The sequence below is a fragment of the Akebia trifoliata genome, chromosome 15 (assembly GCF_017979445.1).
Source record: "Akebia trifoliata isolate Shusen 1 chromosome 15, ASM1797944v1, whole genome shotgun sequence".
In the NCBI taxonomy this organism is placed as follows: Eukaryota; Viridiplantae; Streptophyta; class Magnoliopsida; order Ranunculales; family Lardizabalaceae; genus Akebia; species Akebia trifoliata.
In genome coordinates, this window is record NC_141389.1 from 5,538,446 (window position 1) to 5,598,050 (window position 59,605).

Genomic DNA, 59,605 nt, shown 5'->3' on the forward strand with positions numbered 1-59,605 from the left:
GCTGATTTTTGGTGATGATGATCTCTATGGCGAGGAGATCATCATTACCAAAAATCAGCGCATTCCAAAACTTCTAACCCATGTAAGAAAAAACATATAGGACAAAAGGTAGGGTGTTGAACATTTTCTCCTTAAATATTCATTTCGATGGTATAAAATGTTGAGAGGGAGGGAGTTATAATTAAAAAATATTATTTTTTAAGAGTTTATTAGAAAAATTATAGGTGAGGATATTTCTATCCGAAATCGAGTTAGTCTAACAAATAACCCTATTTTGAGAATTTAAAAAAAAGTGACCCTTTTTGTTGTCAATGTCATAAACCTATGAAATTTTTATGCTAAATGTCCTTAATTTTATTCAAATTTTAATTTAATAATTTAAACTTTTTGTAGATCTTAAATGCAATCAAATTTTTACAGCTAATTCATTAAAAAAAAAAAAAAAAAAAAGAAGATGTTGACTTTCGAGTAAGCCTAATATTTCATTTTAGGGTTCCGTAGTAGAAATTTTTCTTTAGTCTAATATAGTAGACTGAGGTCAAGGGACTTCTTATTAATTTGAAAAACATGGAGGGGTTTGTTTAAATCAGTTAGCCTAAAACAATACATATAGAGAGAGACACAGAGAGGAGAGAGGAGAGAAAGCGAGAGAGAGAGATGGAGGCGGCCAGCAGAGCGGCAATAATTGCAACCAAACCCAAGATTAAGGTTGCAGCTCTTTGTGGGTCCCTCCGCAAAGCTTCCTACCATAGAGGCCTCATCCGCTCTGGTACCATTTATTTCTTCTTCTTCTTCTTATTAGTCTACATTTGTGTGCTTTGGGGGTTTTAATTTGTTACCACTACTTGCAGCAATCCAGCTATGTAGCGAGTCCATCAACGGAATACAAATAGAATACGTGGAGATCGAACCTCTTCCTTTCATCAATACAGATCTCGAGGTAAACGGAACTTATCCTCCAGTTGTGGAGGCCTTTCGTCAGAAGATCCTTGAGTCCGACAGCATCCTCTTTGCTTCTCCAGAATACAATTACTCAGTCGCCCGTACGTTTTCTTTCCTAAGTTTCTGTTTTTCGTGGAAAAGGGTTTTCTGCAAATGATGTGTAGGCTTTTTCTCTGCATAGATGGTGTTCTATCATCCACGTGGTATGCTTACGTGGCCAATCTGGATTGTTCATCTGTAATATTTTATATTGGCCACGTACACATTTCCACGATTGTAGCACTTTCTAGTTACTCTTATCGTATTAGTGTTGTGTTATATACTCTTAAAAAGTTAAAAGACAATTTTACCCTTTCCACGTGGCAGATGATTATTGAGTGAAACATAGGAGGTACAAAACATGAGGAAATTTGGAAAAAAAAAAAATTCACCATAATTAAAAAAAAAAAATTAATGGACTAAGGGATTAACATAGTTAATGGGTGGATCGAGGAACTAATCGATGATTTATTTATTAATCGTCCAATAGGATAACATTTTTATAAGAGAATCTCAAAATTATTAATTTCTAATCTTAAATCACAAGGGCCACACACATAGGGTTTTCAAGGAGGGCCACACATAGGATTTTGACCAAATAAAAACATTATAAAACTCCTTCAAACAATTTCAGTAGTTATGTGCAATTATGAGATTTCAGTAGTTGTTTAATTTTTTTTTTTTTAAAAAAAAAAAAAATACAGTTATGATTATGTTATTAAAAAAGAAAAAAAATTAAATGTTGTAATGGGTAGACTAAGTGTGTGAGTATAAGTTCAAGAATAAAACTTTCTAAAGACAAATGGTTATAGTTTTAAAATTGCAGTGGTTATGGCTATGGTAGTTTTAAAAAAAAAATTTGTTTTAATGGGGCGTAGTTCCTATTAGTCATCGTATATTTGCAAAAACACTTTCACTACGTGACAAATGGAAAATTTGACATAAAAAATTGACAGGCCAAGGACTACGAATTTTAGATACTGAATTTTGATGGTCCAGGACCGTCGAAATTCTAGAATTCCCAGGTTTGATCTCTTAGAGCTGTCGAGTTTCTCCCATCCTTCATTAATTTGACAGTTTGGGCTCGTCGAAAAAAAAAATTTGACAATGAAAAATTTGATGCCAATTCGACCCCTTTGTCAATCGAATTTTATGAAATTTGACTGCCCAGGGCCATCAAACTTAGGCTTTTTTTCACATTGTGTTTGATGCCCTTCTTTCCATTTGAAACCTAAGAACCTTCCCACCAAGATGCTAAAGAAATTCTCACCACAAGATCTCCAAATGAATCTCTCGGTGCTTGGTTTTAACCACTACGCCATTGATGTAATCCTCCAATTCTTTTTTAACATGTCATGAAAGATAGTTGTCATAGCGCATTGATACATTGCTTCTGCATCTTTTTAGTATGAATGGCGTTATTGTATAGTGAAAGTTCCTTAAAAGAGGTTCTAAAGGCACTTGTTTTCGCATCCCCCTTAGCCATACTAATCTATTGTAGCAATTATATCCATACAAAAAGGAGAGTATTTCATTTCTGTCAGTGATGTCTACCAATAGATCAACATTTCGCAGGGCCAGATCTGATAGATATACTTTTGGATGGGGACAACTTTTGCAAGCTATGTTAGTTGTTCTATGGGCTTCAAAAATCTGGCATTTAAGAACTTAAGTATATCGCCTTTTATCTGTTGTTCCACTTCATGTCAAAAGTGGCGCATAGGTTGCTTTACGTGGCACAGCCCAGAAATTTCTTCATATGTCCATGCGAATATGTAGCTAAACTCTGTTAATAGTGCCAACATCCGAACTTGCTCTTCAACACTCAGATCCTAGGTAATTGACATAAGCCATGGGTTCGCTTTAGTCCAGAGATTAACATCTTTTTAGTTGTCCAATGCTACTTCGAGTCTGACTTGGGGCCTTGCTGACGCTTCCATTGAGTCATCAACATCATAACTATTGGGGGGAGATTGTTTTGTAGTGGTGATGGACTCCATAGGCATGGTTTTGCGGATCTCCCTCATTGACTCCAATGCTACTTCGAGTCTGACTTGGGGCCTTGCCGTCGCTTCCATTGTGTCATCGACACCATAACTATTGGGGGGAGATTGTTTTGTAGTGGTGATGGACTCCATAGGCCTGGTTTTGCGGATCTCCCTCATTGACTCCAATGCTACTTTGAGTCTGACTTGGGGCCTTGCCGACGCTTCCATTGAGTCATCAACACCATAACTATTGGGGGGAGATCGTTTTGTAGTGGTGATGGACTCCATAGGCATGGTTTTGCGGATCTCCCTCATTGACCATCATAACTTATAAATTGTCCTTCCCCATTTAAAGACACCTTCGTAACACACCTACCTCATTAAGAAGGTCCGTCCCCTTTTGAAACCTTTGCATTTACTTAAAGACACCCCTTCGAAACCTCTCCACTTTGGTAGAACAAGGCATTACTGTCCTATTTGCCTTCACTTGAGATGGCCTACTCTTCGAAGATGGCTTCGACCAGATGTGCCTTTTCTAGTGTAAATGGCATTTTTACCACCTTCCCTTTAATAAATGCCTCAATGGATTGATGATAAGTAACCTCACAACATGGTCCCAATGTAGCTATAGGTGTCCCAACAGGATGTTGAGTGTATATTTTCCTCCACTCTCAGGTGTCATACCCCAGTTAAGCCGCATGACCCTCTTATATTCATAGTTCTTCCCCTCTCCAACAGATAGATCTTTTGGAGTGTTGGTCGGTTAACACAGGACATGATATGTGGCCTTCTATTCAAAAATGTAGAACCTCGTGAGTGTTTTGTGGGCCCAACTTTGAGATTGATTCACATGCACCACTGCATCCATACCACACCCGTTAAATCCCTAGATAATCGTCCTGGCAAGCACAATTTGACACCATAGGATTTTCAATGGCATCTTGGTGGACAGTGGCATAACATTCATAAATGCACCTCTCTCCGCAAATCTCACCTTAATTCGAATTCATTAATGACAACTGTAATATAGATCAATTTCATATGATCAATCCTTCGGGGGCCATCTTTCTCAAAAAAAAAATGATATGATGTTCTTTGAGTATTGGTTCACATTCTTCATTGATTCACTCACCATAAGGCTTTGATATTCTTGCTGGGCTTCAGCGATAGTGGTGTCTCAATGTTTTTCATCTGAAAAACGGAATTGGTCAAACACTTATCTAAAAAGTGATGTCCCTTGTAGGTGAGATGTTATGGGCACCAATTCTGTGTTTGTTGATTAAGCCTCCCTCGACTCTGTGTAGTCCTCCTACTTGGTTGTCTTTCTAGTCCTCCTGTTGGTGCAAAGGTAATTGTAGTTCACTAGTATGTTTTTTTTGGCAAAGTTCCTTTTAAGAGCATTATAACTCCTTGTGGGATGTAATCCTGGATCTAGGATTCGAGTATCTCTTCCACATCTTTTATGCAACACAAGAACTCTAGAACCACGTGTTCTTACCCGATTCATTCTAATGGGGCTCGTCTCTTCGTCTCCACAATCTTTTCATCCTCTCCCTAGTATCATGTAAATGATTCCACTGCAAACACTTGTGGTGTTTGTCACTTGTTTTCTCTTGTGTGCTCAGTTATCCAATTTTATCCGTCACCATGAAAATACAAATGTCATGGTCAGGTTGTTATGTCACGTTTATGTGTGTCTACTAGTTAGAAAATTCAAGAATTTCCACAGGCACAACTCTACCCATTCCCCTCATGTTCCCTGAGGGCTTTGAGGAACATGAGATGTGTTTGCAAGCATTCCCATTACAGTTGTACATCATGAATGCCGGTGTTGTATATTTTTTGGATACGCCTGCTGCTATAGTTCGATTGGATAAGTTGGTTTGTGCTAATACATATATTTTTCTTTCCATTTGCATTTTCGTTCGAGCAACCATTACAAATTCTTGAGCTCCTATTAATACAATTTGCATTAGTTCGGAAAACTCTGTTATGGGAGATTGAGGTGGAAACCCTTCTCGCATCAGCATTGACGACAATCACAGGGCTTTTAGGTGTATTGTGCTAATTGTTGTTGGGGTAATGTTGGCTTCCACCTAAACCACAATGGTTTCCATCCGCAAGTTGTTTCCTTTGGATGAACTGGCACTAGGGTGTAAGAAGGATGAGATGGCTTTCACTGATGTGGTGGCACTACATGACCCAAGGTTCCACGTGTTTTGTGTCGTTTAAAAATAATGGTATTGTGAGGCAACATGAAGGGGGTATCATGTAATTGAAAAAGTTGGGTGTGGAGAGTCTTTATTTGAAACAAAACACAGATGAGGGAACGAAGTTGTTAATGGAGAGTCTCCACACCATTCTGAATACCTCACTAAATCTCACATCCGTATGATGATCTAACCTCGTCACTCTCCCATCCAAATTTTCTACTCATATTAGATGCATTTTACTTTCGTCAAAAAAAAACAAAAAAAAAAAAAGAAAAACATTTAATATAATTGATAAAAATATTACATTGGGTTACTTGGATTTGTTACTAACTCCATTTTTATTTTTGGTTCCGTGATTTAGCCCCACTGAAGAATGCCATTGATTGGGCATCTAGACCTCCAAATGTATGGGCTGACAAGGCAGCTGCTATCATTAGCACAGGAGGAGACTTCGGTGGAGGCCGGTCTCAGTACCATCTTCGCCAAATTGGGGTTTATCTTGATCTTCACTTCATAAATAAGCCAGAGCTTTTCGTGCGTGCATTCCAACCTCCAAAGAAATTTGATGATGACGGCAATTTGATTGATCCAGAGACCAAGGAAAGGTTAAAACAAGTTCTTTTATCGTTGCAAACATTTACTCTGAGACTCCAAAATGATAAGTGTTGAATGAATTCATCTGCAAACGTGGACATCGGTATTTGTTATTTCCATTCGCAAAACTACACTGCCATTATGTGTGATGCTAATGGATTTTATGTATTTAGACTCTAATGTCGATTTGATCTTATTATGCTTATGGTATAATATGTGGTACTTGTTTCCTTGCTTCTACTCCAAAATGAAGCATTCGACCATTGACTTCCACTTTGTGAGTCAATCTGTCGCTCAAAAAGATCTTTCTATTCAATTGTTCCCCCAACCTTCAAATCCAATGTCTCAATGGCGAATTCAGATCCAATAAGCAGTGAAGGTCCGTAGGTTGTGAGCTCAATACCCAATATGAGTAGTATTTCCTTGGGGACACCAACAAAGACTCACCCTCACTTACCCGGTGCGTGTAATGTGTGGGTGTTGCACGTGCCCAGGGGAGGGACCAATATGCCTTGGCTCTGGCCCTAGCTCTTCCGCCCCACCTTGTCAAATGTAAGTTCGGACACCCCCATCATAAAAAAGAAAAATAAGTTGCTGATATTTTCACGAAATAATTGCGGTCCAACAGGCACGAAGTTTAGAGAAGCTTTAAGAAAATGTTTTAATGCCTCATCGCCTTGGGGTTTTTTTTTTTTGGAAAGAAATTTTATAAATATTTAATTTATTAATGAAGAAGTGATTAGATGGAATTGTGTATTGGGGAAATAAATTTGACATGTTTATAAATATAATGAAAATATTATACATAGTCATGTAACTTAGGCCCTGCTTAGTACATTACAAATCATTTGCATTTACACTGAAAATTGTTTTGCAATGAATGTTTTACTATTGATTGGTAACCATTGGGAAATCTCATGCAAATCTTTTTTTTGTGATTGGTTAATCTTTCCAATAAAAACTTTCATTGTGATTTTGCAAATAATGATTTGCAATACTTTTTGTACCACAAATCATTTGCCAAAATTTCCATGCAAATTTTTTGCAATGCAAATCATTTGCTTTGTGTAACCAAGCACCAGTAAAATTGATTTCAGAAAATTATTTGCATTTGAAAATGATGTTGGCAATTAAACCATTTACTGAAATCAAAGTTCCATGATTCATGAGGTATTTTGGGGTTACTGATGTATAAATTAGAGTAAATTTTTTTACAGATTTGCGAAATCTTCTCGACCTTATGGATTCTAGAGAAAAATTCATATAAATTTTAATTGTTTTAGATGCCTATGTATAATATTTTCATTATATAATTTATGGTTTTTATAATTTTAATTCAAAAATACATCATTAACAACAAAAAATAATTCATTAAAAAAATAAAAATTGCCACTTAACCAGTATAATCCAAAAAAGGCTAGAACTTGTGGAGGCGACAACGACAACCAGATAATGGTCGTCGCTAAAGTGTTAATTATGCAAAAACATAGTAAATACATTTAGGGATGGACGTTAATCACTAAAGGCATAAGCACACAAATCTAATAAATACCAAATATAAAATATAACTTGAAAAATGCAATTATAAATACATTCATAAATTAATTTTCAAACACTCCCCTAATATTTAAAATTAAAGGTGAAATTACGAAAATGAATAAAACTTTGACCAAGTTAATGATCAGATATGATTTTGAAATATTTTCTTGAATATTAGAATCATAACCACTATATTTTACCGGCTCCGGTTTTAAAATAAGTGGAATCGGAATTGGAACTGCCAAAAATCAAGGGTACCCATCGGTTTCGGTTCTCAAGAGTCGAATGAGAAAAATTATTTCCAAATCATTATAAAGAAAAAAATTCCTTCTAAAAAATAAAATATTATTTGTAAAGTATCGACTTAATAATAATTTGTTCAACAAAAAAAAAAATGATTTAATGACTTTATCTTCAAAAATTAAAATTTATCTACTTTACAAGTAATAAATTTAAAAAGAAATAACCCATTTTAAGCTCAAATATTTAATTTATATGAAATTTGAAGAACTTTTTATCATATTTGTTAATTTTAAAATATAAGATAACCTTAAATCATGTATAACGTAAAAATAAATGATAAAATAAATCGATTCCGGGCACCCGTGGGTACCCATCAGATAGAATCTAATGGTTCCGGCTCCTATCCGTTCGATTCGATATTAGACTCGGCTCTAATCAGTTCCAATAAAAAAGGAATCAAAACCGGGTCTTTTTTATTTCAGTTCCAGGGAAATGGGTACCCATTGACACCCTATCCACAAGTTAAAAAATCATTACAACACTCATTTCCATGAGCAAGGACAAATATTTTCAAGGGTTTTTGGTTGATTCAAATTCATTCCTCAAACAGACATGAGATGAAAGTCCATTTTCATGTTTCAGGAAGATTCTTGGGTTTCCGAAGTTATTTTCATTCTTTCGCTGATCTCTCTTCAGAACCTAGAAGATGTTTGGGACTCTATATAGAATTAGAAATTTCAGAGTTAAAAAAATTGGAATTGTAGGCATCGATCAATTGGTATAACATAATTTGATCGATCAAATTTAAGCATCATTCGATCGATCGATCACAAAGTGAAAAAAGCCCATATTTGATGGTCCAAAGGCCATCAAATTTTTCATTGTCGAATTTGTTTTTGGAAGTGCTGAAACCCTCAAATTAATGGAGGGTGGGGAGAAATTCGATGGCTCTAGATATCGAATCTGGGGAACATCAAAAAAATCAACGGCCCTAGGCTGTTGAAATTCGGTTTCTAAAATTCATGGGCCTTGGCCCATTGAATTTTCCAGTTTTCATGTAGTGGATCGAAATTTCCTTTCAATTGATTGGATTACAAAAGCCCTATTTCTAATTTTTTTCCATCTTTCACTTTATTTATCTTCTTAAAATGAATGGATCTCTAGATTGTCCAATTCTCATGTCAGATTCTTGATCAATGCGCAAGATTCACCATATTTAATGCCTTTAACAAACAAGAACTTTTGTTACAAAACTAAGCTAATGAACACGCTCTTAACTAAGCTAATGTGGGGTCAAGACGTGCAATTGTAGTGATTAGTCTATATTAAGCGTCTAAAAGTGTTCATGTTCACCACCCTACATTTTGCCATGTGCGTTATGTCTTACATGAATTAGAAGTTTTGAAATTGGCTGATATTTTGCAAGGATGATCTCTACGGTTAGGAGATCATTTTCATAAAAAATCAGCCCATTATAAAATTTCTAATCCCATTAAAACTGGTTTACAAAAAGTAGACGATCCACGATTATTCAACTTGTAAAAAATGGGACTGGAAGTTCATAATAGGCTGATAGAGATCATTCTTACCAAAAATCAGCTCATTCTAATACTTTTAACCCCTGTAAGAAAAAACATGTAGGGTAAAATGTAGTGTGCCGAACATTTCCTCCATAAATATTCATTCCAATGGTATAAAATATTGAGAGTGAGGGAGTTACAATTTAAAAGATTTTGTTATTTTATTAGAAGGGTATCTGGGCAAGCTTGCGCACACCAGCTATTCCCTCCTTCCCGATCAAGACTTGCGAAACATGATTTTAATCCTACGGTCCGTGGCCACTGATATTAGTAGTCAATGGGAATCAAACTTGAGACCACAGGGGGAGCACACACCATGATCCCAAAGTGCTACCACTCGGCCACCCATCTGGTGGTTAATTTAAAAGATAATTTTTCAAGAGTTTATTAGAGAAATTATAGGTGAGACTATTTCTATCTATGTAACAAGTTACTCTAGCAAATAACCCTTTTTGTTACCATTGTCATAAATCTATGAAATTTTTATGCTACATGTCCTTGATTTTATTTCAAATTTTAATTTAATAATTTAAACTTTTTATAGATCTTAAATACCATCAAATTTTTACAGCTAATTCATCAACAAAAAGATGTTGACTTCCGAGTAAACCTTGTAGTGCAGAGTAGTAGAAAAGTTTTCTTTAGTCTAATATAGTAGACTGAGGTCAACACACATGTTATTAATTTGAAAAACACGTTTAGGAAACATGGAGGGGGATTTGTTTAAATCACTTTTCCATGATTTTAGCACTTTCTATTAACTCCTTATCGTATTTGTGTTAAACTACTAAAAAGTTATAAGAAAATCTTCTCCTTTCCATGTGGCAGCTGATTATTGAGTGAAATGTAGGAGGTACAAAACATGAGGAAATTTACAAAAAAAAAATTCAAACAAATTAAAAAAAATTCATTGTAAAATTCATTGACTAAGGGGTCAAGGAAATAATCAATGATTTATTTATTAATCGTCTAATAAGGTAACATTTTTATAAGAGAATCTAAAAATTATTAGTTGAAACTTTAAATCACAAGGGCCCACATAGGGTTTTCAAGGACTGGCCTACTCTTCGAAGATGGTGGCTTCGACCAGATGCGCCTTTTCTTAGTGTAAATGGCATTTATACCACCTCCCCTTTATTAATAGATGCGCATTTTGGAGTGATGGTTGGTTAACACAAGACATGATATGTGGCCTTCGATTCTAAAATGTGGAACCGCGTGAGTGTTTTGTGGGCCAACTTTGAGATTGATTCACATGACACCATAGGATTTTCAATGGCATAACATTCATGACAACTGTAATATAGATCAATTTCATATGATCAATCCTTTTGGGGCTATCTTTCTCAAAAAAATGATATGACATTCTTTGAGTATTGGTTCACATTCTTCGTTGATTCATTCACCATAGGATATATTTCATTGAGTCCATTAGGTGCATTTCCTGGAATATTGGGGCAACTTATTGTTGTGGTCTCCTAAGGGTAGTGGTGGTGTTGATCACTAAGGTTTGATCCATTTTGAGTTTGTCACTTCGAACGCTAGGTTCTACTATGCTTCTTTGGGATATCTCCGTGTGACTTCCCATGGTCCTCATTCTTTTTATAAAACTAACACTCTCATTTCCCATGGAATCACCAAATGTAATGGGTAAACAATGTTTTGCTTATAAGTTAAGAATAAAACTATCGTGAAGACAAATGGTGGATAAGGACTTTGACATGCATGCATTGTGCTAATTATTGTTGGGGTAATGTCGGCTTCCACCTAAGCCACAATGGTGTCCATCCGCAAGTTGTTTCCTTTGGATGAACTGCTTTAGCCAACAGTCCCTTCTATTCCCCACTCACCTCTGGCATTGGCACTAGGGTGTAAGAAGGATGAGATGGCTTTCACTGATGTGGTGACATGACACAACCCAAGGTTCCACATGTTTTGTGTCGTTTAAAAATAATGGTATTGTGAGGCAACATGAAGGGGGTATCACGAAATTGAAATAGTTGGGTGTGGAGAGAGTCTCTTTATTTGAAACAAAACACAAATGAGGGGACGAAGTCGTTAATGGAGAGTCATCATTCTCCCATCCAAAATTTCCACTCTCATATTAGACACATTTTACTTTCTTAAAAAAAAAAAAAAAAAAAAAAATCTCATCACTTCCCTTTTTCATTATATTATTGTGTTGGGTTGGCATGTTAGAATATTGAATATAATTGATAAAAATATCACATTGGGTTGCTTGGATTTGTTACTAACTCCATTTTTATTTTTGGTTCCGTGTGATTTAGCCCCACTGAAGAATGCCATTGATTGGGCATCTAGACCTCCAAATGTGTGGGCTGATGAGGCAGCTGCTATCATAAGCACAGGAGGAGACTTCGGTGGAGACCGATCTCAGTACCATCTTCGCCAAATTGGGGTTTATCTTGATGTTCACTTCATAAATAATCCAGAGCTCTTCGTGCGTGCATTCAAACCTCCAAAGAAATTTGATAATGACAGCAATTTGATTGATCCAGAGACCAAGGAAAGGTTAAAATCAGTTCTTTTATTGTTGCAAGCATTTACTCTGAGACTCCAAAATGATAAGTGTTGAATGAATTCATCTGCAAACATGGACATCGTTATTTGTTATTTCCATTTGCAAAGCTACATTGCCATTATGTGTGATGCTATTGGATTTTATAGTTATTAAAAGATCTTTGGTGATGACCCAGAGGAATAACTCATGTATTTAGACTCTAATGCCAACGTCATCTTATTATGCTTATAGTACATTATGTGGTACTTGTTTCCTTGCTTCTACTCTAAAATGAAGCATTCAACCATTGATTTCCACTTTGAGTGAATCTGTCGCTCAAAAAGATCTTTCTATTCAATTGTTCCCCACCTTCGAATCCAATGGCTCAATGGCAATTCAGATCCAACAAGTGGTGAAGGTCCGTAGGTTGTGAGTTTGATACCCAGTATGACTAGTATTTCCTCGGGGACACCTATGAGGGTGCACCCTCACTTACCTGATGCATGTGATGTGTTGGTGTTGCACGTTCCTTCCTAGTCAGACATAAGTTCGGACACCCCCGTCAGCAAAAAAAAAAAGTTGCTGATATTTTCACGAAACAATTGCGGTCCAACAAGCACGAAGTTTAGAGCAGCTTCAAGAAATAATCCCTCATCGCCTTTGGTTTTTTTTTTTTTTTTTTTCCGTAAGAAATTTTATAAATATTTATTAAAAAAATAAAAACCATTCCAAGTTCTCTAAACCCAGAACTCTATTATATAAACAACAAAATTGTCAATCAAATAAAAGATCTTTCTAACACTAAGTGAAAACTGGAAAATTCAACAGAAAAAATTGACGGGCCAAGGCCCACAAATTTTAGAAATTGAATTTTGACAGTCTAGGACTGTTGAAATTCTTGATGTTCCCAGATTTGACGGGTTAGAACTGTCGGATTTCTCCCATCCTTCATTAATTTGACAGCTTCGACACATTGAAAAAAAAAAATTTGACAATAAAAAATCAGACGTCAATTCGACCCCTTGGTCCATCGAATTTTACGAAATTTGATGGCCTAGGACTGTCAAATTTGGGATTTTTTCACATTGTGTAGGTCGAACGATTTCACTAGTTCAGGGACAGGTCTGAAGCATAGGGAAGGTGTCGAAGACCACCCACATTAAACATCTGTTGGTGCCATATTGATTTTTCTTTCTTGCATGACCAACCATGAAGGCCATGCATAAATGATACAGATCCTAGCTATTAAAGATTAAAACACACAATTTCAACTAAAAATTAACATTTTCACGCTGGAAGTCTCTTGTAACATGACTCAATAAATGCTGCAAAAGATTTTTTAAAAAAGCAACCAAAAAAATAAAAAGGGTAAATTCTCATATAATTACTGAAGTTTTCAAAAATACTGAGAGTGTGACATATGTTGACACAACATTACGTTATGACTTTGTCAACATTAGCAACATTTCAAAAATATCAAAAACGTTTTCAATATTGATATCCTGGTTTCAACGATCATTTCCTTCATACAATAAATTAAATAATTTCAATACCTGATAAATATATTAACCAAATTCAATATAAATAGAGATATAATGAAGCTTAAATAACTCTCCCTATCAACTCAATAAAGAGAATATTATTAAGTAGAACATACTCTATTTTATTAAAAAAAACATAGTAAATACATATAGGGATGACCGCTAGTCACTAAAGGCATAGGCACACAAACCTAATAAACAACCAATATACAATATAACTTGAAAAATGCAATTATAAATATATTCTCCATCTATAACATATATTCATAAATTAATTTTCTAACACTCCCCTAATATTTAAAATTAAAGGTGAAACTACAAAAACGAATAAAACTTTTGACAAAGCTAATGATTAGATATGCTTTTGAAATATTTCCATGCCATGCCATAATCAATCTTACTATCTGTATAAAAACCTTTGTAGTGGATTTGCCTTATTTCCCTTTGATTTTAGAATATATGTTATGTAATTTTTAAAAAATCAAAAGGGCATAAAGAAAAATTCCCTACACAAGTTTTTTCACTTTTCACTAAAATCATATTTGATTATGTAATGTGATGGAGACTTTTATTTGACTGCATAAAACACCCAAATTTAAAACATACCTGAAAATATCTATTCTACATTTCTCTGCTAATCGTGACTGATCTAAATAGATATGATTTAACGTTGTATTTGATCTTCACAATCTTAGGGATCCGTAGTATATTCTCGGAATACATGTTTATCCCAACTGTTGGATCTCACATATGAGTTCACTTTTCATGACTATACGAATCCCGATCCACTAATTAATGTGATGGTCCAGTTCATCATCTACCAATAACCTCAGTCATCCGGACAATTCCCATAATGTAGTGAAGAAATTGTTAACAGGTACTATTACATGTAAGGTGGAACTTAACTTTGTCAAATTAGAACTCATTAGTGAAGCCTAAATGCACACATAATCATATTTAAAATCTTAATTAGTAATCATACTCAATAATTACTGTGTCAGTGTCCACATTTCGTCCACACCTAAATTATCATCCAATAGATCTCCGAGGTCGTGATCTCCCACCTAATTATCATCCAATAGAGCTTCGAGGTTGTGATCTCCCACTCCATCTTCGTGTTCCTTAATTAGTGCCTACAGTTCAACTTGCCATTCCACTAAACCTGATTATTTGAACTAGCAGTTCTTCTATAAGTCATTGTTTTGAAATGCAATTTTAATCTACCTTATCATTCATATTCGAAATGGTTTGTTATGGTATAAAAAAAGTGTTTACTACTAAATTTCTAGACTAAAATTACCAATTTCAATTCATTAATGATGCTCACTCTTTTTGTTTTAATCGCAGTTCAATGATGAAGACCTTACTCATACTTTTAGTTACCATTGGATCGATTGTGGTAACTATACCAGCTGATGCCACAAAGTCAAAATTCTCTTTGCTAGAGGAGCTCAAAGAAAAGGATGACAATCGGGTTGCACATAACAATATACATGTACGATGTAAGTTATCTGGAGGGAGCAACGGTGTCAATAATGTGAAGGATTCAAATCCCACAGTTGGTAATGTGCTAGTAGCAGAAAGCAACAATAAAGATACAGAGAACAGTGTCAATGGAAGAATGATGACTATAGTCCTGATTCTGGTTCACATTCAGATCTTCGGAATGACGACTATGGAAGGCATAAGAGCAATTGCCGGTCGTTGTATTTTTGCAGACAACCACCATAATCCAAGGAGCAATTGAGCTCTTTAGAAGAATGAAGCTGATTTAAACATACGTAGTGTGCTTAGAATAATTTGGAACTGATGTATTGGTAGTCCAACATGTGAGGTGCGTTGGGTTCCTCAACCGCAAGTATCAGGTTGCATGTAGTGTCCTTCATGTTATGGCCTTATGTTGTATGTGAATATAAACATCCATGGGTATTAACATGGAATTATGGGGTGCAACTATAGTTAGCTAGGTATTGGCAAAACTCTAATTTATATAATAAAACACAACAATCTCTTTTGATTCCAATGTTTTTCCTCTCAATATGATGGTCAATCTCTCATGCATCTCGATGATAATTTTAAACTTTATTCCTTCTCATATTCTGTCTCTTTCCAAGAGTACCCCTCTCTAACCCCAACCCCCCGCCCTCTTATAGGTGCTTGACCTACAATTCAAGAATCGGATTTGTCTCCAACTCTAACTGATCTATCGTACCTTCTCTTTCTTGCACCTGCTAACATCATATTGGCTTACCCTGGACCTCCCTCCCAAGCCAAGACTACTAAAACCAATCTAGTGCACTGCACCATAGAGGATGAGTCTACCGCCAAACCTACTAAAGCTTTATCATCTTTTCTCTTCTACTCCCCTTTTTAAGAATATTCCTTCAATTTTGTATATAATATTTCCTCCTCTCCATCTTTCGATAATACCCCTTCAATTTTATTATCTTTTTTCAATAATACCCCTTCACTTTTAGTGTATTTGCTCTTCTACCCTCTTAACCCCAAAGAGGAATGGCAAACTCTAGTACAATAATGAGAACAGTTTGAAGTAATAACCTTTTACCTTTTCTGATCAACAACAATCATTGTTCTAAATTGTGTTTTGGTGAGCTCATCAATGCCTATTCAATTCATTCTTCTTTGAATTTCTAACTGTTGGGAAGAACCTATTCAGTCATGTTTTTGTTTGATACATCCTTTTGCAATACAAAAGAAGAAGTATAAGAAAAATATAACAATAAATCGTGGATCATAGGGGTTGGAAGATATAACAGACAACAATGACACCTACAAGAATGAATGAGAGCTATGGAAATTATGGTCATCATTATGGATTGTCTCCCCTCCTTCAGACTATCGTAATCCAAGGACCAATTGCCTATCGTAACTTATGACCGTTGGGTTTTACAGGTAAATTTTTTCCAAAATTTAGATTATTTTTACCAAACAGGATATATGCTACATCTTCATTAGTGAAGTTTAAATTTCTATGGGATGTAGGTTTTTAACTTCTTAATTTCTATATCTACATTTTTTAAACTTCATGTGAATTTAGATGATTTTAGGATTAGTAGTATATTTGATGGATATTCAGAGTCTTCTAGAAGAGAGCATCCAAAGCATAACTAGAACTAATTGAGGAAGTCACGTACAAGAAAAATGAAAGAATACAGTACTCTCAAAATCTTTTGTAATCAATTGTTTTGCATATATTTTTATTTAATTTTTTTCTTGTAATTAATTATCTTATTTTTTAACCGAGTGTTTTTGTTTAAAATTATTATTTGTATTTAATAATGTAGTATAATATAATTGTTAGAATGTTACTATACATATGTTGTCGGTGGCAGGACAGCAAGCATAGTTGGAAAGGTGCATAGTTTCTTGGGGGCATAATCATGGTTTTAAATTCTCGTTTGATAGGTATCATCCATGAACGAGATGGATAGACACGTAATCTCAACTACGCAGAATCTCACAAGATAAATCAGATCATTCAGATGAGATTTTTAAAATCTCATCCGAATCAATAAAATTCGGCTGAGTCAATCGAGATTTAATATATTTTAATTAAAATAATTATTTTTTTTAATTTAAATAATATTATCCAGATAAAATATGATCTTTTAATTAAATATTATCGGATTTATCCATGAACAAGAGAGACGTCAAACCGAGTTTTGAAACAATGGGCATAATAGCATATTGTTGGAGAGCACAAGGGAAAAAAAAAAAAAAAAAAAGTTAAGAGGTTTTCTAAAATATTGTCATCTTATCTTTAAGAAAATATGACAATGATAAAGCCTTCGGTATTTTTTACTCTCTAAAAGACGATATCTAGGGTCTTAGACCCATAGCTCGCTTGGTTTGACACATTGCAAAGTAACTTTTACGTTAGGTGTTGAAGTCAAGCTTACCCATAAATAATATATAAAAAAAGTCATTTAAAAATGGAAGGTTACGGTTTTTAACCGTTCTCTTATCCCTTAAGCATAGTAGTGAGAACAATACAATCAGGAAGAACAAACAAACACTTTTTTTTTTTTTTTTTTAAGGTAATCAGGGTTTAAGACAGACTCCCAGATCACATTTATTAGGAGGCACAAAACTTATATTCTTACACAGGGGTCCCTTGGGAATCGTCCCTTACAATAGAGATCAAGTCCCTAAGCAGAGACCACCCTCTTGGGATGTAGTCAACATTGCAGCTAGCCAGTCAGTTACTCTATTCGCTTCCTTACCTACAAAATGAATACTGATTGATCTTGGCCTAGAGCAAAATTTCAAATTTTGTTACCTAATAGAAGAATTAGAGAAAGAGGAAAACTTTGGAGTCGCAAGAAAGAGAAAGTAGGGTTATACTCTTCGTTTTTCATTCAACATATATAGGGGTGTCAATGGATAGTTGAAAATTCGAATCTGATTCAAATTCAAATTCGAATTCGAAAAATCAGATATTATCCAAAATTTTTGGATATCAGATTCGAATTTGGATAGTTTTATGTATTCAAATCCTTATCGGCTATAGATTTGGATATTAACATTTTGAATCTGATAATATCCGATTCGAAATAATATATAATATCGGATATTATCCGATATTTAATAAGATAATCGGATTTGAATTCGAATAGAGTTTTCGATCATCCGTCAGATTCGAATTCGAATTTGGATGTTAGATAAAAATTTCGGATTCAAATTTGGATATTGCAGTATTCGAACCGATAAGCTTCCATTGACAACGCTAAACATATATAAATGTAAATAATATTTTAAAATAAGGTTATTTAAGTAAATAGCACGTGTAATATGACTTACATGTTATGGTGGAGCTCCTCAAGAGTTCGTCAACCTCGAAACCATACAAATCTGAGTCTAGTCGCACTATGAGCACCTAACCTGAACTTTCAAATCTAATTGCTTACAAAAATAGTGATTAAAGTTCACATCTGACTTCCTTAAGCTTTATGATTGTATAAGTCTACGAATCATGTTTGATTCCTATGAATCTCATCTTGATGATATTCAAGGTGAAAATAATACAATTATCAAATTCGCAATCATTACGCATTGTAAATTGGTTAAACCTTTAGGGTTTAATTGTCTAAAAAAATGTATTCATACTCGCAATCTATGCGCCAAGGCAGTCATTGTGTAAATGAATAACCTTAGCCTGATAATGAAAATTAAATCCATGTTAAAAAATATAGTTAAAAATATGTGGACATAAGATAATCCAAAAATAATGCAATATAATGATGATTTAATCAAATAAAATGAATAAATAAATATATATAAAAAGAAATATTTAGTAGTGATAATAAATCAAGAAGTTTATCACAATCACAAATCAACATCTACGAAGTCCCTAACTACATCCTTTTGTATAATCATGTCTCAAATGTAATGATAGCAAATGTTGATGTGTTTCAATTTTTCACGGTATTTAGGATCATTTGCATATACGTACTGACATACTATCACAATACAATGATACAAGATGTCCGGCACTATGCACTATACTGAGTTGAATAAGGAACCTTCCCAACCACACAGCTTCTTGTAACATAGCACTACATTAATATATTTTGACTTCATCATGGATAAAATAACACAATATTGTTTTTTGTTAGACCAAGAAACAACACCACCTCCAAGCAAAAATACATAACCTGATGTGGATCTACACTCATCTATATCACTAGCCCAATCTTCATCACTATAGTCCTGTAATTGTAAATATACTCCTTGATAACATAAAGTATAATTTGCAGTCCCATGCAAATATCAAAATATCCTATTTACTACCTTTCAATGAGTAGTTACTAGATTACTTTGATAATGACTGACCAATCCTACTAAATATCTAGTCGAGTATATAGCATATTATATATCAAACTTCCAATTACAATTGTATAGGGTACTTATGCCATCTTTTCCTTTTCTACATCCGTCATAGGGCAGAGACCAACATGTAAGGAATATCCTTTCTAGACTGGAGTGTCTATGGGCATATAATTTTACATATGGAAACCCTTGAACACTCTTTTAATATAAGTCTCTTAAGATAAACAAAGAAGTCTTTTGGAGTAATCACGAGTAATCTTAATTTCAAGTATAAAATTTGCTTTACTTATATCCTTCATTTCAAATTTTGAGGATAACCACTTTTGAGTGGCAACAATCACTCCATATCTTTTCGACCAACAAATTTTCATCAACATACAAAAACAATATTAAGAAATTCTTTTCACTTTGTTTAACGTACACACAATGGTCCTTTTCTATCACCGTAAACCCATTTGAAGTAATGGCTTGATGAAATCAAAAGTACCATTGCCTGAATAATTACTTAAAGTCATAGATGGACTTTTTAAGCTTGTAAACTTTGCGCTCATGTCCTTTTATTTTGAAACCTATAAGTTGATCCATATAGATCTCCTCATCTAAATCTCCATTGAGAAATGTCGTTTTAACATCCATTTGGAAGAATTCTAAGTTTAAATGTATGACAATAACTAAAATGAGGTGAACAAGGGTGAGTCTCATTACTACTAAGAAAGTCTTATCATATTCAATACCTTCTATTTGGGTATACTCTTTCGCAACCAGAGGGCTTTATACTTATCAATAATTCTATCAATCTTTCGTTTGACTTTTAGAATTTATTTATTTTTAACAATTTTGCGTCTAGGCAGAAGATCAACAAGTTTCAAAACTGATTCTTCATCATATAACTAATTTTCTCTTGTATAGCAGTCATCCATTCTTTAGAAGTAGATGATGACAATGTCTCCCAATAATTTCTAGGTTCATCATCATCAATTAGGACAGGCATGAATAATTCACCTTTAATATCAAATTGACGATGGGGTATTATTCCACATTTACTCCTACGAAGCTCAAGATCTTTATAAAAAAACATTTAATGATACACTCTCATTGATTGGTACATCTCCATTATCTTCAACGATCATCAAATCATTAGAAGGTTTAGTTACCCTACCCTCGTCGAGAATAGGTGGAGGTTTCTCTTCTAATTTCGGATTTGGTTATATCATCTCATAAAAATGTGATGTTTGAGTTTTCTTTTTTGCTTGGGAAATCATTCTCAATGAAATCTACATCTTGCGACATAATCTCTATCATTCTACCATTGTCTCGTTCATAAATAAACAAAAAGTCCTTAAAATGCTTAGAATATCTTATAAAAGTGCATTTCTTAACTCTTATGTCTAACTTTTCAATCTGATAGGAAAGAATATGAATAAAATTAGATGATACCCATGGACGTAGATGACCCAAATCAGGTTTTCTACCTATCCATAACTCATAAGGTGTGGATGTAATAAATTTGGAGGGTACCCTATTGAGAATGTAGGTTGTAGTCAAAAGAACATTTCCTTAGAAAGAAATATGAAGGTTTGTTTGCACCATTTTATTGCGGAGTAGAAGAAATCGTTAATTGCCTACGGATACCTTTTTCTTCACAAAGCCTTGATCTGAGCTCTCATTTGAACTAAATCTATAAGTAATTATCAAAACAGATATGATTGAGACATTCTCTGACTCACCTACCCCAAATAGTAAAATCAAATAAACTCAACATTAATTATGTTAAGACATTATTAATCAAACTTAATAAGGTCCATTAATGAGACATGGGTACAATCTCCCAAAAAGGTCAATAATCACCATCAATATCAAATCGCACATGGCAAGACACAAGGACTAATTATGTGGTGACACTTGTCTCTGAAATTCTAACTATAAAATCCTTTCTCAAATATTAAGAGAACTTCAAAAATTGATTCTACATACCTAGTAGATAGAAAAACCTCTATAAAATTCTATTATTCATCATTTTCTCCATTTTTATCTTCATTTTACTTTCAATCTCCTTTGTTTACTAACTTAATCTTCAGAGAACCGTTGGCAAGCACTCCCCCTCCCCCTCCCCACCATCATTATTTCATTCCTCCTACCAACTAAAAGAGACAAAACCAGTTAAGACAACATCAAATCAAGGTGGATACCATTAGATCAAGATCAAACACATCATCAGAAGATTATTTTCATCTCGGAGAGTGGAAGCCAAAAAAAGTCTCTACAACCTCCAATCAAGCATGTATTTAATAAGGTTCTTATTTGATCCCATACCAATTGGGTACCATTCCTAATTAGACTATTCAAGCTCCAACCCTCCATCGACATAACCATTCAAATTTGAAGGTAAAAAAGATTCCATAAAGATCAGCTCCAATCTTTTAGGGATTAATGAACTTTTTTTTCAATTTTTTTTGGAAATACTAAGATCTCAACTGTCATGTTGATGGAGAGTCTCAACCCATGGGTTGAGGGGGAGCAGATCCTCCATAGGACTTACTTCCTATAGTACCTTTGTAGTACTTTTAAGACGGTTGTGAGAGTGCCACATCAACAAAAGAGTGAAATCTAATCGTTTAATTTCATAAGTTCAATGACCGACCATTTTCAAATTGTTTGATTAAGTCCAAGGTGGCACCCAAAACTACCATCAAGTTCCACGTTATGTAGAGTATGAAATTTTATGAACTTCCAAAAAAAGTTTGAAAAAAGATTTTTTTCACCATTAGATTTACATTTTTTAAATCTAGGAGTTCAATGGCCGTTCATTTTCAAACTCAAGATCTAGCCCAACAAAATTATTTTTTCAGGATATTTTTCTTAAACCCAATTTAGACCACAAATCAAGAGGGATGAGGTGTCATTGGGACCAACATGGCAGTCCACATGGCTCAAATGTGTATATATATGGAAAAGGTTGCATGGACTGAGGTCCACATTTGTGCCGCATTGGTCCAAGTGACAACTTAGCCTCTTGTTTGTGGTCTAGATTGATCTCAAAAAAAAAAAAAAAAAATGCGCCCCCCACCCTTAAAAAATATAAAAACTAAAATAAAATAAAAACATTTTTTGGCATCACATCTTGAGTTTGAAAATGGATGGTCATTGAACTCCTAGATTTAAAATTTAAATCCAACAGTGAAAAAATATGTTTTTTCAATTTCTTTTAGAATACATAAAATGTAATGCTTTACATACATACATATGGCACTCATTGATGTTTTTGGGCACCATGTTGAAATGTAGCACTATGTGAAAACTGAAAATTTTGACAAGAAAATTTGACGGGTCAAAACCCATAAATTTTAGAAAGCGAATTTTGATGGCTTATGGCATTGAAATTTTTTATGATCCCCGATTCGATAGGTATAGACATCAAATTTCTCGCATCCTCCATTAATTTAACGATTTCGGTCTGTCGAAAAAAAAATTTTGACACTTTAATCCGTCAAATTTTATGAAATTCAATGGCCTTGGACCATCAAATATAGGTTTTTTCACGTTGTGTAGTCCATAGGTATAGATGATCCTTCCATCCATATAACCCCATTTCATATATGATCTCCACTGTAAATCTTGGAGGCCTGAATTTTTTTTTCCCAATGTGGCACCCTATTGACCATCTAAAAAGTACTTAAGAGTACTTCATGAAATAAGTACCACAGAGGGTACTTTTCCGGGTAGAGGTTAGTGTTTTCATTTCGAATCAGATCAATTGGAAGCACTAATAGGTACGGATATATAGCATGATTGATCAACAAAACCAGCATCCAATTATGGGTCTTAGCCTAGAGATGTGCACCAAAGATTAAATCAATTATTTTGATTATCCAATCAATCACCACTCGACTGCTTGTTGATTCTAACAATCCCATTTATAAATTTGTTCTTACTCAAGTTAATTTTGTTCATATAATTAATTAAAGTTAATTTCATATAATTAATTAAATCAATGACACAAGAAAAAAAAAACTAAAACATGTATAAGATCCATTACTTGTAAAGCAAGTCTACTCAAGGTACAAGTGTGTTTCTCTTTTTCAGCTTCTCTAAGGGCTTGTGTCATTCGAGAAACACCTTTGATAAGTTATCTACAAATAAAGGTTTCATGGAAAATAGTCTTTCTTCTCACACAAATAGAAGATCTTCTCACTTAATATCTCACACTCAAGTCTTTGAGTTTCTTTCACCTGTTGAATGACAATCACATTGGAAAAGCAATAATTAGAACAGAAGTCTCAATCTCTAAACTCTCAAAGTTTTTGGTTTGGGTGTTTTAATAAATTGGCCACTTACTTGGCAAAAATTTCTAAATCAATCAAGTCATTTTTTTTTTTTTACAAAAATGGTCGTAATTTACCGAGAAAGCGAATTTTTTTTTCATGAAAAAAGATTGTGAGCTTTGATTTCATATGAAAAAATGGATGCTAAGAGAAAACTGTCACTGGGTGTTGGGGTCATCGTAACCAAGTTAAGATCCAACAATTATTCAGTGGAGGATAAGTACGATATAATTCGAATAATTCAGGAAATTTTTGGAAAAATTTTGGGACAATTCTGGGGATGATACAAATGATGATTTTGGATTTCTTCCCAAAGCCCAATCAACTTCAACATCCCTAAATACCCTATCATGCTCTTATGATTTGAAGGTTGAAGAAGATATAATCATGAGGTTGAACTCCCTAAAATCCTATCTTACTCTTGTGATTTGATAATTGAAGAAGTTGGAATCTTGCAGTTTAAGGAGGATTAGTTTCCGATTTAATCGGCTGGTCCCTTATTAGGAGATTTTTTCTTAAGTTTGCAAAAAATATATACATAATCGTCCAATTTTATGACAAGTTTTGCCTTGAATAAACACGATCTAAATCTTAAAATAACAACCAAAAGAGAGAAACCGTACCTGAAGATGGAGATTGTAGAAGATCCTATTTCCACTTAAGGAAAAAGCGGATGCATTCAGTATTTTAAGGCCCTCGCCCTCCAAATTCATTAAAATCTCAGAGAGAGAGCTCCTCTTGACCTTGAATGTACAAATCTGAACCACAACTTCTCTTTCATCAACTTTTTTCGCGGAAACAGTAGGCAAAGACTGTCCCATAGCACCATTTCTTTGCTTATAGAGAGAGGGACCATCTCCTTGTTTAGAAATACTTGATAGAATCTCTTCCTTCTTTTGTATCAGTCTCTCAACTTGCTTTTGCAGCTCAGGTATGTATTTCAATACTCGAGAAATGGTCGCTGGGATACTTAGTTTTTTCTGCGATAATCGATCTAAAATCAAAACAACTAGATATAATCATAGTTAAAGTGTAGTAACTTAATGGGGTCTATGAGTTGGTACCGTTTGATCTGTCGTGGGAAGTAGTGTTCGGAGAGATGTGTACAAACTATTCAACTTTTTACGACGGTCTCGCTCACTAGCATTGTGGTTTAGTTTCTTTGTTGTTGATGGGTCACCGCTAATTGCACCCGAAGGCCAGAGATTATCGACTTCGATTTCTGGTTCTCTGTAGTTGAAATCCATTAAAGGGTCATTGGGTATCCAGTTTTGTTCATGGCTCATTTGATCTTCTTCTAATGGCCAACCAAGAGCTGAAAATAATGGAGATAATGCTAACATGATGGAGTCTTGAAGGAATACGTTACATATGATCCGTATTATGATAAGAAGTTGATCATGACATGTTTATATATAAGCTTTCCATCACCTGTGTCATCAAATACCTAATCCTTGAATATATTAATCTAAGGATATGAAAATATAATAAATAAACCCTAGCAAAAATCTTAATGTACTTATTTTGGATGATTAGGAAATTGACATGTTATTCAATTAAATCTAAAATAATTTCTTTCATCTTTGTGAACATCACCATCAAAGTCCTATAACAAAATTCACACATTCTAATCTTATTCTTCCATTCAATTGAGTCTAAAGTCACACAATTTTTTGGGATGACTTATTACTCAATTTCATAACTTTATTCTCTAGCGACAATTTCGCCTTTGTATAATTTATATATTCATAGCAAACTCGTTTTAGATTTTCTATGAGAGATTTAATTTAATTTTTTTTTTTTCTTTTGAGAGGAACTGAATTTGAGAGATTGTAACCCCTAATTTTCTAAAAAATAGTGAAATTAAGAATCTCATCATTGCACATGGACCTAGGCAATCTTGTCAGATTACATATATATTATGTTCCAGTTCTCTTTGTTGTTTCTTTTTTTTTTTTTTACATCATATCTTTTATTTATTAGTTCTTGTATACTCATGCCAATTTTACTACATCAATTTACAATCTTTTATGTTTTCCTCTCATCACTTAAAATCATCAACTTGCATGGTCTTTGTAATTGGGATTGTTTAACATCTACATTGTATATGATCAAACCATTTTAATTGATTTTACTTTTAGTTTATCACCTATGAAGGGTACTTTTGCATGTTCTTGAAGAATTTTTAATTTTTAATTTTATTGAGTAAAAAAATCACTGCAAGAATTGGCAATATAACAATCAAAATAGAAATTCACAAATTAGACATAAAGAGAGGCGCAATGTAGAATGAATGTGATTCACTAAGATTGCTTACTTTTACAAGTGACTAGGGTTACAATCAATCTTCCTTACAGAAAAACTGAAGATCCTTCATAGAAATCCTAAAATGAGTTAGCTATGAATTTATAGACTAAAATGACAGAAGTTCCCTTATGGGCAACTTTAAGAAAAGTTGGTACAAGAATTGACCAAATTGCCATGGACCCACACACTATATCTTTCTTTGGTGCATATATCCCTTCTACCAATGTAATAAACAATACGAGACACAAACATAACAAATTGACTCAACTTAGCATCCTCATCTCTGCTTTTCACAATTTATGGCACAAGGTATTCGTAAACTTAGGAGACTAAATTTTGTTGCTTTGTACTTTGTATTATTTAAGGATAAGTCATTATTAATATTTTATTATTTTGGATTTTTTATTTAGTTATAATTGGACTCATTTAAAAGATTTTATATGCCCAAAAACCAGCTCAACTAGATGATCTTATCCATCCGACCAATTGTGGTTTTTGTCTTTTGATGACCAAAATTAAACCAACAAGATCAATAATGTAGAATAATTTACTCCTAACTTTAAACGTAAAAAATTATTAATAAATCCAGTTTTGCTAAATGGGACCACTAACACATCTTACACTAACAAAGGCAGTCTCATTCAAGAGCTAGTATTGCTCAACATTATTTGATCAATAGGACTTTGACCTATAGATGGTTGTACTTTAGTTGGGAAATCGCCCACATAAAAATTTAGTTGGTGGTGATCTGATGAATAACGAATAAATCACAATCACACACACACACACACACACACACACACGATCCAGATAGTATAAACACAAAATCCAACAGTTGAGATCTATTCTCAGCTAGGTATCATTGAGATGTGTGTTATGAGGACACATAAATTCCAATCATTGGACTTCATACGGTTGAGATCCTATGTTTTCTCATAATGCTCATTCTTCATGAGTCAATGAACCAAAATTTAACATGTTCAAACATTATTGTCCAATTGAAAAGTTTTTATTTTTTTATTTATTTCATTTCAGATTTTCATGTTGTTATTATTGGTGGAAAGTATTGTTTTTGGCAATATATTACAATGATAACTCATTGTGCAATTAGAATTCCTAAAACATTCACCATGTAGCCTCCATATGGATGAGAGTACCAGCTTAACCTAACTCATAAATAAATATAGTCATTTATTTTACTCCCATCTTCCATAAGGATTTGACAACCCATCAACATAAGAAGTTATCCATATTAAGAAGATAAGAAAAATAACTCCATCCCAGCATTCCTAAACACATGAAAATCACTTGAATTTGAAAATTACAAACTACCCAATTAAATTGTAACTTTACGTCAAAATTTCATATAATTAGCAATGTTGGAATAGATAGACTTTTGGCAAAGATGATCGATCAACATGGTGAGGAAAATTTCGTGTGTCAATGGTTTCACAGTAAGAAGTAAAAGATGAGTGTAGATTTAATGTGACTCTTGAAGGATAATTTCTGCAATCCAATTGTATGGTAAATTTCGCAACGCTATAGAAATCAATGTCACAGAAATCTAATTCTATACTCACATTTCTAATATCATGAAATTAAATTTTTGACCAGAAATTGCAAATTCAATATGTAAATTAATCGATTAATTTATATCAAATTTTTGAAAGATAATTGATATTGCATAATTGTGTAATTAATTTTTAGTGATGATGATAAACATGATGGGGATTACACTTGCACAATCCTCCCCCAAAGGAGAGTAAAAAATAAGTGCATGAAAAGGTACAGATTTAACTCAACTCTTTTTCACTCTTGAATTTTACCATTGTTTAAGATAATAGCCATAATGGTAAAGCAGATGCACTCGGATAATTCTAGGTAATCATTTTGATATTTATTTGCTATAAAGAAGTACCACATAATATATAAGGCCATAGCTTGGCAATGGTTGAACGTATAGGATGCACGTGCCATGCATGGTCTCCACATGCCAAAGCTAGGTTTATATATAAATTACATATTATATCTAAATGTGGGCAATCGGGGTGACCCATGTAAAAGCACAAATCTCAACCGCTGAAACATGATCAAATCCAATGATGGGAATACATCACGTATCCCCAATAAAATTTTCTACCATATTTTTGAATGCCACTACATGAAAAGGGGTAAATTAGAGTCCAAGGTCCATCGAATTAAGCCATGAACTTGCTATCCATACAAAGAGGGGTGCTCCTCCCGTTTGTACAGTCCAATTTTCAGTGGTTTAGGGTTCAAATGACTCAAGAAAATAAAAACAATTCAATCTTGTTTTTTTTTTTTTTTTCTTAATAACAGAGGTGTCTAGACCTACGTTTGACTAGGAGGATTGAATGAGCTAGGACCGGAACCAAGGCATACGGAACCCTCCGCTGGGCACATGCAACATCCGCACATCACACACACTAGGTAAGTGAGGGAACTCCCTCGTGGGTGGCCCCGAGGAAATATTTCTCATACTGGGTTTCAAACACATGATCGCCGGACTCTCACTGCTTATTGGATTTGAAATTTCCATTGAGGCACCCCCTCGAGGTTAACGATCCCAATCTTGTCAAGATAAAATCCAACAATAAATATATGTATTATCGAGATATGTTATATAAATCCCGATTGCTTGATTTCATATTTATACAGTCGGGATTGTGTGTTTCTTCACAGCTCGTGACTCATGCGAAAACACATATCTAATGGTCGGGATATATACATGGACATATAACTTATATCTCAAGGATGCTTATCTAGATGATATATATCTATCATTGGATTTTGTGTTTACATGATTGGGCTCAAGTGTTTTTTTCCATGAATCATTCTTCATGAGTCATTGAGTGACCATGTATGTATGTATGTATGTATATATACATGAGAGTTTCTTCGGGGTTAAGGGGGTAAAAGAGGAAAACTAATATGGTTGGAGGGATACTATTATTGAAAAGGTGGGGAGAAGAGGAAGTAAATTTGAAAACAGGATTATTGAAAAAGAGAGGAAAAGAGGAAATATAATAAAGTTGACGGTGTTTTATTGGAAAGGAATAGAGGAGAAAAAAGTAATAATGTTGGAAGAGTACTCTAAGAAGGAAAACACTTTTCTTAGTAAGATTTTAAGTCTTACTAAGGGTCATTTTACTTAAATGGATTACCACATTGGAAATCCAATACCACAACCCTCTATATTTCATGAAAAATCTCAAATAAAAAAATAACAATTTCCTTTTGGCTTGATCCAAAGCTTTTAAAATGGACAAGTACTAAACTTCTAACTCCTAAAATTAAAATCAATATCAAAATTTAATGATGAAAAATAGTTTTTTTTGAAAAAATATTTTAAAATTCATAGAATTTTGTCTTTATAACCCTAAAGCATTGAATCATGTTTTTGGATGCCACAAGTGGAGCCTAGGGCCCTTAGTAAAGGTGAAATCCTTAGTAACTTAGTAAGGCAAGTCAAACTCTTCTAAGAAAGTAAAAGAAGAGTAAGGAGAATAAAGTAAAATTTATCTTGAGAGTGATGGTATGACTAAATCTCAATCCCTCTTTTACTAAGGGATAAAGGAGTAGGGTCCACTTATTATCCAACGTGTTTTGTAAACTGGGGTTAGAAATTTTGGAATGGGTTCATTTTTTGTGAGGATCATCTCTATGGTGAGTAGATCACCCTCACCAAAAAAACATCCCATCAAAAGTAGTTTACAAAAAATGGACTGTCCTCAATTCTTCAAGTTATGAAGTGGAGTTAGAAGTTTAGGAATGAGCTGATTTTTCGTGAAGATGATCTCCTTCCCATAGGGATTATCCACACCAAAATTCAGCCCATTCTGAGACTTCTAACCCCAATTTACAAAACACGTTGGATGGTGATCATGTCCTATACATATACACACACTCACTAGAGTGAGTTTGTTGTGCCTATGACATAGTCATCATCTTTGGGTGTTGAGGGATAAAAAAGATAAGATAATAAAGGGTATTGTTAGAAAAGGGTAGACGAGTAAAAATAATAAAGTTGAAAGAGTACGAAAAGACAATAAAGTTGAAGGGGCTTTGAGGATGGGACATTTATTCCTCATAATTGTAACTAGAGTGGGACACACGTACAGTTGTGTTTTATTATAAAGATAGATAAATACATGCGACCAAGTGCAAAATATGATCCCAATCATTAAAACGTGAAAGTAATGGTTGAATGCATATCTCGATAATACATTTCATGTTATATTTATTCTTAGGGTGAATCCCAACCACTGGATTTTGTACTTCAATGATTGGGATCACATGATTTTTTCAATAATCACAGGAACTCGACCCATATATAATAGGAAACCACATTGGAGATTAAGTTAGTCACCAAGGTTCCATGACCACACTTCCAAGTGGTCATGGATTTAGTGAACAAAATTAGAACTCAAAATATTAAAAAATAAATTTTCACCTTTGGAATTGAATTTGAACTTTCGGAATTCAATAACCATCCATTTTCAACGTCTTTGGTCAGGGATTTTTCTTTAAAAACTTTTTTTTCTTTAAATCTAATTAGGTCATTAAGCTATCAATTCTAGAGGGCTGAGGTGTGTTCCTTGACATGTGTGCTCAAAAACTGCTAACATGGCTTGTGTGGTAGCGTGACTAACTCTTTATAATATAACATGGTGTGGGGTTTTGCTATGGTTGGACAGACAAGTGCACGTGCCCTGCATGATCTCCACAAGCCAAACCCATGTCTGCAATCGTTATCCTAAGCCAAATGTGTTCTCTCACGAGAGGAGCACACGCTCTTTGCCTACCCCATCACAGTTGATGACGAGCTGAAATTATATGTTTAAGTATGTAAAACATATATAATATTTGGCTGTTCTCATCAAATATGTAAGAATCTATAATACAATATTATTTAATAAGCAAGTTGTTTTAGCTGTTTTAATCTATAGTTGAAGGGTCTTAATAGATTCATATTACCAGCATTTTATTGGCTTTTAGTTTATGTCATCTTCATCAAGATAAAGTGAAACATCTTTAGCACGAAATTACAAAAGATATGTCAATTTCATCAGATGAGGACATCAAGTGCATCCATCAAGTCTATACAAAAAGAACGGCCCATCGACAGCAAAGTGGGTCATGACATTGCATGGTGGTTGTGACTTCTGCTCCTTGACACATTGTACTATAGGGTCCACTAGATTTTAAAATCATAAAGCATAAATTTAATTAAAAGTATGGCAGAGATCTTACTCATTAGAGCACGGAGTGGGTGCGAGTAGTAGAGCAGATCGAAGTGGGGCACGAGAGCACCTAATTTAAGAATGTCTTAAGGTGTGGAGCATCTCTTAAAGCGTTATACATATGGATTGCATGGCCGGAAGGACCACCTATCTATATGGACTAATTATCCTTGTGGCACCAAAAAAAAACATGATCTGGTAATCAGATGGATGTAGAGCACAAAATTCTAAGAATATTAAAGAAAATTAAGAAAAACTACATAAGTTTTCACCATTAATCAAAGAATTAGTTTTAAATTTGGGATTTCAATGGTTGATCGTTTTCATAGCTTTTGACCAAGCCAAAAAAAAAGGGTTTTCTTTTTTTTTTATTTTTAAATCATGAATCATCTGAAATGTCTTAAAAATTATTGACTTTATTTTAAGTTGTAAAAGAAAAGGTTCTTTTTATTAAGATATAATAAGTGATCATTAGCTCAATTATATTTTTGTTAGATTTTAAACATACAAAATCTCATTCACATAACTATTCATTTTATAATTCCTAATAGATCAAGATTCATGCATATATCTCAAGAATCTATTCATGTTGTTAAAAATCAAAGTTCAGGGTACTTACATTGTGTCATAAGGAAAAACGTTGATCCAAGATTTGTGCTAGATGTATGTCTTTCGCAATCCACGTGTCAAAGAATCGAAGTGTGCAAATCCCCAAGTGCAAGTTCTTCAATTTTCAAACTCACCTCTCTTTCCTCTCTATTTGGATCGACTAAAGTTCTAGTGATTGATGAAGATCACTACGTTTAGAACCCTATGAATATTGTTTGTACGTCTCTCACTATTATTGCTATTATGGGGTGCAGATCCACTTATATAGATGGAGATAAAGTGCCTAGAGGTCCTCTCTTAGTAAGATTCTTATTCATTGAGGTTTCCTATTAAACTTAAAGAGTGTATTTATAATTCTAATGATATTAGGAATCAACCTTTATTATTAACGTCTTTAACATATAGAATCTTTGGATAAGTAAAGTTACCAAAATCGTGTAGGTCAATGGGTTACACGAATTGGGTTCTAACATTCTCCCACTTGGCCCATTAAACCGATTGTATTAAAGTGATTTTTTTTTTACAAAATAATTTTGAAAAAAAAAAACTCAATTTAGGATTCTATAAATAAAATATTTTACACGTGATCATGAATTTTAAAATCTTATCAATAATCCCAATATTAAATTAGATTATATAATGTCATATTTCGATTAAATATTAGTGTGAGTCATGATTGTTGTATGTCATCTATGTCATATTTTCTTCCCTGTATCACACCACTAATACATTTTCTAATAAAGTATTTAATTGTGTCCCTGTCATTTGTTTTGTCAAGACATTTCCTGTATTACTTAAATCCAAAACAAAATATAATCATAATATAAATTGAACAGAAAATAAATATAAATAAAATTTTATTTACTACTAATATTAATGTCAATTAAATAACCACTTCAAAATAACCTATTTTAAATATATAAAAGATTTCTCTAAAAGGCTCATCTTGATAACATATTTTTTGTAAGCCTTTGGTGATAATTCATTTATTAATGGATCTACTATCATTTGAGGGGTATTATTATTCTCTATGAATACTAACTATTTCTAGACTTTCTCTCTAACCACCAAGTACTTGATTTCGATATGTTTCACACTATTCAAATAGTTTCCATTCTTACAATTAAGGTATTATTACAATATATCTTCAACGACCTAACTATAAAGTTGACAACCCCAAGTCGTGATATAAAATTCTGCAACTACAGAATATAACTCATGGCCTCAAAGCATATCATGAATTCAACCTTCATAGTGGATGAAATAGTAATGCTCTACTTCATACTCCTTCACGAGATAGTCTCACCCATTAATAGAAATACAAAATCCAATATAGACTTTCTACAAAACCCATTACATTTTCTACTATTAGAGCATTTGATAAAAATCTAAATTTGAGTACCCGATCACCTCTTGATGATCTGATCTCCTGTAAGTGAACATATAGTCAATCTTCCTTTTTAGATATCTCATAACCTTCTTTATAACTTTTCAATGGTCCATTTCTAGGTCATTCTAATATCTACTTAACATTCTAAATATACAATTGATATCTAGTCTGATACACGTCTAAGTGTATATCAAACTCCAAATAACTGAAACATATGGACTATCCTTCATCTGGTCCCTTTCTAAATCATTCTGAGGACATTGCATCAAATTGAACTTATCTTCTTTCCTAATAGGTACTTCACTAATAAAACACGACAGCATATTATATTTTTCTAAGACTTGATTGATATATCATTTCTAAAATAACCCTAATAATTCTTAAGATCGATTCGTAAAGATTTTTATGCCAACAATATATATTGCCTCACCCATATTAACCATCTTAAAAATTTTAGTGAGATAATTCTTAGTTTCATGTAGCAAACCAAAATCATTACTAGCTACTAGAATATCATCTACATATAAGACCCATATAATGAACTTATTCCCACTGACTTTCAAATATATACACTAGTTAACAGTATTTTACTTAAATCCAAATGATGTAATGGTATTATTGAAATTTATATATCATTTCATTGAAACTTGTTTAAGTCCATAAATAGATCTCTTGAGTCTATAGGCTAATTTTTTTCCTTTTTTGTGAATCCTTCAAATTGTTCCATGTAGATTTCTTCACCCAAACTATCATTTAAGAAAGTTATTTTCACATTTATTTGATGTAACTCCAAATCATAATGAGCCACCAATGTCATAATGATTCTTAGTGAGTTGTTCTTTGAAACTAGAGAAAAAGTCTCAATGTAATCAATATTTTTTTTCTGAGTAAAACCTTTGGCCATAGGTCTAACTCTAAATTATTTAACATTTCCTTTTGCATTAATCTTGATCTTAAAAAATCCATTTGCAATCGACTTTCTTACTTTAAAAAGTAATTGAACGAGATCCCAAATACGATTTTGATCTATAGATTTTAACTCTTCTTTCATAAAATCTATCCACTTAGAAAAATCATTACTTTCTATTGTTTGTAAAAACGTAACTGGATATTTATTTATCCTAATATCATAATCAAATTCTTATAGATATATCATGTAATCATCTGAAATGATAAATCTCTTTTCTTTAAGAAATCTTTTCAGAACTATCGATGGTGAATCTTCAATCACTATGGTCGAATCCTAATAGAATGGTGAATTAACTTGTTCTAATTGTTATTCATTCTCCTCAGATTGTTGAACATCCTGAGAATCAACAATTTCTTAAAGATTAAGAGGTGGTACGATATCGACTCTTACTTCTTTAAAAGTTATTTTACTTGGTTCTACACTCCAACTAATCTCACCATTTTCTATGATTTTAATATTTTTTTATTTCAACTATTCTCATACCGTAGTTAGGGTAATAGAATTTGTAATCTTTAAATTTTTATAGATAACTAATAAAATATCAAAAAATAGTATTGATATAAATAGTATTGATGTAAAACCCCAAATTTTCAATTCGTATCTCGAGAAAAAAAATAGTGAAATTTTGAGAAAATCTTGAAAGTAAGATTTAGGGATAAAATTTTATGATGTTTCTGATCATTTTTAATGGAATCTGACCTCACCATTAGATTTAAAATGATCAAAAAACATACTTTAGCATGTAAGCACGCTCAAATGCAAGTTCGAATATAAAAATTATAAAATCCTCGATTACCGGGTCGGATCAGGCTAAAATAGTGACTTGTTGGTAAAGAAAGAATTATTAATATTTGATCATACAATTGGGTTCGTAACGAAAAATTATTGAACATGGACTATTTATTTGTCATTTTTAGAGATCAGGAAGTCGAATTATCGTCAAAAATGAAAACGACATCAAGTTTAGGGTCACCTCAGGCAAAAAATATAAATTTTTGATGGAGACATAATTTGTAGAAATTGACTGTACCATTAGATCCGGAACGAAAAATTACACAAAATAGAATATTCATTTGTTAGTTTTGGTGTCCGGACGGTCAAGTTATCGTCGATCAAAACAATTAGCAAAATATCGAATTCGTCCCAAATTTTATATAAATAAAATTTTTAATTATTTTTTTTATTATTCGTCTTCTCCAACTCGTCCAGCCAACGAAATAACGAATTTCCTTCGATTTCTTTCGATCTTCTACCTCAGATCTCTCGTAAATGGCTCGTCGTTAACGACCGCTGTAGAAGAGAAAAAGATCCGCAGCTTCGACATCTATAAAAACTACCCAAGAACTCTTCATTTCATCTTCTCTTTCACTCGGTATCATAAAAAATCAGTCGTATTTATATACGGAAATTTCAAAATTTTGACATCAGATTTCGTCCGTTTCTAGGTCAAACTGTCTTCCGACGCAGAAGGGAGAAATGTTCACAGCTTTGACATCTACAAAACCCACCCAACCTTTTTTCATTCCACTTTTTATTTCACCCGATATCATCAAAAATCAGCCGTATTTATATACGGAAATTTTGAAATTTTGACATCGGATTTCGTCCGTTTCTAGGTCAAACTGTCTTCCGACGCAGAAGGGAGAAATGTTTACAGCCTCGACATCTACAAAATCCACCCAACTTTTTTTCATTTCACTTTTTATTTCACCCGATATAGTCAAAAATCAGCCGTATTTATATACGAGAATTTCTAAAACTTCGACCTCGAATTTCATCGATTTCGGGGTCAAACCGTCCTCCGTCGCAGAAGGGAGAAAGGACGACGGCGTCGAGATCTTCAAAACTACCAGGCCAGATTCAAAAATCAGCCATTTCAAAGTTCGATTCATCTTGATTTCCGTATCGATCTCCTCGATTTCCACGCACATGCTTCGATCCTTTCGTCTAGAGATTGTAAGGAATTCTTAATTTCTATTAATAATCGTAGATTGTTAAAATTGCACTTAGGATTTTATCGAAAAAATTTGGATGTATTTCTAAAATATAGAATTCTTTTGTTATTTCAAAAATTCACACCAGAAATTACATGTTTGATATGTTTAATTATATTTTTAATAAATTATACGTGGGTAGAGTATTTTAACGGGTTATTTCCATAAATTGGGTCTTGTGCACTGCTCGAACCCTGTTTTGATATAAAATTTGTATTCTTTTTCAATATTATTGATAGAAATAAATTCTATAGTTGAAAAATGTGATTTAATATTCAATGAACTCATATTGAGTTGATGAATATCAGAAAATAAATATTTTATGAAGAGATTGAAAACTATAAAAATCAGAAAAAGGGAAAAGGGTATGAAACGGTAAAATGTCAGAGTCACACCCGAGGGGTGATGTCTACATTTTACGTTGTTGTGTTGTATGCAGGTTGGTGAACAGATATCCAAGGATAATATTGTTGGTTGCATATTTATTTAAGTTTCTGTTAGCGCGATGCATTGTTTACGTTTCCATTTTGTTATTTATTTTAGGCCGAGTGGCCATACTTGCATGGTAGGAAACTGGATATCCATTCTCAATCTTGTATTGTTAATTTCTCTTTTATTTTCAAATGAAAATAATATATATATGTAACTATTTTGTGAGCTGTTAAAGATTTTGTAAATGCCTGAAGGGATAGTGCGTCATATCATCCGGAGTGGTGTACTATCCTGGGATGTATAGTAGGGACCACCAAACTCATACGTGGTATGGGACGCGTATGAGAGTGGAGTCACAACTGAAATCCGGGATATTTCTCTTTATCTTTACCAGTGAACTTATAATGTAAAGGTGGTCGTATACGAATGGTTTGTATATTTGGGAATCACATGCACGCTTGATAGGCATAAACGAAGATGATTAGTCAGTGATCACTAACAATCTATAGTAGTCGAACGTTCTGACACATCGAAAAGAGACCCATTGCTTACAATCACATCAAACGACCAGCCTGAGCCGGATAAATGGTCAACCAAGCATGGTAAACAGCGACCAGCCACAAAATTAGGAACTAAAAGCCAGAAAAGAATTGTAACATCATGTCCCGACTGGGAGCGATCCAGTCGTGAATCCCAACACTCTAATTCCAATACTCCACCATTGTGTATTATGTATCTGTTGCTTTACTTTGATATATAAAATGAAATGCATGTTTAATGTTTCCATTTGATCAATTAAATTTGTACATAAAGAAAATGGTATAATTAGTACTGTTGATTGATGTAATGTCAGTTTTAAAATGTTTAGTTGCTCATCCCTGGCTATATGTACTAGTTAATCATAGTTTATTCTATAAAATTTTATATTGTTAAAATGATTTAGTATGTTTATTCGTTCATGTTAGAAGGGGTTATTGGCAAAAATTGTTTGTTTCCTTACTGGGTAACCATTGTTACTCATACTTTTCTTCTCCATTTTTTTAGTTTCAAATCTGGAGCTTGGTGAAGCAGGTGTAGAACACGAGTGAGGATTATCTAGTAGGTCAGATAGACGACCAGAGTCTGTTACCTAGTGAGTATTGGGGCTATACATCCCTAGTTGGTTGATTGGTCAAGGAGTATAATAGATTTTGTTATGAGCGTTAGGATTTTTGTTAGAGTGAGAAATATTTGTATAATCTTGTATTCTGGTCATTCTTCCGCATTCTGATCATTCGTACGTTATTAGATGTATATAGGCTTCCGCTAATATTATATTTTTTTTATATGCAGGATTGTATGTCGATTATCAGGTGGAGGTTGAACACCTTAGAATGTTAGCATAAACAGAGGAGACCATGCCGAAATTTCGAGGTGCCATCTAGTAACTCGAGATCTGACATGGGAATTTGTTTTAGCATTTGACGGGGGCGCCACAATTGATATCCAATTTTTTTTCTTGTAGATTATAAATCTTTACTTCCATTGTTTTAAATTAGATTTCCTACTAGTCCATAACTCAAAAGGAGTTTTGGAAATTGATTTACTAAGAATCTTATTTAAGATATGCCTAACGGTCTTTAATGCTTCTCCCCACAAGAATTTTGAAATTTTTAAATGATTCAACATACTACTAATTATATCCATAAGTATATGAGTATGCCTTTCAACCACATTATTATGTTGAGGCATACTAGATATTGTGTATTGTGCATAAATACTTATCTTTTCTAAGAATTTGACAGAAGGGTCAGGATTTTAACTTGATTCATTAAATTTACCATTGTATTCACCTTCTCTATCTGACATAATTATTTTAACCTTCCTATCTAGCTATCTTTCTACATCAGTTATAAATATTTGAAGGATATCTACAGACTGAGATTTTTTATGTATCAGATTGACATAACCAAATCTAGAACGATCATCTATAAAAGTGATGAAATATATTTTTTTCACTTAGATATGGAGTAAGAAAGGATCCATAAATGTCATTATTTATGATTTCAAGAATTTCTTTACTTCTTATGATTCCTTTATTGGTATGTTTGGCTTGCTTTTCTTTAATACAATCCACCCACATTGAGAAATATGTGAAGTTTAAATTATTCAAAATTTTGTCCTTCACTAATCTCTTTATCTTAGCTCTAGAGATGTGTCTCATATAGATACATGAGCTTCGAAACCTTTGAGAACGTTTAGCTCATCTACACGAATTTAAGAGTCGCCACCATTAAAGTGTGAATGAATGCTATAAAAATATCTTTTTAAAATCTATTTTTTTGACTTATAATAACTCACATATCCAAAAGATAAGGGAAAATAATTTACCTAAAAATTTAAGATAAGGAGGTTCAGTTGATGGACAAAGAAATTGTTAAGCACCTTGTCCCTCTCATCTTAAGATGGTTACCACTAAATGACCATAGGTGAAAATTAGAAAACTTTTTTTGATTTTATAAAATAAAGGCAATTATAAAGACAATTAAGACGCAAAAAAATTAAAATCTAATTTTAGAAAATTAAGAAATTAAATTAATGAGTAAGCTAAAACAGAAATGTTGCTTGTTGGAATTTTTTATAAGCTTAGAATTTTGATTGAAATCCACATAAAAATCACCTTCTTGGATCCCAAGACTTTTTTTAGGGTTATGTGATTACTTGAGAGCATCTTTTTGTTGGTTTAACTTTTATGAGGTGTCCATAAATTGGACACCACCATGGAAAGACTAGGAACTTTATGCATGAAATGTGTTCTCTTTGGAATTTTTTTTTTTTTTTTTTTTTTGTTAACTTAGAGAGTTAGATATAGATCTAAGAAAATCCCCACCTTTGACTCATAGATATTTTAAAGAAAACTTAGTAATGTGTGTACACATAATGTATTCATGTAATAAACTTAGAAAAAGAAGATTACCTCCAAGATGGGATTATTCTTTAACTTTTAAGCTATTAGGAAAGAAAATAAGATAATATATATTCTAGAAATTAAAATTTACAAGAAAAGTAAAGAACAACTAATCTAAGAATTTAAAATTTGTAAGAAAAGTAAATAAATATTTAATCTGAGAATTTAAAACTTGCAAAAAAGTAAATAAATATATAATCTACTCTAATGCTCTCATAGAGGAGGAGATTACCTTTAGTAGGTTTTGCTCTCTACCTGTAAGCTTCATTAAAGTAAACTAAGATTTGCATTGTGAAAGACAAAGAAAGCTTAAATATAAAGAGGAAAGTAAATAGAAAGAAAGGTTTAAAAGGGGAAATTACATTAAAAAAATTGAAAATTACAATTAAAACCCCACATTGGTATTTTTTTTCTTCTTCTTGGTTAGGACTTCTTAGGTGTTTAGGAAGGGATTAGGATAGAGTTTGGATAGGCTATAGGATTTTGAATAGAGACTTAAGTAGAATTTTAGATCACTTAAGCTTCTCCTTCTTACCTTGGATGAGGATCCTATTTATAGGATTTTGGGAGACCCTTAGGGATAAACTTATCCTAAATCCTAGGGTTCCCAATATTTTTAATAAAATTTATATTGAAAAATCAAATTACCTTTCCTCTCCTTGGATTTGATGGTCTTTCACTCACTTATAGGTCTTACCAATCATGATGATTAAGAGGATAGGATAGTAAAAGGCCATAATTTCTAGAGAATTCTTTGAAGAGGGTAAGAAGGTCCTAGGTCATTAGTTAAATCCTAGAGAACAATGCTAGATGGAATGTAAATATGGATTGGAATTTTTGATATTAAGGTCATTTAGTCTAACTAATTCTCTAACAACCTAGGGTTAAGAATGTCTTTACTCACACGTTTTAAAAAATTATATGGGTTGGGCAAAGTTGTCACAAACCATGGAACTTAATCAAATTACATTTACCCTTCTAAGATTGAAGATAGACTTGAAGGGTATAAGAATAATCTACCTTAATTTTGATTTTAATAAAATGGGATTAGGGTAGTAATTATACTCATGAGGGGACTAATTTGACCAAGGGTCTTTGGTGGAAGAAAAAGAGAACTTACAAAAATTCAAAATAGTAGGATTATTAAAGAATTAAATGAAGATTAAAAGAATAAAATGGAAGGATTTTCTTGAGGAAAAATTCATTAAGAAGTAGATTAAAGGGTAATTATCCCTAACAAAATTCGAGCTCACATGGGCTTGTAACAAAATTAGCCTTGGGTGAACCAAGGCCTGAACGAAAATTATGCATGGCCGTGGGTCACCCTTAGACTAGATAAAATTACTCTTGGATATGGGTTACCCTTAACCAAGAAAAAAACATATGTCTAGCCAAGGTTGGGGTATGGTCAGGCTTAAAATTAAGTTTGTCCAAGGGTTAGGTATAGCTAGGCTTAATCCAGAATTTAAAAAATGTCTTTTATGCCTTGCGGATGTTTGAAAATTGGGTTTTTGAACCATCCTGAAAACTGTCTTAGGTCAAGTCCTTTCTCAGAAATTTTTTGGTACTCTCAGGCTCGGCCTAAGAAAAAATAGGGTGTCTATACCCTAGAAGTTTATGTCACAAAATAGAGAAATTTTCATTTGTTAGGCCACATTTCAAACCATTTGTCAAATTCAAGATAACTAAATACTATGCATAATCATAATTCAAATTAATTTTATATAAACCATCAAATAATATCCTAGATCTAACCAAAATTAAATATAAAAAGTTGTCCATATTAAAAAAATTTGAATATCTTAAACTATTTAATCTAGATAAAAATATTAAATTCGTAGATATAATGAGAACATAAAAAGTGCTCTCTGGATTCATTTGATGACCAGTCCCTAATACAAAGCAATAGGTTCATACAGCTTGCACTTGTGCTTTGAGATAATTTTCCATGAAGATGGTCCTTTTACTTTGTTTTGGCTTTCTACTTGAAAAGAATCCCTGTATTGAATTTATAATATGAGTTGTGTCTCCTGAATCAATCCACCATGTATTTGAAGGAATTTCAACTAAGTTTATTCATAACATACAAAAGAAATAAACATACATTTCTTTTCGAACCAATTTCTGTATTTTACGCAGTCATTCTTTATGTGTCCAACTTTACCATAAAAGTAACACTTTACATTATTATTATTATTATTATTATTCCCTTCAACTTAGATTACAATCCTAAGCCTTTTACCTTTCTCTTGTGAGTTCTTATATTTCTTTGATTTTGCTCATTTCTTTCTTACTCCTCGAGTCATCACAAAAACAAAATGTTTCGCTTCATATATCAATCTCGTCTCTTCTTGAATGAATATATTAGTCAATTCATTCACACTTCATTTATCTTTATTAGTGTTTTAATGAATCTTAAAGAGACCAAACTAAGCTGGGAGAAAGTTGAGGATAAACTGTACAAAGAATGAATTATTTATGCTCATTCCTAAAATTTTAAGTTTCACAATCTTGTTAGTCATATTAAGGATATGATCTAGAATTCCACATGCCCCATTATACTTCCTAGTCGTCAACTTAGCCATCAAAGTGCCTACAAACGATTTATCAACATATTTGAACTTTTCTTCCATATTTTTCAGATACTCCTGTGCACTGTTAATCGGAGATAAAGATGTCTTAATGTTACTAGCTATCTTCATCCTCATGAACATCAAATTAAACCTATTCAATTATTCTTCGGAGAAAAGTAAATTATCCTATTTTACCATACTATTTTCAGTGAGGTCCGTAGGTTTTATAGAAATGAGTGCTAAGTCAAGATCTTGAACAATTAAAGTGAATTGGATGTGTTCATATCATTCCAAACATTTTGATCAAATAAGAATCGGAACAATAGAAACATGAGAGTGCAATGAATCAGGAGTTGAAATAAGGACAATACTCTAATAAGTGTCTTGAGTTTTATTTGATAATGATGAACTCATTAATATCACCTAAATTTATCCTTTAAGTCAAACTATATACATTTATTGTTCACTTATTTTTACAGTAATAAACTAATTAGGTTATCCTATAAAGCTAACATAATTTACATAATTTACTCAGTTAGTTTTGTTACCTTTTACTATTCAATCCTAGTTATGTTAAATTCATGTAAATTATATTACCTTAGATTTTAATTAATTAAATGAAATTCTCCTTTGGACTAATCCTATTTACCTAATTGAGTTTTCAATCGTAAATATTATTTTTCTTTAATGTCACTCTGATGAGTAAAACTTAATGCAATTAGATATTCCATAAATTTTACTAATCCAGACTACTTTGGCAACTACAAAATTAATAAAAGTTATGTATATCTAAATTGTCCAATAACATTTACTGAACCTTTAGGTTATTTTCAAAAGTTTTCCAACAACAATAATTGCACAAAACTTTTATTATGGAAACTTATTAAGCGAGAAACATTCTATCAATAGAAATAATGAATTAACAATAATTAGCAGTCTTAGAATTAAGTAATTCAAAATAAGGTTATTGATAATTTCAAACAAATTCAAAATTTGTTATCTATTAGATATGATCTCAAAAACAAAAATCTAAAATCTATAGTAAACATCTCAAAATCAAAATCTGAAATCCATAGTAATTAACTATAAATTGAAAATCTGAAATCAATAGTAATGAACTATAAATCGGAAATCTGAAATCAAAAGTATGATCTCAAAGAATGAAGCATGATCTCAAAAAATGAAAAACTGAATTCAATAATGATGAACTCAAAATAGAAATATTGAATTTAATAGTGATAAACTCAAAATCGAAAATCAGAATTCAATAGTGATGAACTCAAATCAAAAAATTTGAAATCAATTGTAATGAAATATAAATCGAAAATCTGAAATCAAAAGTATGATCTCAAAAATCAAAATCTGAAATCTATAGTAATGAACTCAAAATCAAAAATATGCATTCAATATTAATGAACATAAATCAAAATTTGAAATCAATAGTAATGACCTCAAAACCAAAAAACTGAATTCAATAGTGATGAACTCAAAATCAAAAATCTGAATCAATAGTGATGAAGTCAAAAACCAAAAATCTGATCAATAAAGATGAACTCAAAAATCAATATTTTGAATTCAATATTAATCAACTCAAAATTGAAAATCTAATATCAATATATAGATTCAAGTCTAAAGATTCTACAAGATTTTAAAAAGAGTCCAAATAAATATGGAAACATTCATTCATGAATAGTCTTTAGTTCAAAATATAGAGATTCAAGAATCGATGGCTCTGATATCACATGTTAGATTTTAAGCATACAAAATCTCATTCACATAACAATTCATTCTATAATTCTCAATAGATCAAGAATCATGCATATATCTTAAAAACCTATTCATATTGCTAAGAATCAAAGTTCAGGGAACTTCCTTTATGCCATAAGTCAAAATGTTGATCCAAGATTTGTACTGGAGGTATACCATTCGCAATTCACATGCCAATAAATCGAAGTGTGCAAATCCTCAAATTCGAGTTCTTCAATTTTCATAATCACCTTCTCTTTTCTCTCTATCTAGATTGGCTAGAGTTCTAGTGATTGATGGAGATCACTACGTTCAAAACCCTATGAATATCGTTTTGTACGTCTCTCACTATTATTGCTATTATGTGGTGTAAATCCACTTATATAGATGGAGATAGAGGGCCTAGAATAGACGTAGATCACCTCTCGTCTTGAATAGACGTAGTCTATCCCCTAAATTCACGTAGAACTGCAGGGCAAGATTGCGCTAGGCACTGTTCACGATCAAGAAGTGCAATTAGTGCAACTTTTGATTAGCTTTGCTTAATGAGCTCGATGGAACCTAGAGTCCAGTCTAACCAATTTTAATTAATTAAATGGCTGTGAATTCAATTTTCCTAAACGGACAAGATATCGGTGATGAAATCCGATTCTTATCTTATGGTGCCATCCTCGTAAGGGTGCCCTTATTACTAGGTGCAATCCAATGTGTAGAGATTAGTCACTCAAAAGCAATACAGAAACTCACTAGCGAGTGATGCGTGAGTGTTTCGAAATTTACCTCTCGTTCTAGACGGGGGATGATCGAGTTGAGTCGACTCGGGCCACCAACACCAAATTTGGTGTACGAACCCGAGGGGCTGAGATAGTTTCGTCCCACTATCGTCCGTCCCTAATTCTATTACAATCCAAGCCCTCTCGGATACAATTAAAATTTAATACAAATTCAAGTACCTAATACAAATTATTTTCTAAGAAAAATAAAAAAATAAAAAATAAATAAAATGAACAGAGAATTGGAAGTTGCTGTCTTCTTGGTGATAGAACAAATTTAGTGGATAAAAATTCCACGTGTCGCCTTCCGTCAATTTCCGTCGACTTCCGTCGAATCCTTCACCTGAACAGAACAAAATTATTCAAATCAGAATACTAAGAAAAAAAAACCAATATAACCATTACAATGTCCATGATGTCAGAAACTTGTCCAACAAAAATCAGCAGAAAATGTTGCCACGTCACCGCGGCGCACCAAAAGACAACCGTGGCGCGGTAAAATTTTGATGAAAATTGATTTTTCAAATTGGAAATGGTTTCTGATATCCTGAGGATTGTAATGAAATTTTTTTCAAATTTTTTTTTGTTCGTTTAGCTTCTGTTTCAAGCAAAATACATTCGGTTCTGTTTCGGAAACTGTTTCGGATACTTTCCGAATTGGAAAATGAATCAACTCGCTGTCCCCGGCAGCGGCGCCATTTTGATCGATTGTAAAGCTTGCAATAAAGATGCAGAGATAGAGATTTGAACTAAGACTTTGGGCAAGTCGAATTCGTTCCACAGGGACAGTTTGGATTCAAAAATTCAATCGGATAGAAACAAAAACAGAATTAGAAAATAGATTTTTCTTAAAAACAAAATTGATTTGTTGCACAAATGAAATGGAAATTAACTTACAATTTGAAATAAAAACAGAAAGTAGAGATTGAAGATATAAGAAAGGAGGTTTAGAGAAATCAAATCAACTTTTACAAACTATCCATAATGCAGATCAATTCCAAGAATAACTCAATCCATGTAGCAAGTCATTGCTCATGGATCGGAAGGTGGAGCGGTTTAATTATCAAAGGTAACCAAGTGACATTCATGAAAATTCAGATTTAATTGAGATTGCCTAGCTTATATTCAGATTCTTCACAGAGCATAGTCGTTCTTGAACTTATCTAAGTAATGGCTATCAAAGTTTGAATCAGAAATATAAGTAGATCATCTAATCAAAGTAGAATTTCTAGAATAGTAAACATGTAAGCAAAATAAGGAATTAAAACTACATTAGAGGGATAAACTTGTTTCGGCATCCTTGATCTCTCTAATGAGGATCTAGCCACTCATTGCAAGGATTAAAATTGCAGAAATTAATAAGAGAGCAAAGAACATGGGTGAAGAAAGTGATAATCGATCTGAAATTCTTCTTCTATATCTCTCCAAAGAATTACAAAAAAAATAATGAAATCCCACTCTTGATGTCTTCACTACACTCAAGAGCTTTCTCACAAGGAAATTACAGAGAATAAAAGAAGAAACTAAAGAAAATTATAGAAGAGATGAGCCTAAAAGGGACCCAAGAGGGGACCTCTTCTTTGAAATCAACCCTCAAATTTATAATGTTCTTATTCGGGTAATCGGGGTGATTTGGCGAATAATTCAATTCGAATGACCCAATCAGTTACAACCACTGAAGCTTCTAGAAGTTTCTGTAAAAATCTCGAAGACAAATTCCTCGAAATGACCGCGGCGCGGTCTTGGCTAGCCGCGGCGCGGTGACGTGGCGCCCAAATCGATCGAGATTTTTCTGAAAACTTCCTTTCGGCCCACTTATTGTAACCGTAATTGTTTTGCGATTTGATAACTTCCACGTGCGCTTTATTTATCTACAATTAACAATAAAATCTCATTAGCTCTATTAATTTGGATAAATAGTTTAATTTTATAATTATTTAAAGGAACTAGCATTTATAATGTGATAGAATCCGAGAAATTACGGTCCCAAAGTCAAGTTATTGGGACCTTATCACACTCTAATTAATAGAAGGATCCGGTCACCAAGAAAAAGACATAACTGTTTCAATTAATGCCAAAATATCGTAGGGTCCCAACAATACTTCCAATAGCCTATAATAAAGGATCAAGAGCTCCCCATCTTGCTACAATTTTTGGCATAAAGACATGAGCGGTCAGAATGGCTTTGTAGTCCATTTTCGATCGATCAAGGAGATCCATAGCATAGTTTGATTGGCTCACCAAGATATTGTCTGATTTTGGAATGACTACAAACCTAAGGCATTGTGGGGGAGTACCAAAGTCCTTTTGCCAACTCAAAATAAATCTATTCAATCAGATGAAAATCATCCAAAAGACATTTTGAATGTTAAGTCAATTATTTACTGAAACATGTCGTATCCGGTGGTGACACGTCCGGATTGGATGATACTTCCTTGCTAACTATTTTTAAGCTTGCTTGATCTTTGAAATATTCTCACTCTCTGAAATCCTTAATAATTCAATGAAACTCATCTCAACCTCACTTGCAGCCTACATTATGAGTCTTAAGGATCCAATACTGAAAATGCCATTGTCAATCTAAATATTTTTCTATAAGGCTAATCTTTTTTTTTTCCTGGGTTGTGAGTTGAAGACAATAACAAATCTCTTGTGGTTTTGAAGCTACCTATTGGGCCAGAGTAAATATTTTGGGCTTTCTGCCCACTTAATCTATTTCACATCAACAAGCGCCCGAAATGCTTATATGCATTAGCCGAATCATCTTTTTTTTGTATGTAAGAGGACATTAAAAAGATTGTGCTTATGGGTCTTATGTAACCTAAAACTTTGTGGGACTAGAGAACCTCTTAATCCCTAGTGATTAAGCTCTTATAAATCCAACGACAGTCTAAATCTTCATGATCAAGATATCTTTCTGCATAGCTTCTATATGCATTATGATCAAGCCGGTCCCTTTTCTATAAAAAGAAAAAGCCTTTGAATCCTTTGTGATTAAATTCCCTTTCAAAATAATCTTAGAATCCATTGTTATCAAGTTCATCTTTAATTGGGCTTAGACCCATAGCTCAGTTGGTTTAACAAATTTGCAGAACAACTTTGAGGTTGAGGTTTCAAGTCCGGTTTACCCATCCAGTAAAAAAATGGTTCATCTTTAATCTTTCTTGGATTAAAATCCATCAAATTTTGGTCTAGCTTAAACTGATCGTGGCCCAACTGTGGTAAATCACAGTTGAGCTATGTGTTCCACAATGTGAAAAAAGCCCAAATTTGATGGCCTTGCGCCGTCAAATTTCACAAAATTTGACAGACGAAGAGGTCGAATTTTTCATTATCAATTTTTTTTTTCGACGGGCCAAATCTGTCAAATTAATGATGGATGAGAAAAATTCAACAGCTCTAAGCTATCAAATCTGGTAATATCAAAGAATTTCAATGGTCCTAAACCGTCAAAATTCGATTTCATAAATTCGTGGGCCTTGGCCCATCAATTTTTTCTGTAGAATTTTCCAATTTTCAGGTAGTGTTCCTCTTTCTCTTCTTCACTTCGAGTCATGTGATTCGTCATATTTTGGTTCACCAATTTCTCAGTCTTTGATCAATTATATAGATTTGGCAAAGTGGTTCTAATCTTACAAGATATTAAAAAGTAGATTTTGAGTTCAAATTTTATTAAAACTCACATTGTTCTTCAATCGCCATGAATTGGAGAGAGGGTGTTAAGAGTAACTAGGCATACGATATATGCATTGTAATAAGGTGTAGTACACTAAATCATATTTTTATAACAATTTTGACAGGGATTAACTTTGTCTATATTTGATTAAATTGTAGGTTATCTTATCTAGATTTTCTCTATTTAGGATAAATGTTATGTATTTCTATATAAATCCTTTTAGAGTCATTGTAGATCACTTAGACAATTAATCAATTTCTATCACTTAGACATTACTAGAGAAATCACAAATTTCCCACTCCTTAAACCTTAGGATCATCGATAGAAACCAGAATCTCACAGAACTTAAAGAGGAGATTAAAAAACTAGAGAGCTAAAGAGATTTTCTGTATTTCTCAGGTACGAGTCCCAACCCATTTCATAGACACTGGTTGGCTTGTTTGCAAATACCTATTGCGACAATGACTCTTGTAGTTTTTATAGATCCTGTACAAAAGACTATAAATAATAGGAAATATCTCACTATTCTCACTTAGAGATAGATACTTTCCATCACTCAAACAGTTTCTTGGTACCAGAGCATCGAAGGTGAGAATAAAGAACTTCGGCTTCTCTTCCTCGATCTATTTCAATGGCTATATCTTATTATCCAACAAATGTAATCACTAATGTTGGAAACTTGGTTTCCTTGAGACTAAATTGGTCCAATTTGTTATTGTGGAAAACTCGTTGAGAGTCAAGATCTTCAAGGCTTTATTAATAGCACTGAAACACTTGTAAAGAATATTTTCTTTGAGTGGAGCTGAGACCCATAGTGCAGTTGGGTTGACACAATGCAAAACAACTTTGAGGTTATGAGTTCAAGTCCAATTTACCCATAAAAAGTAAAAAATAAAAAAAGAATTTGTTTGAGGAGTGCGGGTTGTATGCACCTAGGGTGGAGGGCTTCACCCACACCCCAATGCACTCCACGTAAGCCTCCAAGGAAAGTTTTAAAAGGTGATATTTTAGGTGCTAAGTCTTTGGATTATGGCTTATGTAGCATGTATTGGGGTGTGGGAGAAGGGTTTCAATCCTTCACCCTGGGTGCATACAGTTCAGATTCTTGTTTGAGTAAGGATTGTATAAACCCAGGGAAGAGGGTTAAAACTAACCCCCATATCTCAAATCTTGCCATATAGATATCAAAGAATCTTCTTTTTCTGGTGTATTTAATGAGAAATCTAACAGCTAAAGCTAGAATATGTGATTTTTCTCTAGTAATTAATGAGCCACATTGGACATTGGAAGGTAGCAATTAATATATGGTGGCAAAAGGCTCCTTAGTTGGTTCTATAGAAGTATTTGTGTTTCCTGAAAATAAGGAGGCAAGTATTGTGGCTTCCATATATGGTTCCATTAAGTTGCTAAAGGTATGGACCCATTTTATGGATAAAGAAGATCCAATCTCTAAGTTAGATTTTCATTCAACTTCAAATTTGAATGAACTTGACATGGAGGTAGAAGCAATGAAGAAGGAAATCCAAATTTTGAGTTTAAGATGTGTGGATTCCTACCCAAACAAATCGGATTTGTTAGAAGAAAAAAATAATATCAAGGAGCAATATTCTACTATTGTTAAAAAGGTCAAAGTGGCAATAGAGATTCCTAATTAATCTAATAACTATGATCAATCAGCCGAGAACAAGATCGAATCTTTGCAAGACACAAGAGGATATAAATTTATTTCAGTCCAAGTTGTGGATAATCATGCGGTCTAGATCCACTTATATATAGATCCATGGAAGCCTAAATGTTGGCCAAGGATCCCAAAGTGAGGTCATAGAGAATTGGGTAAAACATTTATTACAAGATAAAATTCATAAAGTAGTAGCAAAGTCTAAAAAGGGAAGATCTATTAGGAGAAAGTCTTGCTTTCACTAGACCCTTCAATTGGTACAAAATCTAGATTGACATCAAGAAAATTAATCGATTAGATTGTTAGAGGCATTATAAATGTATCATATAAAAAAAAATGGCATAAAATAAGGATTGGCAAGTGAATATTCCATGGGTAAATCAGAAAAAAGACTGCAGGACCTTAATTGGGAGGTGTCGCTCGATTTTAGAGAAGGTATTGGTTATGCAGACTTTCTTGACTCACTAACTTCTAGGCTAATTTCGAATAAAACTTTTGTTCAGTTTTACAGACCTTCATGGAGGATCTTATGAGTCTGCCAATCCTTGGGCTACCAAAATTGTACGTAAAGGCACGGGTTGTGGCGCCTGAACCTGTCCGATATTTAATATAAAGAAATTTTCATTTCTTAGCCAAAAAAAGACTGCTTCAATGATCAAGACAAAATCATCCTATTTCATAAAAAAAAATTGTATATGTATCATTTACGCATGAGATTGCTTGTGTCATACTAGTTGTGACCATTTCAATTTTATAAGGAACTAGACAAATAAGTCTCCCGTACACAACATATTGTGTACCTGTTATCTTACAAAATTGCCTAGGATCTTATTTCATCTCATGAAAAATAAGGAGAGATAGTCCCTATAACTCATGAATATCTTCTGCATGATTAAAAGGGAAAAGATAGATTAATAGAGGAAAATATGGCTTTGCATGGACAATAATTTCTAACATTGGAGAAATAATCCGAACTAACTTCGTTTAAAAAAGGGAAAAATTAGAAGTATACTCTCTCTGAAGCCTCTGCTCAAGGATTAAGAAATTAAGCTCGCTCATTGATATATGCATGCCAGTATATTAATTAATGATAGATCTGATCACTTGAACATTTGCAAGAAATTATGTTACAGAATAACCTATCTACCTTCAATTTTAACAACTTTGCAAATCAAACCATATATAGCAAAGCAATCCTTCACCCATCGCCATAAAACATCAAGAATAAAATCACATCTTTTGTTCACAAGACAATTGATTCATCATTTTGTACAACTTAATTACACAATAATTAATAATTAATTAGGAAAAAAGAAACAATACTAATCAGAATCTAAGTTTAATGTGTTCTTTTAATTAGCAAGCTAAATTATCTTTAATCAGAGAGTAATCACCCTTCAAACTCTTTCGACTTCCATTCCAATATTCCTAAAAACCCACATGGCGATGAACGCTTCTTACACTCCGAAATGGTTTCGAGCTTAGGTGACCATGTCTGATCTTTAGAACCCACCAATTGATCAAAATGCTTCTTCAATTCTGGAGTACTACAAAGGAAACTATTGCTAGGAGTATTGCAACCCTCACCATCGCTTCTTGATATTAATCTAATCATGAACTCGGGCAAAACCTTAATCAGCATTCGCCCGTCCGAACCCTTTATATATTCAAATGGAGAATCACCAAAGATTAAAGGAGCAGGTTTAGGACTTGAGGCTAAGGAAGAGAGCGATGAAGCAGATAAAACCTTGAAAGCGAAGCGATCGATGGGAAGAACAAAGTATGTTTGGCCCGATACAAGTTCATCGTCAATCGAGAGAGCGGGAATCGGCTGACCAATGTAGAAGGAATCAGCATGACATACCATACTTTCTGGGTATTGGAACATGAGCTCTCCAGCTATCAAGTTTTTGTTGAAGATCTTTGTGGTGCCTTCCCAGAAGATTATCTTCACTGATGATATTGATTTAGGATGGCAACATGGAGAGATTACATTGCCCATGTTCGATAGAGAGAGAGAGAGAGAGAGGTGTTAATTTGAATTGTGAATGTTGAGGGTTAGGAGACTTGTTTATATAAAGAGAAGAGGGGGAGATATGGTCGTTAGAGAGAGAGAGAGAAAGAGGTGATTGAATTGTTAATGTTGAGGGTTAGGAGACTTGTTTATATATATATAAAGAGAGAGAGAGATATGTGCTTGAATTGTGATTGTTGAGGGTTAGGAGACTTGTTTATATAAAGAGAAGAGGGGGAGATGGTTTGAGTTTTGAGTTTTGACTAAGCAAAAAGTCTACGTTTGTTCCTTGTGGGATTTTTTGAGGTCGGTGTTCAAAAGAAGGCAGCTTTCTTTGAATTGCTCTTAACAGCTATTTCAGTTAAGTGTTAATCTAACATTTTTTATTTAAAGGGGAAGTATTAAGATAAGATGCCTCCTTATTTTTTAATATTAAAAGGAAAATTTTGTCATAAAGAGCATGATATGATCTCTGTCATAAGGCCCTGTTTGGTATAACTCAAGAAGTTCAAATTGTCATTATTTGGGATAAAATAAACAAATCTCCTTGCTGGCCATGAGAGCATAATTGGTCCATGTATCTAATAAGACATATGGCCGGGAGGTACAAGGGCTGCAAAAGATTGAAAAGTATGACCAAAGCGAACAAAGGACACAAGGGGCTAGAAACACAAGCACTGTTAAACCAATCGAGCAAATGTTGAGAAGGGGTCGGTTTCTTTCTTGTCCTTCTACAAATCAATTTAAAAAATATTTGTGTGCATGCTTGGTCGCTCTTTATCCATTGGGAACCACTACAAACTTATGTATGTCCAAATTAATTCCCTTGAAAAATAATGCAAAACTTAACTATAAAAAAATTACGTACAAAAATTATGTTGTAGAACTCTGTGCATTTACGAATTTTTAACCTGATCATGTGTGGATGAATGGAACCACTATAGATCTGGATTGAGGATTCGGATTTCAACAAGGATCCAAATTAATTTTGTACTGGACAGTTTTGGACCTACTATGTCTCGATCCAATAAAATGCGAGAAAGTATGTAAATTATATTATTTACTTTATTTTAATATATAATATTTATTTATTTTATTTAAATATAGGATATTTATAATTTGTATATCAAATTGGATTTCGGTTAAATATTGTGATCCAATCCGTCGAGGTCACTATAACAACATAACCATTAGCTAGGTTTATTAGGAGTCATTTTTTGCTCACGGACTCCTCAATGCTTGCCATGTCAGCATAGACGGGTAGTTTTGTAACTAATAAGGGTAATTTGGTAAATTAGAAAAACTATTCAATACACATATGTACATTTGATTGGTGGATCCCAGATTTCTGTTAGCAAAAAAAAATTTCAGTTATTACTATGGAACTTGTATAATCTCAGACAATATTTGATGCCAAGTATCAAACATATATGCCTGATATTGAAGGGGAAAAAATTAATTTTTTAGGGATTGTTACATGTTTCCAAACTATCTAATTTTCTTGGGAATCCCCACCTAACCTCTCATATGAGAAGCCTCAAAACTTGTTTGAGATTTGTATTTTTTTTTGTTTTTTATTTTTTTAAGAGTCTAACCTCTCATATTGTAGATCATTTCTTTTAACTCCATGAAATTTGTTGGTGGGAATCTATCTAGTTTTTTTTTGTTTTAATTGTAGTTAATTATATTTTTGTTAGAAATAAAATGATTCACTCTCATCATTTATTATAAAAGAGAGAGAGAGAAGTAGTAATAATAACTCTCATTAATTTTATTTATTAAATGCTTTTTTCTGTTTCAAACTGAAAAGCTGACTTTTGTCGTATTCTCCTTAAAAATAAATAAATAAATAACAATAAAAAAAAGTCACGTAAGTCTCACTAAGAGCCTTAGACGGGGCAGACTTTTCTTTTGCCTTGCATCCTACGATTGAGGAAAAGTAGGTAGCCTCACTTGTTCAGCACCACAGACATTGGAGGGTGAGGTTGGGACTTGTACTTGGACTCAATCATGGTCGGTTATGATCTCAACTGTCCATGGAGTTATTGTAGACAGTTGGGAATCTAACCATCAGGTCTAAACTTTTAAATCTTATTTGGTAATTCTGTGGAATCTACATTTTTAGACCTCATTTAAATTACTTTTAACCCTAAAATGTTTTTTTTTTTCCTTTTTTTCTTAAGTCATGGATTAAAATCTCGTCCAAGACTGAGATGACTCACATGAGCAATTCCAGTCTTGGAAGCCATTGGGCTAGATAATCTATGTGAATCACCAGTCACATTAACTCATCCTAGATGACTTGGCCAATAATTTTTGAGTTTATAAGTTAGCCGAGTTAATTGTACTCAAATCCATCTCAATTCAAGGTGTTCTCAATTTTGCTGGAGTAATCTTTGAACTCGGGAGTAAATAGTTTTCTGTCTTGAAGGTTGAGTGCTAGAAGACCTAAAAGGGGTGTTAATAGTCTCAAGATATTGTCATTGAATGTATATGGTATCCGGATCGGCTATTGAAACTTTTAGTTCTACAAATCTCAAGGATAATATATCAAATCGACTAAAGTATTTTTTGTTTCATATATTAGAAGTTCTATCTAGGACTGGCAATGGGTCGGGTGAGGGTCGAATGAAGTTATAAATGTATTCTTATCCAACTCTATATTCATTTACCCATATCAAATTTTTTTACCAACTTTTGCTAAAGACATTCAAATCGGATTATTTGTCCAATTTTTTTAAAGGATATCCGTATTTGACTTGTATCCAAATTTAAAGCGGATATCCAAGTCGGATATATAGACCTCATTGTGTAAATGTTGGAAAAATCTTATTTTTAGATTATACATATTGATCGGTTGTAAAGCTTGCAATAGAGATGTAGAGATTAAGATTAAGAAATGGACTTTGGGTAAGTCGAATTCGTTCCACAGGGACAATGAGGATTCAATGATTCATTCGGATAAAAATGCCAAAACAGAATTTAGAAACAAAAACAAAATTTTGAAACAGATTGATTTAAAAACAGAATTGATTAATAGAAATAAAGAAGCAAATAACAACTAATTTGTAAAAGAAATTGAAACTGAAAAGAAAGATTAAAAATCTAAGAGAGAGAGATTAAAGAAGTTAATCAAATCTTTGCAATTAATCCATAATGTAGATAAATTCGGAATATAACTCAATCCATGGAGCTCATTGCTCATGGATCGGATGGTGAAACAATTAAATCCTTGAAAGTAATTAAAAGATAATTGAAAACACTAGCATGATTGAGATTGCCCAACTTATATTCTGATTTTTCCATAGCATAGCCATTCTTGAACTTATCTAAGTAATGACTATCTAAGTTGGATCAGAATTATAAGTTGGATTACTTAATCAGAAGAGAGTTTTTAGATTAGAAACATGTAAGCAAAACAAGAATTTAAATCTACACTAGAGGGATTAATTTGCTATGGCTTCCTTAACTTCTCTAATGAGAATTTAGCCAATCATCGCAAGAACTAAAATTGCAGAAATTAATAAAAGAGAAAAGAGAGAATGGGTGAAGAAGATGATGATTGATTAGTAATGCTCCTTTAATAGCTCTCCAAAGGATTACAGGAAGTATGAATGGATCATTCTTGATGTTCTCACTACACTCAAGATCTCACCAAAAGGAAAATTACAAAAAATTAAAGAGAGGAAACTAAAGAAAATTATAGAAGAAAAGAGCCTAAGAGGGGACCCTTTCTTTGAAATCAACCCTCAAATTTATAATGTTCTTATTCGGGTAATCGGGGTGATTTAGCGGATAATTCGATTCAAATGACCCAATCAGTTACAACCACCGAAGCTTCTAGAAGTTTCTGTAAAAATCTCGAGGATAAATTCCTCGAAATGACCGCGGTGCGGTCTTGGCTAGCCGCGGCGCGGGGACGTGGCGCCCAAATCGATCGTATTTTTCTAGAAACTTCCTTTCGGCCCGCGTATTGTAACCATAATTGTTATTTCTTTTGTTGGTTTCCGAATGTGCCCTTTTCACCTGAAATTAGTAACAAACTATTGTTAGTCACATTAATTTAGGATTTAATAAAATTTATTATTATTTTAAGGGAACTAGTATTTATATGATGGTAATCTCGGTGAAATTACGGTCCCAAAATGATATTATTGGGACCTTATCACATATATTTTATTGTGAATTTACAGTATCAATCTCAAATAAACGGTTATTCAGATTGGATAGGACGAATATCCATATCCGATCCTAAAACAAATTCATATAAAATAATATGGATAAATTTATCCCAATTCTTAATGGCATAAAATAAATTGTACCCATACCCAAATAATTTGGGTAAGATGAGTCGGGTAAGTGGATATCATCCGGCCCATTGCCAACCCTAGTTATATCTATTTGATTTGCACTATACAGATTTTTATTACTCCCATGATAACGATATATTCTAAATCCATTTAAACGATTGACTCATCCAAAATTAGGTGACTCAAACAAACAAACTTTATATCAATGGGTACCAGAACAGTGTCACATTGAGCTTTAACAATTGATCAAATCAATCATTAATAACAACAGTTTATATCGGTGGGGACAAGACGACGAAATGAAATATTAGGTTTAAAATCATGTTTGAACTTTGAACCACACTCTGAACTAGAACTAACTTAAACATGGGAGATTAGAACTTAAAAGAAATCAAGAAATGACTTTCTTTATGCCAAGCAACAAACATATAGAACTAGGTCAATATTGAGACCAACCTACAGAAGAACTAAATTGAATTATTGTACTAGGCCTGGATTTGTCCCCGAGAATATGACATTCCAAACATGCCTTTATTGGGGTAGTTGCATGTAAAATTGTTCATTGATGGACTGCAATTTATCCGTTAGGTCGGCAACAGGCCTACATATTTTAATAAAGGAAATTATTTAGTGAGCCTTGAAGGAGGGATTTTTTTCAAAATACACCCTAACTCACATCGTGAAGAAAACCTATATTTGACAGCATAAGGCCGTCAAATTTTTCATTGTCAATATTTTTTTTTTTTTTTTTTTTTTTTTTTTTTTTTTTTGTGACGAACCGAAACCATTAAATTAATGGAAGATGGGAGAAATTTGATGGCTCTAAGCCGTCGAATTGGGGATCATCAAAATTCGCTTCTAAAATTTGTGGGCTTTGACCCGTCAAATTTTTTAATTTTCACATAGTGATTCTCTCATCGTAATGTAATGGTCTAGTTAGTAATTTTTTTCATTTTTAATGTCCATTGATACCCCTTTAAGTAAAAAGTAACATCGGATCAACGTTATTTCTGTGAATCGATCCTTACTTGTCAAGGTTTATGTTTGTGTTCTTATTAATAATCTACACCAAACAAGATGTCAATGGATCAATTGGACTCAAAATCTAATCATTTCTTATCTATTAGATGTGAACCAAGGTTTTGGGTTTCAATTAAAACTGATCCCATAAGGACTCAATTTGATAACTAATGCATTGGTTTTTGAAAAAAATGTGTGAGTTTTATATGTAAAGATGTTAACTTTCTTGGTTCGATATATTTGAAGTTTATTTATGTTTTCAATATCATCACTTTAGATTGAGAATTTGGAGCCTAATATTGGGAAGAGAAAAAAGACAAAAACAAAAAAATAATTGGGCAATATTCTAATTTGATCCTTATGAATCCGTTCAGTCCTAGATCCATCTTGATCTGGATCCGATCATTGACAACCCTAGCCGACTAAAACAAGTTTCAATTGCACTTGAAAAAAACCGCGTTTGACACGTTCTAAACCAATTTGACAGGCGAGGCTTGATTTGATGGTTATTGACTCTTTTCTAGGTTTGATTAAGATGCATGTGAGACTTATCCTAAGTCAAGCAACTTGAGACCCTCAAGATACTTTGGCCCCTCCCCCATGTACTAATCCAACAAACCAATTTTTTTTTTTTTTTTTTTTTTTTTTTAATTCAAATTTGATGTAAAAGGAGGTTGTAATTGAAATCATAATTAGTAAATCCTTAAATATTATTTACAAACTCATCAAAGACTCAGGTGAATCAAGTGAGTCATATTGATCTTGGAGATACTCCAACGAGATGGTTAATGTGATTTGTTTTTTACTTGACCATGATCGGACATTATTCATCCTTTATTTTAGAAATAGAGAGATTTATCAGGCAGATCTATCTGTTGCAATTTTATTATAAAAACTCCCTTACTTTATGAAATTTGGTACTGAAACAAATCTTATTTTATGAATCAAGTTAGCATGATACTAAGGGAAATTTGGCCTACATGGATTATCAAATTAGTAATCCAACAATAAAATCTTCTGGATTTTATGAAAAAGTTTAGATTCAGAAAAAAAATATCAAAAAAAGAAAATATATTTTTGAGTTTGATCATAGTTGTTGAAAATGGATGGGTATCAAACTCCCAAATTTATAACTAAAATTCAATGTTGAAAATTAACTCATTTTTTAAAGTTCTTAGAATTTTGTCATTTATAATCGTGTGCATAAAATCATATTTTTGGAGACAACAAATTGATGTGGTTAGAATCCACTCTAAGGTATGTTAAGTAACAAATTAACCATATAAATTTGAAATTTATGACGTGGATTCCACTCCAAGATTTGTTAGGTAACAAACTGATAAAGTGAGGTTTGGTGGGTAACAAACTTAATAAAGAAGGGTTCCCATGGAGTTGTCAAAACTCCAAAGGAGTTTTTGTAATAAAAGTACAACAGTTAGGTTTGGGGTAAATCTCTCTTTAGTGGGTAACTAGATGAAATGAAATACCAAATTTTAAAACCATGTCTTAGAATAATTCATAAATGTTATATAAATTATATGTAAAATAAAAATTTTAATACAAGGAATTTTGGACATCATTGTACTTTAATATGATCAAAGTCATTTTGGTCAAAATCCACGAAAATTACAAACACGCATCCCTAAATTCATGTTGTTTAGATTTTAAAATTACAAAAATATCATTTTCTTTACTATTATAATGAGAGAAGGCTGATTGAAGTGGTTCGACACCACAATTTGGATTCCAAAAATGCCCTTACCTTAACATTTAAACTTAATATAATCAAGGTTAATTTGTTCAAAAACCAAGAAACCTGTAAACGCACATCCTTAAAATCACGTTGGTTAATTTTTCAAATTATAAAAATATATATCCTTTTTACTATGTAATCTTCAAAATCACCCTTCAATTAATATTTTAAATTACAAATAAGCCCTTTAGACACATGTGCATTTTCACATGCCTCCTAGTTAATCATCAACTTGAAACTCAGTTGAGTCGACTGGATTTGGTTGGATTTTGGGTTGACTTTACCTCAAATGTGATGAAACTAACTCGGTTAAATCAACTTGTTAAATCATTGAGTCTACTCAGTCAAGTCACCTTAAAAAATTTAAGTCCTTAGCAAGTAGGCATCTTTATTTTCTTTCACACCATTCAATAATTGAATCCAAAAAATCAATAAACATGTTATTTGTTAGGACTCCTTATTTGGTTTTCTAATTTTATTCGTTTTTTAATTCAATTTATTACCATTTTAGAGGGTTTCTTTCTTTGAGTTTAGTAGGAGTCTAATTAAAATTTAGTATTGAAGTAGGACTATTCTATTTTAGTGCTGTAGTTAAAGTCGACAAGTAGGTGTGATGGACTAACATGTATAGATGGATTGAATAGAGCTTGTTATAAAAGTAAGCAATATTAAGAAATTTTTATCTTCCTCTATTTCATAAACTCTTCTTAATGTCCCCTTTTCTTCTTAAAGTTTTTATCAAAGAAACCTGACATTTGGCATCAGAGCATATTTCTT

The 59,605-nt window shown here is 33.0% G+C and overlaps 3 protein-coding genes across 3 annotated transcripts; 1 reads left to right on the forward strand and 2 right to left on the reverse strand.

Moving 5' to 3' along the window:
* The first annotated feature begins 620 nt into the window (after nucleotides 1–620).
* LOC147384080 (NADPH:quinone oxidoreductase-like) lies at nucleotides 621–6,006 on the forward strand. Its single transcript, XM_086424863.1, has 3 exons — nucleotides 621–769; nucleotides 852–1,043; nucleotides 5,544–6,006. The coding sequence occupies exons 1-3, from the start codon at nucleotides 658–660 to the stop codon at nucleotides 5,849–5,851; spliced, it is 612 nt and encodes a 203-aa protein (XP_086280989.1). The 5' UTR covers nucleotides 621–657; the 3' UTR covers nucleotides 5,852–6,006.
* Nucleotides 6,007–23,054: 17,048 nt separating this feature from the next.
* LOC147384081 (transcription factor ORG2-like) lies at nucleotides 23,055–24,780 on the reverse strand. Its single transcript, XM_086426121.1, has 3 exons — nucleotides 24,437–24,780; nucleotides 23,996–24,352; nucleotides 23,055–23,279 (listed from the first exon to the last, which is right to left on the reverse strand). Exons 1-3 carry the CDS (start codon nucleotides 24,713–24,715, stop codon nucleotides 23,196–23,198), a joined length of 720 nt encoding a protein of 239 aa, XP_086282247.1. The 5' UTR covers nucleotides 24,716–24,780; the 3' UTR covers nucleotides 23,055–23,195.
* A 26,341-nt stretch (nucleotides 24,781–51,121) lies between these two features.
* Nucleotides 51,122–51,733, reverse strand: LOC147384082 (uncharacterized). Its single transcript, XM_086426290.1, has one exon. It carries the CDS (start codon nucleotides 51,731–51,733, stop codon nucleotides 51,122–51,124), a length of 612 nt encoding a protein of 203 aa, XP_086282416.1.
* Between the last annotated feature and the right edge of the window lie 7,872 nt (nucleotides 51,734–59,605).

Excerpts from the sequence above, each read along its gene's own strand:
- LOC147384082 (XM_086426290.1), bottom strand. The coding sequence starts at position 51,733 with ATGGGCAATGTAATCTCTCCATGTTGCCATCCTAAATCAATATCATCA.
- LOC147384081 (XM_086426121.1), bottom strand. The coding sequence starts at position 24,715 with ATGTTAGCATTATCTCCATTATTTTCAGCTCTTGGTTGGCCATTAGAA. Across the intron at positions 24,353-24,436 it reads TTCCCACGACAGATCAAACG|AAAAAACTAAGTATCCCAGC; the intron begins GTACCAACTCAT and ends CGATTATCGCAG. Across the intron at positions 23,280-23,995 it reads TCTACAATCTCCATCTTCAG|GTGAAAGAAACTCAAAGACT; the intron begins GTACGGTTTCTC and ends GTCATTCAACAG.
- LOC147384080 (XM_086424863.1), top strand. The coding sequence starts at position 658 with ATGGAGGCGGCCAGCAGAGCGGCAATAATTGCAACCAAACCCAAGATT. Across the intron at positions 770-851 it reads TAGAGGCCTCATCCGCTCTG|CAATCCAGCTATGTAGCGAG; the intron begins GTACCATTTATT and ends CACTACTTGCAG. Across the intron at positions 1,044-5,543 it reads ATACAATTACTCAGTCGCCC|CCCCACTGAAGAATGCCATT; the intron begins GTACGTTTTCTT and ends TCCGTGATTTAG.